Source organism: Microtus oregoni, unplaced genomic scaffold (genome assembly GCF_018167655.1).
Source record: "Microtus oregoni isolate MIOR12 unplaced genomic scaffold, Mior012 000143F_ref0000043, whole genome shotgun sequence".
NCBI lineage: Eukaryota > Metazoa > Chordata > Mammalia > Rodentia > Cricetidae > Microtus > Microtus oregoni.
Genome location: NW_024544793.1, coordinates 661254 through 733342, shown reverse-complemented (window position 1 = coordinate 733342; position 72089 = coordinate 661254).

Sequence of the window (72089 nt, the reverse complement as noted above, 5' to 3'; positions counted from 1 at the left end):
ACTATGTATATGTCTCTCATCCTGTCACTCAGCAAGATTTTTATGATCTATTTATGGAATGTGTGAAGGTTTATGACCTCACATGCCAGTAGTTTCTTGAAATAACTTGCTGATAAAATGCATGGATACAGATCTTGTCATATTATTTCATCAACCCTGTACTGTTAACTATATTTATTAATTACTTGGTTGAAATTATATATATATAAAATTTATATATATATATGGATATATATGGATATGTATAGTGTATATTATTTGTGTTTTATTAAATAAAGCTTGCCTGAAGATCAGAGAGCAAAGCAGCCATACTAGTCAGCCATATAGCCCAGGGAATGGTGCACACACCTTTAATACAGCCCTTGGGAGACAGAGGCAGAGGGATCTTTGTGAGTTCAAGGCTACCCTGAGATACACAAGATTGATTATATCTAAAAGACAAACAGATCTCACACGAAGCTTTAATCCCAGCATTAGGGAGGTGGAGACAGGAGCGATATGACTGGACAGAGAGAAGAAAATAAAGGGAGAGAGACAGGAACTCAGTGGAATGTGGAGACTGAAGTTGGTAGAGGGCATTGCCAGATCTCTTCTTTGTCTGAGACTTGGTAGAGGTAAGATCTCTCTAGTGGCTTAACTACTTTGCTTTTCTGATCTTTAACTTGAACCCCAATATCTGTCTCTGAGTTTTTCTTATTCTTGATATATATATGTGTATATATATATATATATATATATATATATATATATATTATTTGTATAGTGATAGTAAACAAGATGGAGGCCAGGATTAGGAGTGCATAGATTTTTACAAGCTTGGTACATATGCTGAATGTTTATAATGAAATTTAGTAGGCATAAGTATAAAATAACATTGATTTCTGAAATACAAAGTATGGCTTACCATGGTTCAAGAGAAAAAGGTTTAGATGTGTGAGTGTATAATGAACTCAAATAAGTAGGTTATGAGATGTGGCTTTGTAATTTAAGCATATTAATATAGTAGTTTATTCAACTGACTATCCAGGCTTTCAACACTGATCAAATACATAAACTCTGCAGGTGAGGCCTAGGACTCAATATTTTTTGAACCCTCCAGTTGGGTTTGGTAAAAGACCAAGACTGAAAATTCCCGTGATAATGGAGTGTTATGGAATTGGTGACTCCATTGTAATGCATATTTATCAGACTGTCATCCAAATATTTCCCTTAATCTTGAAGAATACCTTGTACAAACAACACCTCATGCAAACTACAGCAGTGAACTGAATGATAAAGAGACTCAAACTAATGTAAATAAACTATGTCATGTGAGGAATGTTAAGGACTTGGGTATGCTGAGTCTCAGGAAGGATAGAAAGTTGCCCGAAAATGAACTACAAGTATTTTCTTTGTCATTTGTTTTTAGAAGTAAGTATGAGAATCCTGACGTTGAAGTAACATGCATGCAAATTTTGACTCAGTTTAAAGAACAAGATTGTATTGGGGCTAACGATGCAATGAGCTGCTTCAGAAATAACCAAGTGCCACAAATTTGAGGACTATGCGACATTTTGCTGATTAACCAGTTTGCTTCAGTTTTCAACAGAACTGGAGGTTGAGTCTAGAGCCTGTACACACTAGGCACACACTCTACCACTGAATTATAGCCCAACATATGATTAACCTTTCTTTTGAGGAAAATGTGGAAAAGTTACATTACCCAGGATTCTTAATGACACATAAAAGGAAGTTAAAGTCAACCAGCCTATAGACAGAGTTTATTATTTAAAGGGAAGTGACTTTAAAAAGACCATCAAAGGGATCTACTGATGTCATTAGGTTTTTTTTTTTTTTTTGTTTTTTTTTTTTTTTGCTTTAGTCTGTACAAAAACTTTTGCCATGTGGTGTCATAGCAACCTCAGCAGAGATTTTTTTCTGATATGTTTCAAAAAAGTCTTGATTAAATCAGCAAAATTCCAAATAGAATTCTGAATGGGACAATATGGTCAAAAAGAAGGTAAGCTGTGTGTGTGTATGTGTGTATTTCAGAAAACTGTGGTGAGATATTGGAGAATGTTGGATACATGAAAATCCACCCCAGAACTGAACTTCCAATTCTGTTTGAGACTATGACAAGACTGTGACAATAAGTATAGGGCAGGGTGCCATCTACAGTTCCCCCAAAATAGATATTTATTTTCTGTCATCAGAAATAAATTCTTATTTATATCCTTCTCTGTCATTGCACTTTTTCTTAGGCTACTTAATTTTACTAGAAACGCATACATTTATTCTACTCTATTTAATGCTTTAAGACCTACCGTGAGTTCTGACTCACCCTCTGTTATGACTATGTTAGGCTACAATGATTTGTATCATCTTTAAACTGCTACAGTAATATGCACAATTAAATATGCCCTTATGACAGGCCTTGAATTTTTTTATTGCTCAGTATGAGCTAGTATTTTAAATTGCTAGTTATTGCAACTATGAGTTCCTTGAAAGCAAGGGCAATGCCTTTTTTCTCTTTTGCCCTCGGTGCCTGTCACATTATATATATTATATATATATAATGTGTGTGTGTGTGTGTGTGGTGTGTTCATGTCCCTTTATTACTGTTTCTAGAATCTCTGCCATGCTATCAAAAGGCCTCTGGTAAAAATGATACTACTGAAAAGGGTATTTGAGCCCTTAGCCATTAGTATAGGCTGCCAAACCTTTTTGTTTGATTTTGGACTCTAGGGATGGGTGAGTTTCATAGTTAAGGTCTTAGTATATTTTGGAATAATTATGCCAAACTCTATACTAGGACACCAGTCCTCTGTTATCAGGAAGCCTTTGGGGGAAAACAGAACAGCAAAATTAGATGATTGTTTTCCATCATCAAGCATGGGGCTCAAGTTCAGTATTAGATGGATAAAGCACATTCTACCTTCTCTTTCCCACTGCATAAAGCTATAAAATGAGATTTGAATGAATTGAGCACTCAGGACAATAGTGGCCAATTGAGGAAGTGGCAGCCTTCAAAAGTGTCACAGCATCAAGGATGTCCTGTGTTCCTGCATACCATTTGTTTTTCTTTTGTCATGTCCTGACCTGAACTCTGTTCTGGAAACCTTTTAGTGCACTTCAGAGTGCTGATAGAGAGTGATCTAAAAGAAGTGATATAATTCTGAATCAAAGAATAGAAAAACTCATTGAGAGTACAGAAGCCCCTATTGTTTCCTCTTTTCATTTTCTGATTTCTGTTACTGTTGTATAATGGTGATAGCAGCTGATGACTGGAGTCTGCAGGAACTAAAACTCCAAGGCTATAGAATGTTCTCTTTTCATTGGAGTTGTGGTTAAAAAAAAATAGGAGGGTTTGGTCAACTTCTAAGCTTTTTATTTTCTTCTTGAACTCCACCTTGGTCTTAAATAAGAATGCAGCTGAAAATTGCATAGGAGAGCAATTACTTAAATTCTACCTTTGAAGCAGAGTATTAGGTAATTTGGAGATAGTTTCTTAGTATCCATGAGGGACTGGCTCCAGGATGTCATAAGGATTCCTGGTTTTTTTAGATCAAGTCTCTTATGTACAGGTTTGCACATAACCAATGCATATGTGTTGCCATGTACTTTAAACCTTGCCCAGAATACTAATAGTGATGAATAGTCAGCACACTATATTGTTTCGAGAATAATAACAAGAACAAAAGTTGGTAAATTACACAGATGAACCTTCCCTACGCCTGACTACACAGTACACAGAAGAGACATAGGTGGGCAGTACTTAACAGTAGGTGCTGGAGAGGGGCTGAGGACTTGAGGAGTGCAGCAGGTCACAGCAGGAATGCTCGGCTATCACTTCATCCTGGTCCACTGTGTAGTGCTTAGCTCCATTTCTGAAATCTCCTTACTTGTGTAACAAATTCAAGTTTTGAATTTTGGAACTTTCTGGATCTTCCCCAATTGTATTCAGTCCCTCCTGTTTGGCTGTGCAAGTGTTGAACCTGTAGATAGGAAAGAGTGATTACATTTTTAAAACCACTTCTAATGGAAATGAGATGGGGTTACTCTAGGTGGAAGGAATCAGATATGGAAAGGCACTAATGCAAGGGAAGTAATTAAAATGGATATTCAGAGCTGTTTTTCTGTTCATTTCTGTGTGCTCAGTCATTAGGTAATGGTGGCTGAGAAGGTTTTCTCAGTGTCAGTTAGCTCTCTGAAGCCTCCTTTGTCCTTTATGGTTTGGGAAGTCAGCTGGTTCAGGGCACTTATACTGGAAGATGAGCAGACCATGCAGCTTCTTCTATTTTACTTTTAGGCTTTTGGAACAAAAAGCAAAATATATAAAGATGATTTCTTTTAGGTGTAGGTGTAAGCCTTAATAGTCACAGAGGGAGGAGGCCCAGGGATTTTATTAGAAGCTGAATGTCCTTGATAATACTCTATACTGCCTGCCACTGTCTTCTACATTCTTACTAGCTAAACAGCTGTAAGTTACTTGTATTATAACATCCATTTTGAAAATGTGAATTTGTTCCACTACAATTGATATATTAGGGGACAGGTTGAGCATAACATGAATTTTGCGTTTGCCTGAGCATGATTCCATCAGCAAGAGACATGAGATGAATATAGAAAATTGCACTGAACTCAATTGAGCTGCAGGTAATATATAAAATACACCTTAAGGTCTATCAGACATACCTATCCACATTTAATGATAACACTTTCCATCTGGCTTCAGATAACCCTTTTTTACCACTTCAGATAAACACACTTGTATTTCCTCAAAGTACCATGTGTATTGTATTGTTTATTTTTAACCATCAGCACAAATAAAACTGTGTTGTCACTGCTATCTGTTTGTGTATGTATATTGTATATTATATGTGTCCAGGGAGTGGGTAAGCTAACTTGTGCGGGAGCACATGGATGCTGATGTTGAGATAAATTCCTGAATTCCTTCTCTATCTTATTGTTTGAGGCAAGGTGTCTCACTGAACCGAAAACTGTTCGTCTAGACTGGCTGTCCAGTTATTCCCTTAGGACTTGCCAATTTCAGTGCCACACCACAAAACTGAGTTTACAGATAGGTGCTGTCAGTCCTGACCTTGACAAATCCTTTTATAATATTTTTTTAATTTTGACAGTGCCATCCTTGTACGCATTGCACTATGATCACAGTCTTCCTCTCCCATCAAACTCTCATTTGTGTCCCAGCCCTCCTGACCACCTTCCCACATCCATTTATCCCCATGTCCTTTCCATTCTTTTCCCTCTCTTCCCTCCTTCATCTTTGTCCTCCCTTTCTCTCTCTCCCTCCCCACAGCTGCCTTTCTCTGTGTGTCTATCTTGTCCCCATCTCCCTCCTCCCTTGTCTAGGCATTCATGGCCAATGTGTATTCATGATTGTAGTAGTCATGCCATATCTAGAACATATTATCTCACCACACTCACCTTCATCTTTTAGCTACACAGTCTAATACTGTGTCCCTTGAGATTTTTTTGAGAGGGGTGTCGTAAATGTTCCAGTTCAGATCAAGGACTCAGCATTTTTAAAAATAACTTCGACTAGTTATATCTCCTTTCTTTGATAGATGCCCACTGGCAAAAGAGGTTTCTCTGAACAAGGCTGAGAGATGCACTAAGGCATGAGTAGAAACAGAAGTGTTTAGAAGGCAGTTTACATATCCATTAGGCAAAATATCAGTAGAGATTCCCTGAAAGGGCTTGTGAGTTCCTTATGCATAGGCTTCTGACTAGTGCTGTAGTAACAAGTAACATGTACTCTCCCATCCAAGGGTCCTCAAATCCAATCAGGGAGCAGCTGATTAGTCCAAGAACATTTATGATGCTATTGCACTGGTGAGGATACCTTGCCAGGCTGTAAACAGAGACTGCTCATTTGTTTCCTGACTGCCCAGACCTGAATAATCACACAGAAACTATATCAATCGCAACACTGACCAATTGCTCAAACATATGTCTAGCTAGCTCATATATCTTAAAGTAACCCATTTCTATTAATCTGAGTATCATCACAAGGCTGTGGCTTACCAGGTAAAGTTCTAGGCATCTTTCTTCTTCAGCAACTACATGGCATCTCTTTGACTTTGACTACTCTCTCTATATATCTCCCTTTGGATTTCCCACCTGGTTTTACTTTGTTAAGCCACTGGCCAAAACAGCTTTTAAAACCAACCAATAAAAGTAATACATATACAGAAGGACATTGCATGTCACCAGTCAGGTCAGCATTGAAACAAACAGTCTACAGTTGGCTGGGATCACTGATTATATTAATCCCTGAAAAGCCTGCCTAGCACCTTCAGAAACAGTAAATGATAGCCAGCCAAAAGGAAGCTTCCAGCTCAGTTCCAGTTTGCTTTCTCCACGTTTTGTGTTCTTGTATCCAGTGTGTGTGGTGTAGCATGACTACATAGAGGGTTTTACTGTGTAATTCTGATAGCATCCACTTCTTAGGTAGGGACTGTGGATCTTCAGGCTTGTATAGCAAGTCCTTGACCCAGCAAGTCATCTCCATTGACCTGGTATCTGCTTTTTTATGACACCAATGTGTTTATTGCTGTTTCTCTAAATCTCTTTCCCTCATGAGGTGTATATTTTTCATTGTGTAATTTTGCATTGTTCAGTTTTTATACTACCTCTGAGAATAATGATTTTTAATGAGTCATGATACACTTTAGGTCTGTGACTTCTGATGCCAAGATGGTTTCCATCTAGTCACAAAGTGACTTACAACATTTACAATAGAGCATAATAATCTTTCCCCCACGGAACCACATTGGACTTCATGAAAGGAGAAAAAAGATAAATTTAATTATTTCTCTTCCTTATCATTCTTCCCTTTCATCATTGTTTACGTGGAGCTACATGTAGTTGTAGAGTTTGGTCTCTGAGTCCATCACTAGATTGTTTGTTGGCTCATTTGTCTTCATCTCAGTTCTCTTATTTTTAAAAATTAGACTCTAACAGTACCTTCATCACAGGCTTTCTTGGGATTATTAAATAGGCTTTGATAATTCATGAAAAATAGAAGAGGTGATAAGTAAGTTGTGATGTAGAGGGTAGTGGGGGTGGAATTGGAGCAAAGCATGATCTCTCTCTCTCTCCTTTCTCTCTCTCTACCCGCCCCCCCCTCTCTCTCACACACACACACACACACACATACACACACACACATACACGAAATGTTTTAATGAAAACTTTTACTTTGTATACTAACCTAAAAACTATATTAAAATAAAAAAATGAATGCTTCGTTGGTTGCTTTACATATATGATAAATATTAAGGTCTGAGGAACCTGTACATATTTACAATCCAATAAGGGTAAAATTATTTTGAGTTTCTAAATTCTGTCAGAGGAAACACGTACTTGTATTTATTCACAGATTTTTTTTTAATTTTTATTTTAGGACTTGAAAAAGGTGCAATTGTGCTTCAATTTCTATTCATGAAACTTATAAGCATTGATCTATTTTTTTATTACCTAACTATCTTTTAGGGCCAAGGTTCTCAAGATAAATATGTTTCTATATAACTTTGGGTGAAAATTTAATATTTACGTTATACAGCTTTAATAACAGAAATGTATTTTAGACTTCTCAACTAGTATATGAAATATAATATTAAATGAGACTGATATCATCAGTAGAACATACGTTGCTTATTTGGAGTTGCATGTCCTTAACATCTAACACAGTGTTCTCAAGCAGGGATGATAGCCGTCAGGGGATTCTGGCAATGTCTGAAGTCATTTTTAAAATTATCTCTACCTGGAGAGACATTGCTAATAGTGTCTAGTGGAAAAGTGGACTGAGATGTTTCTAAACATCGGATAATGCCCAGTTTAATCTACTATCACAATGAATTATCTTTCTGCAAATGCAAACAGTGTGAGCTTGAGAAACTGTTCCAACACAATACCTACATGTAAGGAAATTTTGGGCCTATCAGTAAGTACTTATTGAATGGAAAAATGACTATAACGTTTGGGGGGACAAAACTGTTGTTTGATGTTAGAGACAGGGCTTGGCAGACAACATCATGGAACTGGGCTGGTACCTCAGCGGTGATAGGCTGGAGTAGTGGGAGGACCTCCCGCAACACCTCCCCCTTTTGTTTAAATAAGAGAGTTCTAAACCTACTATGAAATTATATACAATAAGTACAAATATCCTATTCTAACTAGCTTAGGTCTTGTATAATAAATAACTTGGCCAAGTCATGAGAGAAAGTAACTACATTTATATAGTCTTCAACCCCATCGAAGATCTGAGAAGGGAAATAATGTTACCTGGGTAATTAGGAAGTTCAGTAAAACAACTTCCAAAACATGCAACAAATTACAGAGACAACTAGCTACCTGGGCAATCACCCAAAGTCACATTAGCAGCGTTGAAGCAACCAACTTTGGCTAAGGCCTAACATAACTGACATACCATTTTCTAAGGCAAGCAACTTTTCAAAACTATCTTACCCTGTCTTGGCAGGATATGACAGTCCTGTTTTATCCATTGATGCATGCTCTGTATCTTTGTCAGTTGTTGAGGTATGGGCATTTCTTTGCCCAAACGCCAGTTCTGCCAAAAAGAAAGGCTCCAGGTGGAGTGTCTTTGGTGCTCAACATTCTCTCGGGAATAGCCCACCGCTGCCACCAAGAAACCAGGCACAATGCTTTCATTTTGTTCTAGAATTACTTCCCAAGCTGTCTCAGGCTTTATGTGGAAGCAGTTGTCCATGTGGGCGCCATATGAAGTAATAAGGGCGGCGGCGGGGCGCCATATGAAGTAGTAATATGGGTGGCGGGGCCGCATCCCCAGCACCGCGGCCGCCTGCCCGGCTAGCTTATGCCCTGAAATAATTACACGGAAACTGTATTCATTTAATCACTGCTTGGCCCTTTAGCCCTAGCCCTTACTGGCTAATTCTCACATCCCGATCAACCCATCTCTAATAATCTGTGAGAACTGGTCTTACCGGGAAGATTCTAGCCTAGTCCATCCTGGGTCGGAGCTTCATGCCCGGAGCGGGGCATGGCGTCTCTCTCAGGCTTCTGCTCCTGAGAGCAGAGCTGTGGAGTCTCTGACCTCACTTCCTCTTCCTCCCAGTGTTCTGTCCTGTTTTCTCCTCCCACCTATCCTCTAACCAATAAAATGGGCCAGGGCAGTTCCTTTATTAGCCAATGACCTTCCTCCATCATGGAACTGTAATTGCAAAGATAGGCGTCCAACCAGTTGATTTTAGCAAGATATAAAGAACAGTGTTTGCATGCATTCATTTCAGTCTGTGTCGGGGCCATGTGGTTATTAAATATTTTGGACAAAATCCATGAGATATATTTTTCTAAAGACTTACAGCAATTGCTTCTGCAAATAATTCTAAACCACAGGAAAAGAAAATATGCTGTCTTTGTCTGTTGGAAATAAACAGAAAATGATACAGGGAGAGTTTATAGATGAATCAAATTTTTGGAGGCCATAGAAAATTAGAGTTAAACAATCCAGGGAAAGTAGGAAAAGCAAATCAGTCTATTTTAAAGTTCTTCTCTCTTAATCAAGGCAACTGACTCCATAAAGGAAGAAAATTAAGAAGTAGAATAAAGCAAGTCAATAACCCACAGAAAATCTTAAATCCATTTAAGAGCCCATTATTGTAATCCTATAGCAAATGTGTGCTGACCATCAAGAATAAGGGGTGTTCTACGAAAATAAATTGCAAAGTTGGTTACATGACAAAAGAAAAAATGTTCTTGAATGTAAAAGGAGACTGTGCTTTTGTTTCCCAGCTACCCAGAACTGAAACAAAGACTATATTAATTACAAACTATATATTATTAAAAAACTATATATATAATTAATTAAAACTATATTAATTACAACACTGTTTGGCCAATGGCTCAGTATATTCCCAGATCTTACATCTTAGATAAACCAATTTCTATTATTTTATATTTTACCATTACTAGTTGGAGTGCAAACTTGTACAGCCACTTTGGAGATCAGTATGGCAGTTTCTCAGAAAATTGGGAATTAACCTACCTCAAGACTCAGCAATAACACTCTTGAGCATATACCCAAAGATGCACACTCATACCACAAGAACATTTGCTCAACTATGTTCATAGTAGCATTATTCATAATAGCTAGAACCTGGAAACAACTTAGATGTCCCTCAATTGAAGGATGGATAAAGAATGTGTGGTTCATTTACACAATGGAAAACTACTTAGTGGTAAAGAACAATGACATCTTGAAATTTAAATGCAAATAGATGGAACTAGAAAACACTATATTGAGTGAGGTAACCCAGATGCAGAAAGACAAACATGGTATGTTCTCACTCATAAGTGGATATTAGATGTAAAGCAAAGGGTAAAGAGCCTGTGGTTCACTAGAGAAACTAGGTAATTAGGAGAATCCTAAGAGAAGCATACATTGATCCCCCTGGGAAGGGGAAATAGACAAGATTTCCTGAGAAAATTGGGAACCTTGGGGTGAGGGGAGAAGGGGACTAAGAGGGGAAAAGGGGAGAGGGAGGAGAATATGAGGGAACAGGATGATCCAGATTGGGGAGGGACAGAAAGGGAGAGCAAGGAAAGAGATGTCTTGACTGAGGGAGCCGTTATGGGGCTAACAAGAAACCTGGCACTAGAGAAATTCCCTGGAAGCAATTGTAGAGAAGGTGCCTGAACTGGCCTTCCCTGTAGTCAGATTAATGAATATTTTAAATGTCATCATAGATCTTTAATCCAGCAACTGATGGAGGCAGATACAGAGATCCACAGCAGAATACTGGACTGAGCTCCCAAAGTCCAGTCAAATAGAGGGAGGAGCAACAATATTAGCAAAAGGGTCAGGACCATGATGGGGATACTCACTGAAACAGCTTACTTGAGCTAATAGGAGCTCACTGACTCTGGCCTGACACTAGGGAAACCAGCATAGAACCAAACTAGGCCCTCTAAATATGACTGCTATATGCCTGGGGAAGACTGTGGGCCACTGGCAGTGAAACCAGGATTTATCCCTACTGTTTGTACTGGCTTTTTGGAACCCATTCTCTTTGGAAGGATATCTTGCTCAGCCTAGATATAGTGGGGAGGGCCTTGGTCCTGCCTCAAAGCAATGTGATATACTTTGCTGATTTTCCATGAGAATCTTTACCCCATCTGGAAAGTGGATGGGGGAGGGGAGTAGAGGAAGGTGGAGGGAGCGGGAGTGGAAATTGGCATTGGTATGTAAAATGAGAAAAGATAGTTTTGTCAAAAAATTATTTAATTTAAAAAAGAAGGGGGCAGTTCAAAGCTCAATAAGCTTTTGAAACTCTATTAGACTTGAGCAGTCTCGGGAAATTTTAAATTGAAAAATGACATAAAAATGACATATCTTACCCATCAGGTTGGCAAAAATGAGAAAGCTGATTAATAGCTAATGTTAGTTAAAAGTTCATAGAGCTGAATATTTTAGTGTTGTGTAGTGTTGTGAGTATAAGTGACACAGTCTTTGAGACTGTATTTTCACAGTGTCTAGTTAAACCTAAAACACTCTTCCTTCATTATATCAAATTATCTGTGTGTACATATATATTTCACACAGAATTGTTTGAAAATATGCATAATAAGGTATATACAAGAATTCTTTTTGTAGCATCAAATTGACCTAATCCCTTTCTCCAAAGGTAAATGATTTAAATGAAAAAAATATAACTCTGTTACGGACTAGCCATGTCAGTTAAAAAAGTTACAGTTCTCTATCTACTGACATGGAAAATACCCAAGGTATATTGTTAAGGTGTTTCAACAGAAACACTTAGGTACTAGGACAGTGCCCCAGTACCTCTATGTCCTAAGTGCAGGATAGATGATGCTTCTCTCAAAAAGAGGGTAGGGGAGGTGATAGAAATGGACAAGAAAGGCACTTTCTCATGCTGAAAAGTTACCACAGTGAGACATTAAACACAGTTGGGGGAACTGGCTTGCTCAGGCATGAGCTCAATCACTGTAGGTGAGATATCATTGGATTGACAGAAATGCATTAGACAGGAGCACAAGAACTTGTAGTCGGTTGATGCAAGATTATAAATTTAGGTGGAGAGTGAAAGCACACAGCAGGTGTAGTTTTAGTGTTATCTAGTTTGGTCCAAAAACACATGCTTGGGTACAGACCTGTAAATGACCAAATTATATCAGCCAGATTTTAGACAATGACACACATCCAGTAAATATTATATAGGTATACATACCAACAGTGGAAGCAGAAGAGAATGTTATCAACAGTTTCTATACAGATCTAAAGAACAAGGACAGCAAGGCACATAAAAATGACATACTAATCATTATGAGTGGGATCCAGAGAAAGAATGGACTATAGTGTCATGGGAACATATGGATTTGGACAAAGGAAGAGTAGGGGGAATGACTGCTTGACCTCTGCTATGCAAATGATTTGTACATACCTAACACAAAATTAAAGCAGGCCAAGCCGTCAAGATGATAGACTTGGGAATTCCCTGACATACATACAAACTGACTACCTTCTGGTCAGCTGGAAACTCTTATCTAGAATCCAAAACAGCCGATCATTTCCTAGTGCTAACTTAAGGTCGGATCACCAACTTGTCATGGCCAGCATTCATTCAAAACTTAGGAGAGGAATGTCAGGCAAAATGAAGCAGAAGATTGATGGTAAACAACTGATGAACCCAGCTGTACAGAGAGTATAAAAGAACCACTGGAAAAAAAGTTGAGGGAAATAATTAACCCTTTACAAATATAGAAAGTGACTATAGGAGTGAGATAGAGGAAGCTTTCAAGAAAATGAATTGCAGAAAGGCTCCAGGAATTGATGACATCTTGGTGGAGAAGGCACAGGCAGCTACAATAGGCTCGGGGGCTAAGGTGCTTCTCAAAAGTGCTATATGGGAGGCTTCAAAGGAGACGCTTAGTTGTGCAAAAAGGGCCAACACCAGTAGAATGGCTTTCTGCAGAGATGATCAACCTGGAAGAAGAAAGAAGGAAGCTAAAGAAAAAATGAAGAGGCAATCCACAGGTAGCAAAACACCACAACTATCTGTTCAGGGAGGTCAAAAGAAGATCAAAGAAGGATAGAGTACTGTATATACAAGGTATATGCAAAGAGGTCAAAGAGGCTAGAAAGCATAATAAAACACATCTTGCCTACAAAGCTATCAGACAGATAACTGCCAGATGTGCTCCACAAATTCAGGTGATTAAAGATGGGCAAGGTCGTTTATTAACAGAACTAGAGTGGTGTGGGAGAATTGTCTGTATTTTGTCAATCATGTTTTAAATAAATGCTCATTGGCCAGGCAGGATGTATAGGTGGGTCAACCAGACAGGAAGTAGAAGTGGGGCGATGAGAATAGGAGAATGCTAGGGAGGAGGAAGCCCATTCCTTCCACTCCTGCTCAGACCGCCTGGAAGCAAGATGTAACCTACCCGGCTGAAAAAGGTACCAAGCCATATGGCTAAAATAGATCAGAATAATGGGTTACTATAAGCTACAAGAGATAATACGTAGCCTGAGATAATGGGCCAATCAGCTTTATAATCTTATGGAGTCATCTGTGTGATTTTCTTTGGGGCTTGCTGGTTGTGGGGTACTGGGCAGGACAGAAACCCCAACAAGCAGGCCTCATTTATGTTACAGTAAGGGAAGTAAAGCAAATATAAAGACAATACTTTGACACCCTATACAATGACCCTAATGTTGTCAATATAGACTACAATGAGAAACTCTTTGGTAGTCACTTGAATGACAGAGACAATGAGGAAATATTAAATATTGATAGGAGTGAGATAGAGAAAGCTTTCAAGAGAACAAAGTGCAGGAAGGTTCCAGGAATTGATGACATTTTGGTGAAGAAGGTAGAGGCAGCTACAATAGGCTCAGGGGCTAAGGTGCTTCTCAGACTCTTCAGAGAAATATGGGAACATGAAGTGATTCCAATGGAATGGAAGCACTATTCATAATTCCTATACACAAGAAGAAGGACAAACTAGACCACTCAAATTACAGGGGTATTAGTTTCTTGTGCCATGTTGACAGAGGTTTCTGTCCCACCTGGTTATGTAGCCCAGCAGTCCCAAAGAAACAAAAGAATCCTATATTAATTATAAACTGGTTGGCCTGTTAGTTCAGACTTCTTATTAACTAACTCTTAGATCTTAATTACAATTCTTGTCTGTGTTGCCGTGTGCCTTGGTACCTTTTATTAGTGAGGCATTCTCATCTTGCTTCCACTGTTTCTGGGTGACAATTGCAGACTGAGCCTCTCCTCTTTCCAGAATTCTCCTATTCTGGTCACCCCACCTATACTTCCTACCTGGCTACTGGCCAATCAGCATTTTATTAAACTGATACAAGTGACAAATCTTTACAGGGTACAAGACCATTGTCCCATAGTAGTGCCATAGCAGCAAGATCTTCTCCTCCATTGTAGAGAGAGGTGCTTATTTATTTCCCGGCTGCCCAGACTCAAAATAATTAATCAGAAACTATATTAGTTACAACACTGTTTGATCTATTTGATTACTCATGTTTCTAGCTAACTATTACACATTAAATCAACACATCTCTATTAATCTGTGATTTGCTATGAGTTCATGGCCTACCCATAAAGTTCCAGCATCTGTCTCCTCTAGATGCGGCTACATGGCATCTCCCTGACTCCACCTACTTTCTCTCTATATTTCTTCTAGCCTTGCTATATTCTGCACTTATATAAGCCCAAGCAGCTTCTTTATTCATTAACCAATGAAAGCAACTGCTGTAGGAAGTCCTATAGCCAGTAGCCTTTAAGTTACATGCCCACTTGGGCATGGCCTCTTATACTGTATATGCTGATATAAAGCATGCGTCCAGCCTCTGTTCCAGTGGCGTGATTTGGTTTCTGTTTCCCATTTGTGCAGAGGACTGTAATCTGTGAGCCTACCCCTAAATAAATAACCCTCTATTATACTCAATTCTGAGGTAGTGTGGGATTTCTTTTTAAGCTATCTGAACTCCATACCTACTGGGAAGACCAGCCTAAAAGCCTAACCTATCCACAGCCCAGAAATTCTCTCACCTTGTCCTGTCTGGCTTGCTTTTACCTAAGAAGTTTTCTGTAAAACTCCTGCCACAGTAAAGCTAACTGTGTGCAGTGACTTGGAAATTTCCCAAGCTCAAGCACACTCCGCCACTGCTGTTCCTTGCCATGTTCCTTGCTGTGGAGCTTCCAGTTTGTATTCCTAGTTCCTGAGTTCTGGGCTTCTTGCTCCGTGTACAAAATTGATTTAATTGTTTTTAATTTGTCACGCAAAACATAATTCTCAGTATTTAGCCAGACCAAGGTGAAAAAAACCAAAGCGGCCTGACCTGCAGTAACAATGAAATACTCCGATCAACATTCCCATCATCTTCCACAAAATGTAACTCCATATGGATCAAAGACCTAAACCTGAAACATTAAAATTGTCAGAAAAAAACCCATAGGTAGCACCCTACATGATATATGTGTAGGAAAGGACTTTCTGAATAGGATAACATCTGTCTAAGAATTAAGGCCAACAATCAAAAAGTCATAAAATTAAAAAAAAAATTTCTTCACAGCTAAAGAAACAATCAACTTGGTGAAGAGAAAGCCCAAAGAATGGGGGAGAATCTTACCAGCTATACTGCTAACAGAGTATTAATATCTCAAATATACAAAGACCTCAAAAAAAACCTGAGACCTACACATAGAGGTCTCAAAACAAGAAATCGCTAATAATTAGGGAAATGTAAGTCAAAAGAATTTTGTCCCTGGCAGAATGCTAAAAATTAACTGAGCTTCTGGGGGAGGTGTGAGGAAAAAGGAAACTTCATTCAATGTTGGTGGAACTGCAAAGTGGTGTAGCCACAATAGAATCAGTGTAGGGAACCCTTGAAAAACTAAAATAAAATTAACTTATGATTCAGTTCTAAAAGTGCTTGGTAGATGCCTAAGGGATTTGACATCCTACTCCACAGATACTAGCTCAGCTGTGTTTAGTGCTGTTCTATTCATGATAGTTAGGAAGTGAAAACAAATAGATTGTACACCAAGTGTTGAGTGGTTATTGAGAATGTGGTGCAAAACACACTATGGAATACTATTCAGCTGTGAAGAAAAATTTCCTTCTAGATTTCTGTCAACAGAAAACTTGTTACAAAACTTGCTACCTAGCCTTGGGGATGGGGCCTAACATCCAATTATGTACAGTGCTAAATAATGGAGACAGAATTGAGGCAGGCATAGCTATTGGTTGTGCTTGCCTGTCAAACCTCTTGTTTTAGCTCCTAAACCACCAACTTGCGGCTTCAGGCTATATGCTGCATCATTTGCAAGCCCTGGAATTGTGTAGGGTGTGGAGAAGGCTTCACTTTGTGTTATCAGTCCCTTCCTGGTTAAGAACTGCCATAGTGGAAACCTGAGTGTGGCCTATCACACAGCCAAAAGGAGTCAAGGTCTGAAACAGAAGTGTCATGGGTCTCTGCTGTATTAATTTAGTAATCTCAGTTCTTGCTTACCTTTAAGTAAGTCTTGAAATTCAGCATTTCTTCTAGTAACAAGCTAAAAACATGTACATTTCCCCCTTCAATATACATTAATAAAAACATTCATTATTTCCCAATAACTCAGTCAAATGCCTCAGAGTTATCAAAATGGCTTATTCAATTCAGTGGTGACTTACTGGCTCATTTAATTTTTGTTGTATTATTAAAGTATCATTTTTCTATAACAGAGAGTGGGAACATTTCAATATTTGGGTTGGAATAGATATGTAGTTCATGGGATGGGACTAGTAAATTTAGAAGATGGATACCTCTCTGAACCTCAGAGATATCAAACTAGGTGACTGGATTTGAGATCTTAGTATTCTTTGATAAGCCACCCAACCAATGGAAACCTAATGTTTAAATCTTGGAAACTGGCGCCTCCACTTATCTTTCCTCCCTTCTTCTTTCTCTCTTAAATGTTATCCTTCTCATGAACTCTAGAAAATCATGATATTATCGTAGTACAACTGAGTCTCTTGGTATGCTTGGTTCTTATGCTTGGTTATATGCTACATATCTCCAGGTCAAATTTGAAAAAAATCATTGTTTCGTTTGAGAAAACAATTCTGGGACCAAATACAAGAGGGCACAGATTTGTTCATAAAGGCTTTTATCTGCATCTTACTATTGTATTACAAATATGCTAGGTGTGTTGTAGGTGCTGCGGGCTGCATTCCTGCCACCCAGCTCCCAGCCGCCTAGCTAGCTTACGCACCGAAATAACAACACACAAACTGTATTCATTTAAACACTGCCTGGTCCATTTCTATTAATGTGTGTAGCACCGAGGTGCACTTACCGGGAGATTCTAGCCTATGTCCATCTTGGGTTGGAGCTTCATCGCATCTGCCCTAGAGAAGAGCAGCATGGCATCTGTCTGAGGTGTTTTACCTCACTTCCTCTTCCAGCTGCACAAGATGATCCCAACTTGGTTAGCTGAAATGGTGCACATCTTGTACAACATTCTGGCCAGACCTCCACAAAATACTCAGAGACTATTTGCAATTTTAAAAGACATTGATCTTGAAATTTAACCATCGTTTTACTTTCACAGGATCCCCCAGAAAGAACGTCGCCCCCATGACAGCTGCAAGTAATTCTAGAGGACGTCGTCCCCTCTCCCAGTAAAGTTTGCCCTTAGGTTTAGGGACATCATTAGGGGTTGATTATAATTAGTATACGGTTGAGGGTTGGGGGAGGAATTTTATAAGCTCAGGGATCATTTAAAAAAAAGAGGGATAATGGGATAATGGATTGGTACTTGTGAGTTATTGTTAGGAGACAAATATATTTGATACGATTCATATATAAATACAAAGTTAAATTATATTGACTATTGTATACATGCATGTTTCTACCTCTGTTTGAAACATTTTTTATGTATTGACATATATTTTATTGATAAATACATTGTATATATTTACCATATTGCAGTGTACATTTCTACCTCTGATTAACATACTTATATATTGTTTGTGTATTGATATATATTTACCATATTGCAATGTATATTTGTACATTGTTTATATTTGGAGGTCATTATCCTCATTTGTTACGCAGTTGTTTATTGTCTTAGTCTTTAAGTTAGATAGGTATTCAGAATTATATAGATAGATCGATAGTATTCTAAGTTTGTCATTTATAATTAGACTAATCAGGTTCTTTAGATACATAGAGATTATACTCAGTATAGATAGATAATCTTCAACCTCTTCAAAGAGCTGTAGAAAATGGCCTTTAATCTAACTCAGAGTTTCATGATAGTGAGACACAATTGCTCCTGGCAGCACTGAACTATTCCTGAGGGAATGTTGAGCACCAAAGACACTCCACCTGGAGCCTTTCTTTTTAGCAGAACTGGCTTTAGGGCAAAGAAAAGCCCATACCTCAACCACTGACAGAGATACAGAGTGTGCATCAATGGATAAAACAGACTGTCATATCCTGCCAAGACAGGGTAAGATAGTTATGAAAAGTTGCTTGCCTTTGAAAACGGTATGTCAGTTATGTTAGGCCTTAGCCAAAGTTGGTTGCTTCAACGCTGCAAACGTGACTTTGGGTGATTGCCCAGGTAGCTAGTTGTCTCTGTGATTTGTTGCATGTTTTGGAAGTTGTTTTACTGAATTTCCTAATTACCCAGGTAACATTATTTCCCTTCTCAGATCTTCAATGGGGTTGAAGACTATGTAAATGTAGTTACTTTTCTCTCATGACTTGGCCAAGTTATTTATTATACAAGACCTAAGCTAGTTAGAATAGCATATTTGTACTTATTGTATTTCGTAGTAGGTTTGAACTCTCTTACTTAAACAAAAGGGGGAGGTGTTGCGGGAGGAGGTCCTTCCGCTCCTCCAGCCAATAGCCGCTGAGATACCAGCCCATTGGGGCATGGTCTCTCTCCCTTTAAAATGCAGCCACTTCCCTATCCTCGCTCTTTTACTTCCTGCTCCACTTCCAACGACTAGACTCTCTTCCTGATTGCGCAGAGGGCTGTTGTCTGGGACAGTGATCTGTAAGTTTTTTCCCCTTTAAATAAATAACCATTCTATTAATCATAATTCTAAACTGGTGTGGGATTGTTTGTGACTTACGCCTTCGCCTTCACTAGGTGCTCAACAAATATTTGTTATAATTAGTATATTTATATACCAGGTGTTCAAAAATCAGTTGTGGAGTGAGAAAATGAGATCACCAAACATATAATATATCATGGACGTAATATGTGTCTCTGTGTATATGGAGAGAGTGTTTTGCCTGAATGTATGTCTGTGTCCAAACTCTGGTGCTTACAGAGGCCATAAGAAGGTATCAGATCTGTTGGAACTGGAATTGCAGACAGCTGTGAGCTGCCATGTGGGCGCTGGCTGAGAAATAAACCTAGTACTCTGGAAAATTTTTAAGTGTTCTTAACTTCTGAGACACCTCACCAGCCCATAAGCATATTTATAATGTCTAATGCATTCTAGTAACAGCAAGGAGGCCATTCTCAATAGAATAAATTATTCAAGGAAAGAATAAAAAAGCAGAAACAGGTGAAAGGCCAACTTATATAAGGTTTTTTCTGGGCCATATCCAAAATCTGCCTATTTTGGATTTCATTCTAACCATGACAAATTCTTTATAGTGTGCTGAACAAGTGAGTGGCATAACTATAGCCAATATTTAAGGTTCTAAGCACTCATCAAGATTCTTTTGGTGTATCTAATCACATATACTTCAATTGTTTATAATAAAGCTACTAATATGATCTTCATTATAAAAATGAAGTCAAACCATGGAGATATTAACTATACTGACCAAGATTTGGAAGGTAGTACATGATATTACAGAAGTTTGAATCTGAGCATTGGCATTTTGACTTCAGAGCTGGAATCCTAATTGCATTATGCTTCCCTTTTTGTACATCATACAAATGATCTGATTTACATCTTAAGTGGGTCTCTCTGATTTTTTATCAAGAACAGATCACTGGGTAGGCAGACCAGTTGGAAAGTGACTTTTTCTGTCTTGGCAAGAAATAATGGTGGCTTGGAAGATTTTGAAGGTAACAGAGATGGAGAAAAGAGAGATCCTGAATTTTGTAGAGTCTAAAAATTTTCTTGGGGACTGGATAGCAGAATATGAGTGACAAAGAAAGGTCGCAGATGACTCTGTAACTGAATATTTATTCTCACCAATAAACAGGTCATCCAGATAAAAGTGAAATGGAGTTATTGGAGCTAACAGATAGTATAAACCAACTTGACCTAACAGATATTTGCAGAACATTTAATCTAAACACAAAAGATTATACCTTCTCTGTTGTCAGGGTTTCTGTCCTGCCCAGTTTTCACAATCTTTTGGCCTGGAAGAAATCACACAGAGGTCTGTGTTAGTTATAAACTGATTGGCCCATTAGCTCAGGCTTCCTATTAACTCTTATGACTTATATTATCCCATTATTCTTGTCTGTGTTAGCCACAAAGCTCGGTATCTTATTCAGCGAGGCAGTCACCTCTGCTTCTTCTGTGGCCAGGTCATGACTGCAGAAGAATGGGCTTCCTCCTTTCAAGAATTCTCCTGTTCTCTTTGATCCGCATCTACTTCTTCTCTGGTTGTCCTGCCTATACTTCTTGCCTGGCTACTGGCCAATCAGTGTTTATTCAAAATATAATTGACAGAATACATATGCAGGCTTGGGAGAAAAGAGAGAGAGAGAGTAGTTGGGTGTGGTGGCACACACCTTTAATCCCAATTCTTGGGAGGCAGAGGTAGACAGACCTCTGTGAGTTTGGTGGCACATACCTTTAACCCCAGCACTTGGGAGGCAGAGGCAGACAGATCTCTATGAGTTCAAGGACAGCCTGGTCTACAGAGTAAATTCCAGGACAAATATACACAGAGAAATTATGTCTCAAAAAGCCAAAAAATTAAAAATAAAAGAAACAGAGGTTAAAATAAAGCCATGTAAAGATGAAAAATACACAGAGAGTCTGGATACTGTATGTTAATATGTTCTCTTTGAATTTCTTGAATGCTGAGGAAAGAGCAGCAGCTGCTAAAAATATTTATTTATAAATGCTGCTAAATTAATACAAAATATATATTTTGAAAATACTTTGACTTCAAAATTGAAGTCAAAAGGTATGTTACTTTGGAGAAGAGGATTTGCTTTTGTTTCCACAGGAAATGAGAGGCTGTGGATTCATTCTGAGTTTAAAAAAATCAGGTTTGACCAAGGAAGACCACCTGAGAAATCTCTGATAGGAACAGATGGCCCCAATATCTGAGCTCTACATCCAGAACAGATTCAAGACTGCTGCCTGAGATGATCAAGCCTCACAGGATACTCCAGTAAGGACTTGATTATAATTCTAAATTTTCTTTAGGTTCCTATAAGATTATCAGTGCCCTCAACCAGCAGGAAGTAGCCTGGAAAACTATACCCACATTCCCCAAAAATGGACTATGGATTTTTTCTTTGTTTAAAAAGGAGGGGGAAGTGGTGTGGGAGAATAGTCTGTATTCTGTCAGTCACATTTTAAATAAACACTGATTGACCAGTAGCCAGACAGGACGTATAGGCGGGATAACCAGAGCGGAAGTAGAGACAGGTCAAGGAGAACAGGAGAATTCTGGGAAGGAGGAAATCCATTCCTCTGCAGTCCTGACCTGACCACAGAAGAAGCAATAAGGTACCGAGCCCTATGGCTAACATAGAGAAGAATAATGGGCTAATATAAGTTATAAGAATTAATAGGAAGCCTGAGCTAATGGGATAATGGGCCAATCAGTTTATAGTTAATGTAGACTTCTGTGTGATTTCTTTGGGACTTAATGACTGTGGAAACTGGGCAGGACAGAAAACTCAGTCAACACTTCTCTGTACCGCTCCTTATGGGACCTTCTTCAAAACTGACTACATAATCAGACACAAAGCAAGACTCAGCAGATATGAGAAAATTGAAATACCTCCTTGATCTTATCGACCACTATGGATTAATGCTGTCTGTAAACAACTACAGACAAATCAGAAAGCTTACAAACTCATGGAAACTGAACAACTCCCCACGGGATGAAAAATGGATCAAGACAGAAATTAAAGAGTCTATAGAATTCAGTGAAAATGAATACACATTATACTCAAACTTATGGAACACAATGAAAGCAGTTCTAAGAGGAAAGCTCATAGCATTAAATGTTTGCATTTAAAAAAATGAAGCGATCTCATACTAGCAACTCAATTTCACACCTGAAAGCTCTAGAACAAAAAGAAGTATTGACACTCAAGAGAAGTAGAAGGCAGGAAATAAACTAGGGGATGAAATAAAATAGAAACAAAGAAAATAATATAAAAAATCAATAAAACAGGGTTGGTTCTTTGAGAAAATCAACACATAAATCATTATCCAAAATCACTAAAAGAGAAAATACCCAAATTAACAAAATCAGAAACAAACAAGGGGGCATAATAACAGACACTAAGAAAATTTAAAGAATTATATGGATATACTTTAAAAATCTGTATTCCACCATATTAGAAAATCTAAAAAAAATTCTCAATAGGTATCACTTATCAAAGTTAAATCAAGATCAGATAAACAAAAAAATAAACCGATAATCTCTAGTAAATAGAAGCCATCATTAAAAATCTTCAACAAAGCAAAACAAAAGCCTAGAACCTGAATTTTTTAGTGTAGAATTCTATCAGGCTTGCAAAGAAGAGTTAAAGCCAATAAATATTCCTTAAATTTTTCCACAAAATAGAAACAGAAGGAACATTGCCCAGTTCATTTTATGAGTTCAGTTACCTTGATACCCAAACCAGATAGGCACTCAACAAAGAAAGAAAATTAGATACCAATTTCCCATATGAACACTAATACAAAAATACTCAATAAATACTTACAAACCTAATCTAAGATCACATAAAGATCATCCACCATTATCAAGTAGGCTTAATACCAGAGATGCAGGGGTGACTCAACATGTAAAAATGAGCAAATGTAATCTACCACATAAACAAACTAAAAGACAACAATATGATTATCTTATTAGATGCAGAAAATGACTTTGTCAAAACCCAAAACCTCTTCTTGATAAAAATCTTAGAGAGATTAGGGATAAAAGGGACATACTTAACTATAATAAAGGCAATTAAAGCTAGCCTACAGCCAACTTCAAATTAAAAGGAGAGAAACTCAAAGCAATTGTACTAAAATCAGAAACAAAACAAGTTGTCATCTGTCAGAAGTCATGTGACTTTTTTGTGGGACAAGGCCTGAGAATAGCACAAACAAATTCTCCTTGTGGCAATGTCCTAGAGACTCTGACCCATTTTTGGCAAACCCAATGGTAGTTCATTGCATAATTCTGAATATGACCCCAGGAGCATATGTGCTATCTGATCTTCTTGCTTTTCTTATACAATTATTGCTGGCTGCTTCTTTCTAATTTTACCTTCTCAGAGCTGTGGATGAAATAGCTATTACAAAAGCAAAACATCCCCCTGATGACTCTCCTCTGAGTGAGCCAGGGAGGATGTTGTTTTTAACAACATCCTGATTCAGCTCCTAAAGCCTTTGATGTTTCAGGTGTTACCATGAATTCAGGTTTCGAAAGAACAGGATGTTGCCTTTCCAATGCACCTTGTGACTAGTCTGAAAGAGTCACAGTAGTTCATGACATTACAAATTTACATAACTGTTCTGGAGAGAATAATTTTAACCATAAGAGTCTAGGAGAAATGCTAATAGTAGATGATATCAGGAGTTAATGGGACAAATCCAGGAACAGGGAATGAAGAAAACATCATAGAAATACACAATGCCCTCATTTCTAATGGTTGTGCCAGTATTGTAGGAAGCTGAGAGGAAGCGGGCATGAAAACAAGAGATAAGCAGTGCCAAATATTAAGAGTAAGCTTTTAAGGTATGTAGTCAGACTACAGAAAGATAGGGAAAAAATGGTATAGTCCCCATAGGAGATAGAGTAGTCTTGAATAAAGACTGAATTGATTTAGCCTTGGCTGATGAGTTAATTGTGAGAGCCTAGATTAGAAGAGAGGTAAACATTAACCACTAGAGGCAAAATTATCTTTCACTTTGCATCGTGCTGTAACTACAAATGTTGCCAACTGGGCACACCATTCTACCTGTAAGTGTGCCTAGTTAGAAAAGCTTCCTTTGTCTCTTGCAACACTGCTTATGCTTTTAACATTAGGCTATGAATCAAATAGGTAATGCTTGGGGGGGGGGCAGGGAGTTGGGAGACGGAAAGGGAATAAGGTAAAGGAACAAGCTGGCAATTATTGTAACCATTATTAGATACAAAAGGAAACAAACTTGATTATAAGACTGTTCATGCAAACCACTGAAATTGTATAAATAAAAATGGCCCAAGATATTCATGGTCACTTGTTTGAAACAGGTGGTCATAGTTTCTTCACTATGCCGACTTCACACATCCGTCCCAGGTCCTCAGATCAATTTGGAGTCAGACTCACAGCAGTCACCTCTCGAATTGAAGACCCAGACATAAATTCACACACATATGGACCACTGATTTTTTTTTATAAGGAAGCCAGAAATACACACTAGAAAAAAAAGACAGCATCTTCAACAAATGGTGTGGGCCAAACTGGATTTCTGCATGTAGAAGAATGCAAATAGGTCTATATTTATCACCTTGCACAAACTCAAGTCCAAGTGTATCAAACCTCAACATAAAACCAGATACACTGAACTCAATAAACTAGGTATTAAAAAGTGGAGTAATCCAATTAAAAATGAGGTACATATCTAAACAGAATTCTCAACAGAAGTATCTCAGATGGCTGAGGAACACTTTAAGAAATGTTCAGCATCCTTAGCTGTCATTGAAGTGCAAATCAAAATGGCTCAGAGATTCCACCTTACACTTGTCAGAATGGCTAGGATCAAAACCACAAGTACCAGCTCAGCCTGGAGAGGATGTGGAGCAAGGGGATCATCCATTGCTGGTGGGAGTGCAAACTTGTATAGTCACTTTGGAAATCAATATGGAAGATCCTCAGAAAGCTGAAAATCAATCTACCTCAAAACACAGCTATTCCACTCTTGGGTGTATATACTCAAAGGAGGCCCCATGCCCACAGGAAATAGCCAGACTCGAGCTGGTGCCCTTTATCCAAAAAGAGTTTGGAATGTTTGGTTGGAAGCATCACCTTAACTCCCTAACACCCCTTTATACAAAGAGTATAGAATGTTTAGTTGGGGGATTCACCCCAGCCTCCTGACATCCATTTTGGAATGTTGGGCAGAAAATTCCTTTTCAAGACCCCTCCCCTGGGAGGGGCCGCAGTCCAAACTCCACCTCCAAGAAAGCTCGCCAAATGGTGACCCCTCCCCAAGGAGGGTCAAAAGACCTGCCAAACATTGACCCTTCCCCCAGGGAGTGTCAAGACCACTCCCACAGGCTATTTAAATTGCCCCCCCCAAATGAACACGTGGTCTCCTGGTTGTCCGTAATCATTCTGGTTCTCCTTTTCCCCTCTCCATGTTTTCCTGGGGGGCCACCTGTGAGTGCTAACATCTGTTAAACCTGGGTTTTTTTCTAATTGGGTTTGATTTGATCTGATTGGCTTATTGCATTGGTGGAGAGACTTACCGGGCCAAAGAGAAAACTTAATAGTTACCATCTTAAGTTATTTCTTTCAGCCAAGCATGACTTCCAATGGAGGAACTGGTTTGCATTCAATTGAGTTGTTGGCCAATAGGTGTCCAATGAAAATCCCCAAGCAACCCAGTCTGATACTAAAGACAAAGGGCTGTTCTCTTCAAACTGACAGTGGGACCCCAACTTCATAGGACTGCATCCATACAGCTTATTGGATACAGAGAAATAGAGCTGTTGCCTACATGGAGCCTTTAACCCTACATTCTAGGCCTTTTTGGTGCTGAAAGGTACTTTGCAGGCTACAGAAAGAGAGACATGGACATCTCCCAGCCACAAAACCTTTGACCTATCCTTCCTGAAAAATAGTCTAGGGTAAAGCTAGGTAACAGGGGAGTGATGGGCAACTGTAGGAATAGTCAACCAATGCCTGACTTAAGCCCCACTCCACAAGAATGAGCCCATATCTGACACTGCTTTGGTAGCCAAGAACTAGAGCCTAGATTTCCCAGAGACCTAGCATAAAACCAATCACTGCTGGTCTAAAAAGCAAAAACCACAATAAAATAATCCCTCATGGTATTCTTTTATACTCATAGTTCATTATCAGAGAGGTTCCTCCAGTATCAGATAGGAACAGATACAGAGATCCACAGACAGACATCACTAAAGAAGGCACAAATGCGTTCACAGATATTGAAGGAGAAACCACAGGGCCTACATGAATCTGTATCAAGTCCCTGTGTATATATTACAGCTTTTTAGCTTAGTATTTTTATGGGACGCCAGGCCGTGAGAACAAGTGGGGCTCTGACTCTTGTGCTTTCTTTTTGTATTGCTTTTCTCCTGTTGGATTTCTGTGTTAAACTTTGATATGAGAGATTTTGATTTACATATTTTATAATTAATAATATAATTTAAATATTTATAAAGAGAGACAGAAAGAGAGGGAATCTGGAGGGGAGGGAAGTGGGGAGGAACTGGGAGCAGTAGAGGGAGTTCAAACTATAATCAAGACATAGTGTATGAGAAAAGAATCTATTTATAATAATAAAAAAATTTCCAAAACATGTTCAGCTGTTATTAACCAGAAAATTTCTGGGGTTCTTGGAAGCACTCACATTATTCAAAGGATTTCCAGCAGGGTAATGATGGCGACATCCCATGAAGGCCCAATTTTAAACTTCACTTTTGATTATCCTCATGTAGATTTTGTGGTGCTTTTGTTTGGCAGATGCCCTCCCTTCTCCAGTGGTCTCCTGGGATGTTAACGTTTCTCTCTAGTGTTATATGTGGGAATTCACAAAGGAACGTACAATAACTTCTGCTCTTGTTTTGCTTCATCTGATTCAGAATTTCAGAGACATGTTGGCTAAAGATCAAAAGTGGCGTTATGTTAGGGGTGACACCTATGCCCTGATGGCCAGTGATTATTCAATACTGCTGTCACTCCACCTCACTTTGTCACACTGTTCTGTGTATGTTCTGACTTACACCTATGTGTTCTTCAGTCTCTGAACCTTTTCAGTTCAGGCTCCAACTTTGGCATCTGATTTAAAGCATTTCTAGTTGAATCTACTTTATTCTCAAGTTTTCAACTTTTTTCCCAGTTTGGTTTCAGAACCTTATCTATCCATGTATACGTGCAGTAAGCCATTACAAAAGCTGCTGCCTATTTAGGCCAACAATTTGACCCCAATTAATGGGGGGCAGGTACAGGCCAGCTCTCTGCTCTCAAATCTCTGTGCCTTTCTTTATATTGATACACACACAAACACACATACACAAAAGACAATACACACATGCACAAATGCACACACACACAAATGCATGCACACAGATACACATATTTTATGTCCTTTTTACTGAACTTCCCATTAGGGGAATTTGATTCTTGCATCTTTTTGCTGAGTAACCATTTTGTTTGGTTTCTATGAGGAGAGATGTTTACACTCAAAAAATATCCTAAGGTACATATTGAGACAGTCTGGTAGAGAGTAGCTTGCCTCATATTTAAAAAGACATTTTTTATTATCGATAAAACTATAACTTCTCATATAACATGACTTTTCAAATATTTAAAGATTGTAATAAAAGTCAGTATTTGGAGTGTTTTAAAGAATACTGTTCAGTGTCATGAAGCTGGTTTACCATGTTGTGCAATAATTACCACTGCCCAGACTTCAAGCCATCCTAAAATGAGATTCTGTATACACTATACAAAAACTCTCCATTAAGTATTCATCTGTGACCATTGGAAGCTTCCATTTTATTTTTTATATTCTAACTTTAGGAATTTGACTACCTCCTATCAGTGACATCATATACTCTTGGTCATTTTTTCTAATGGGCTTATTTCACTTATTGTGATATCTTTGAGGTAGATTCATATTGTGGAACATGTCAATTTTTTCTTTCTTTTTAATACTGAATTACTTTATACTATACAATACATCACATTTTCCTTATCTACATTGTGAATGATGCTAATATGAACATAGGTGTATGAACCAAACCAACTGTTCTTGATGGACTCATGCTGGGACTCTGAGGAAGAGTACCAGGGATGAAAAAGGAAGGAGTCAGACAAAAGCTGGGATCAGGAGGGATGCAAGGACTGATGGCCCAAGCCAACCAGTTTATTAGTATCATGGCTCTTATATACCCTTCAAATGAGGAAACAGAATACAAGCCAGTAAATTTCATCAGAAACAGAATTACAGGGAACTCAAGGTACCAAGGTTTTCTTTTGCAAGGTACATTCTGGTACAGTAAGCAAAGCATTTCACATCTCTGTGAACAGAACATTTGACCACAGCTTTACAGGGGGAAATGTTAAGCTTCAAGCACTGGTCTTAGGCTGATGTGGGAAGGTCATTTGTCAATCTGTTGTTTCATTGGTTAATCAATAAAGAAAACTGCTTGGCCTGATAGGTCAGAAAATTAGGTAGGTGGAGTAGACAGAACAGAATGCTGGGAAGAAGGGAAGTGAGCCAGATGCTATGCCTCTCCTCTCCAGTGGAGACATGATGAAGCTCCAGGCCAAGATGGACATATGCTAGAATCTTCCTGGTAAGCCACCACCTCGTGGTACTACACAGATCATTAGATATGGGTTAGTCAAGATGTGAGAGTTAGCCAAAAAGAGGCTAGATATAATGGGCCAAGCAGTGTTTAAAAGAATACAGTTTGTGTATTGTTATTTCGGGTGTAAAGCTAACCATGTGGGAGTCAGGCAGGACGAAAAGCAGGCCCTCTCACTCCTTCTTCAGAATGGCGCCCAATGTGGGGCTCGAACCCATGATCCTGAGATTAAGAGTTTCTTCAAGCCCCACGTTGGACGCCATTTTGTAGAAGGAGCGAGCAGGCCTGCTTTTCGTCCTGCCTGGCTCCCACATGGTTAGCTTTACACCCGAAATAACAGTACACAAACTGTATTCATATAAACACTGCCTGGCCCATTATATCTAGCCTCTTCTTGGCTAACTCTCATATATTGTTTAATCCATATCTAGTAATCTGTGTAGCACCATGAAGTGGTGTCTTACTGGGAAAGATTCAGCATGTCTGACCTGCATCTATCTTGGGCCAGAGCTTCATCGCATCTGACCCAGAGAGGAGAGGCATGGCGTCTGGCTCTCTTCCCTTCTTCCAGCATTCTGTTCTGTCTACTCCACCTACCTAATTTCTGACCTATCAGGCCAAGCATTTTTCTTTATTGATTAACCAATGAAACAACAGATCGACAAATGACCTTCCCACATTATTAGGCTCCCTGGAACCATGGTACCAGTTCTTTACTGACTTTACCAAACATGACACTGGCAGAAAACAAAGTATCGGTGCTTCTTGTTCCATCCACAGGACCCCAAAGTGTCTTTGGTCATACCTAGCCCTGGCAGGTGTATAAATATCTGTTGAAGTCATTGATTTTTATTTTCTTTATCTGTGATGGATCTTTGATATAAAACTCAGGCCAAAAGTGGCTACAAATACTGCCATCCAACATTTCATCCTCTTGCCTAGGCCTCTCAAGTGTTAGTATTACATGCATGTGCTACCACAATTGGATTTTAAGTCCCTAATTTTAAATATTTTTGTGTATTTGGAAGTTGAAATGCTAGGCTATATGGTAACTATATTTTACTTTTTAAATAAGTTATCAGTTTCCTTAGCAGCTTTACTATTCTATATTCTCATCAGTAATGTAAGTGTTCCAGTTTCCAAAACTTCATGTTTTCTCTGTTTTTGTATGTCTCCCTTTCAAACACTAGCCATCTTCATGGGTATAATATGGTATCTCATTTTCCTATTGGTTAATGATGGTGGATCTTTTCTGATTTGCCTGTCAGGTATTTGTATATCTTCTTGGGAAAAGAAAGTATCTCCAAACCATTTTCTGATTTTCAATTTTTTTGCTTTTTAATTTACAAATATTTTAAAATTGTGGAACTTTTTTTTATCATGGAAGTCCCTGAGGGGATCTCCATGTTATAAAACACAATATTGGCATGATAGAAGAGGAGACAGAGTTCAGCTCATGACTCTTCATTGCAGCCTCTGGGAGGACATTTTGAAGCCCTTAACACTGTTCTCTCACTTCTTGTAAAACTACTGCCTTTTTGGCATTTAGAAAGGGATCTATGCCTCAGAATATCTGAAGAGACACAGGTAAGCACAAACAAAAGCTCACCTCAATGGTTCGCTAGCTTCAAATATTGACCATGACAAGAGGAATGTGGAACTTTTCACTGGAGCATATAAATGTTTTGTCACTTAGCTTCCAAAGACACACTTGGCTATTGATCCTTCTACATATCAAGGGAAACTCATAAATTATTGGGGGAAATGTCAACAAAAATGAAGAAAATGACAGAAACTCTTCCAGGTCCAGAGAAATCCATTATTTGCAAATTCATGTCCCCCAGTAGCACGACAATATCCACAGGCAGTAGAACTTGGTGAAAGCAAATAAGCCCCAGATCGTGTCGCTGTTTATCACAGTTGTTCAATTCTGCTTCCGCTTTCAGACCATGTTGAATCAATAGAATTCAGAAAAGTGAATGTAAGATTTAAAGATTTTTGTTTTAGTCTAAAATGAAAGTTCTAAGAATAGATCTATTTTTTTTTTGGGTGTCAACAGTTGGCCCTCAGAAAAGTTATCTTCCTTTTGTACTTCTTCCTATTTTGGGGTGACACTGTTGATGTTTACATGTTTTTCTTGGCTCAAGCAGGACAGCACCATTTATTTATTAGAATTCTCTCTCCTTTGTTATCTTGATAATCAATTTTCTCCTTATGTCCATATCAATTTATAATTTGGGAGGAGAATAGTAACACATTTGTCTGACTTCTAAGTAACTGAGAAATTTAAATGAACTGAAGATAATGTTCATTTATTTACTTGTTTGTGTTTGTTTGTTCATTCATTCAGTTATTCATTCATTTACCTGAGACAGTCTCACACTATATCCCAAGTCTTGTCTCAACGTCAGTATAACCCAAGCTGGCCTACAACTTACAGTTGATACTGTTGTAATAGCCTCCTCCCCCAATTGCTGGAAGGGTAAATGTGAGCTACCACATTAGCTTTGAAGATGAAGTTTAAATTAGCACATTTATTTTGGAGAATGATAAAACTAACACAGTTTATATCTATGAGCAAGTAGGCTATCTCATATAGAGAACCTGAATTGGAGAGAATCTTATGTCTTTGGTCATAGGCTGAGTTGAACAACCACCTACACTTCTTATAAAGACAGGCCACTTTCATTGTGGACAGAAATTGGATCAGGACAGAGCCTTTCTTAGGCCAGCTGAATCCCCCAATGAGGGCAGTTTTCTAGAGTCATGTATTTGCTAGTTCTTGGTCCTGAGATTTCCTCAATAAGTTAATTTATCCAACCCTCTCTTTTCTATAAGATTGCACACCTTCCACATGGGAAGAAACAAGACAAGTGTCTTCTCAATTTTCTCCAGTTTGTTCTTCCATCAATCCACTGAGTTTAATCTGAAGCATTTCCATGGAAGACAGAGGTCAGTCTATGAAGGCAATCTAGCTCCCAGCTTCATGGGGCTGCCCACCCACAACAATCCCTGCCTCTGCTGAAGGATGATGTATATGGTGGTACATTGTGAAGGCTCTGAAAAAATGCTTGAAAAATATATTAAGTAAGTTAACAAGAGTATTCCTTTCCAAAGCCCAGGGATGAAAATCATATTCTGTTTCTCTTCTGGAACAGTGTCCTGCTACATTGCTATAAATAGCCTATCAAAAGGAATACAATGAGCTCAAAGGACAACATTAGGAGACTACAAAAATATACAGCAATAAGATGTACTCATTTGAACATAATCTTCCCTTATCACATTTCCAGGGGGACATTAGAATACAGATATTAAATTCCATTATACTTTACAGTTGAAATCCAGAGAAATGAAAGTCCAAATTTCTTAAGTCCAAAGGAATTAAATTTTAAAATGAAGTTTTCCCTTCTTTGGGAATGAAAGTTCAAAGGCATTAAAGACCAAAATATATTCTCCCTGGATTCTTATTCTGTTAATGAGAAAAGTTCTCCAGGCCTGTGGAGAATTGAGGTTCTTCACTGGTTTTAGCCTATGCTGTCCCTCAGGGGAATTGATGTGGTTCCTTCAGGGCTTCAGGGTTTGTAGTCTGTGATGTTTTACATAATTCAATGAACTCAGAACCTACAAGATAAATACATCACTGCCATAGGCATGCCTAATATAAAAACAAACAGGTGTTGGTAGTCATCTGGGGGGGGGGCGCCCACATGGATCTCGGTTTCCTGGAACTTACTCCTTGCAGAATCCTTCCAGCGTGCGTGGGGGTGAACTTAGCATTCTTCCAACAAGTTGAATGTGGCTGAAATGATGGTGTGTCACTTTTCTAATTAGTTTACAAAAGACTAACTTCCATCTGTGTGGTATCTTCCCCTACTCTGGCTCTTTTTTGGTTGCTTGTGCTAATGAAGCCAGTTGCTTCATGCTGTGCTGTGAGATGCCTACTGAGAGGACTATATGACAAGAAATTTGCCATTAAGGGATGGATCCTTCAGATCAATTGCATTAGCTGCTTTTCTTTGATACTGGTAACAAATATCCATCGGAACAATTTAAGGCAAGAAGGTTTTATTTTGGCTCACTTTGAGGATCCAGTCCATCATGGTGGGGAGGGTATGATCCCACGAGTGTAAAGCTGCTTCTTACTCACATCTCAGTATACCAAGAAGAAGAGGACCAGATGCAGGCTAGAAGGAAGCTTGATCACATTGTATCTTGCAGTCAGAAAAGTGTGTGTGTCAGGAGGGGGGGGGGAGACAGAGAGAGACACAGACAGTGACACAGACAAAGACAGAGAGGGACAGAGAGACAGAGAGAGATACAGAGAAAGAGAACAAAAATGTAGGGCCTTGATGTAATAAAACATCAATCTTCTCCCACAGTGACCCATTTCCTCTAGGTAGGCCTCACATCCTTCAAATGTATCGGCCTCCCCAAACAACCCTACCTGCTTAAAACTACATGTTCAAACACACAAGCCCATGGGGGCGGGGCAGGGATTTCATGTCAGACCTTAGCAAGAACAGTCATCAGGGAATACTATTCTGTCTGTAGCCTTGTGTGATCTCGGAAGTAGAAACTCTCCAGTTTGAATTTATTTATGATTATAATCCTGGTCAACACCTTGATTATAGACTATTAAGGTTCCTAAGACAGAAAGAACCCAAATAAGCTACATCAGACTCTTAATCCACAAAAATTGTGAGATAATAGTTTCATGTTCAATAACTAACTTTAGGGGTAATTGACCTTGTGGAAATATACAGGTAATCAATAGTCCCAAGTCAATCAATAAACCCTAGGGAGGTCAAATAATATTGACTAAAACTAGTACTCAGTGTTGCTATAGGTGTGGCAGAAATTCAGTGTTATTTGAAGAAAAGAAAAGAATGATTTACAAAGTTGGTTTTGAACTTGCCAAGGGTGCCTGTCTATACAAATACTGGGAGTCGGTGATCTGTAGATTTAAGTTCAATTTTGAGTCATTTCTCCTCAAGACGCTGATTTTGACCTCATGCATTTAAAACACAATTGTTTAATTATATAGAGCAGAGTCTTGATCTAATAGTGACTTCTAAAAGCTGAAAGATTTAAAATATCTCATTTACTTACTGAAGTGCAAGGTCAATGTCCTTGTGACCTGTCTCCACTCAGAGACTCCACTCTTGTTATTATAGTCTGGTAGTTAGAGTTGTTGTCTCTCTCTCTTCATATTCTTGATCTAATGAATCATATGTTTGGACTGGATGAAGTCCAATGAATAACAACTTAAAATCCAAACTGGTAGATATTTTTTAAAAAGAGGAAAAGACAGATGGCAAATGAAAATAGCTTCTTTTTTTTTGGGTTAAGCTGAAAGGAATGTAGCTTATATCTGTGAGTAAGCTTCCTAATATTACACAATGGGTTTATGTACCTACTCAGAGGCCATACTAGGCTGTCATGTTGCTTGCCCTTCACCCCCAAGAATTGTTTAGGTCTTGCTGAATTATTTTAGAGAGGTGCAGAGTTATGTTCACAGTCTCTGTAGAGATCTTTACTCTCAAGAATAAGAGGAGATAAAAAAAATAGAGTAAAGCAGGGCCAGTGAGATTGCTCAGTGGGTGAAAGTACCTGATCCTAAATCTGAGGACTTGATAATGAGAGATTTTTGGGGAACAGCCCCAAGGCCCACTCAGGGTTTAGAGAGGAAGTGGCAGTCAGCAAAAACCTCAGGTTCTGAGGGCGAAATGAATCTCTCACTCTGTGCTTTTCCACGACTGTTTTTTTTTATTGTTCTGCTTCTATTCTAATTCTCCTGTTCTACTTCTAACTTCTTTTCTCAGTGAACTTTTTTTTAGTAAACTTGGTTGGACATCTGTGGCTCTGACCTTGCACATAGCTGCAAGGTTTTAAACTTATGATCTCTTTACAAAAATCTTTTAGTCTAGTTTGAACTTGCTCTGAGTTGAAAATGAGCTAATTGTGTACAGTTAGTCTGAGCAAAGGAACAAGGCAGGTTTTTAAGTGTCCAGTGTTTGTGGGACAAATAGATCTAGTTAAGAAGCATGTCCTAATATATATGCTATATAACAAATTATACAGGCAAATGAAAAGTCATCTTCCTGACCATCCATAGATAAATGTGTCCATAAGATTGAGATGTAATCATGACATTACATATACACACTACATGAAAAAGCATGGTAATGGGGAGATAATATATCTGTTATTGTTCAAGTGAAGTTATAGATGAAAGCAACAATTTTCAGAGTCAGTGGTCCATAAGCCTTGCTGATGGAGTACTTTATCAGGGAATATTTGGTGGACTGACATCTGAATTATCAATTGCTATAAGCTGTTATTGTGTCATGGCCTGCAATAGATCATGATAATTCCTCCTAACACCTTAAGTTTGCTCCTTTCGTCCTTTATGTTGGAGGGAACTGACTCCCACGGATTTCCTTTAACTTCTACCCACACTATAGACACACAGAATAATTTTATTAATTCTTTAACAATTGTATACATTGTGGTTCTATTATATTCACCCCACACCTCCAGCACCTCCAAGATCCACTACCTTTTTCTACCTGCCCAACTTTGTGTCCTCTTAAAAAAAACTTATCATATTCAATTTATGTTGTCTATATTGCCTTAGATATGGAGGCCTTCCTCTAGACCATGATTAATTTCTGAAGGCCTATACCATTAAGGAGAACTAACTGAGTTTCCTCTAAGTGGATATCAATTTCTAATAGCCCTCCAGTGAGGGATGACACCTTATGACCACTTCTCATCTCCATGATGGCATTTTTTCCAGCTTGAGCTTGTGCTGAATTTGTGTATGCTGTCACAGACTCTGTGAGTTAGTCTGTGCAGCTGCCCGGCTATCTCCAGGAAACAGTTTCCTTGTAGTCAGTCTCTGCCTCTGTACTTCTATTGGTCAAGGAGCAGAGAGTGAGAGCCTTCAGAATGCTCAGCCCTAAGTGGGATACCTTTATCATACCCCGTCAGAACACAGTTCCAGAATGGAGTCCTTTGAGAATTCTGAGTGCTTGTGAGAAAACTCCAAGAAAACACAACACGAGTCTTATGCCCTCAGTTTCTTCAAAACACAAAATCATCCTTGGAATGTGTTTTTGTGTTTCGCCAGGTGTAGAGGATAGGAGTGAGCTTACTTCAGCTGTTGTTATTCATGTACCTCTATAGAAAAACATGTTTGTGCCACATGCTGCTTGGCTTTGTGACAGTAACATTCAGAGTATAAATTGTCTGATGTCCTGAATGAAGTTGGATATTGCATGAAACTTTAGTCTGCCTAATTTTTAGGTCCTGTTCTCCTGGGTTCATGACATAATCCAACCCAAGCAGTAAACAATACCCCTCTTCAAAGGCTTGGGGATCACCATTGAAGAGGGGAGTGGAAAGATTTTAAAAGCTAGAAACACTGGATGATCATAAAATAAAATTTTAAAGTTTTTAAAGCTAGCTAGGACAAATGTGGCTAATTTTCTGGCAGACTCAATACTCAGCTAATGCATCTTCTCTAAGAAGAAGTAAAGAGGTGAAGTCATACAAAACATCAGGATTGAGGAAAGAAGTGTTCTCTCTAATCTTCATATCTTTTAAACATCTCTGTCTTCTGCTTCTAGGTCTTCAATTTCATTTTTTACAGGTAGCAGATAAGGTTGGTTAAAGTACGACCAGAACAATAATACTAATTGAAGATCTTAGGGAAGGGAACAGTTAATGTGCTATAAGTCCATATGTTGTGATGCTTAGAGATCCAGAAGAGATGCCAGAGAACAGTTTATGATTATTCTTTCAGCATATTCTCCACCATCAACTCCAAATCCTCAAGACCCCCTTAAGATCTTCTTTTCATTGATGATATCCACATTCTCTGAATATACCAAGGTATCAAGAGCTTCTTTCATGATAAACAGAAATGTATGCACTTTTACCTTTTAAGAATATATTGCCTTAGAGACCTCAAAAGGAAGTGTGGGAGTCTCCCGTCCTAACATAGGTGCAAAGAACTGCAGACTCCAAGACAACAGGGTGGAAGGCAGGAGGGCTGGCAGGGGGATAGGATACAGGACAGAGGATATGGTACAACTACAAGCTCCAAAGATCCAACACAGCTGTAGGAGGACCCCTAGGTCCACACTCCATGTCCTTCTGGCTGCTGTGAGGGGAATTGTCTTTCCAAAGACTGAACGGTTCACTTGTTTTTTGTTTTGTTTTTTGAGACAATGTTTTACGTATCTTGGGGCTAGCCTTGATCTGTATATATAATTGATGAGTTTAATTAAATAAAATAAAAAAAGAATATATTGCCTTCTGCGTGATGTGTTGCCCAATAAACTTTGTTATGACATAGGCACATTATCTGTCTGATGTGAAAAAAGAAAAGAATATATGTGCCTTTGGTTTTATTTTTTAAAGGCCATATACTTATCAAACATAATAAGTTTCATTATGGTATTTTCATACACATACACATGGTGTTTGGACCATATTTACTCCAATGAACCTCTCTTGTAGCAGTCCTACTCTTTTTTATGTTTTTTTAATCTAATAAATTAAATAAAATAAATTTAATTTATTAGATTAAAATCTAATAAATTAAATCTAATAAAAATCTAATAAATTAAAAAAAAACAATCCAAGTTCCCACTCCCTGCCCTCATCCCATTCCCTTCACACAGCCTTCCACCCCACCCCCCATCACTCCTCAGAGCTGGTAACACATACTGCCTTGTGGAAGGTCCAAGGCCCTCCCTACTCCATCTAGGCTGAGCAAGGCATCCATCCAAAGAGAATAGGGCCTCAGTCCTGCTCCTGACATTTCTCTTTCCCAACCAGTTTCCTTTCTAATTTCATGCCCAACACCTTCTGTCTTACTCTAAAAGATTTAATTTTGGTGAGATGTGGCAAAATGATGAGTTATCAACATTGGAAGCTACCTTCTGGTGAAGCTAGCCCTGATCTGTACTTAAAATGTCTGAAGTGGCTTGGTATCTGACTTACTACTGACCATTGAAGCAGACCAGGTCTATGAGGGAAGTCCATTTTCTTGTATAAAAATCATTTCATGTTTGGAAGACTTTTACTATTTTAAAACCAAGAGAATTCAGATTCAAGTTCTTTGGGAGTTACTAAGGATGACAAATCCAATAATTGTAAACTGAGAGCTAGAAAGGCATTCTACATTATCAATTTCATCTGGATGAATAAATCATACATTTTTTGTAAAAAAAAATGGTGTTTGAAATGTAAAACTCTATTGCAGTCAAATACTTTAGTCATGATCTTCTGTTTTTTTCCAGAAAAGATCAACTCACTGCTAAGAGATTTTTATCACTTCTTATGGGCCATCAGTGGGCTTAGAAATAGCCATAGCAAATCCAATATTCTCAGGAAGAGAGAATTCTGCCTGGTTTTGTTCTGTGCTCATGCTTTTAATGGTTATCAATTCTGAGAAGCGCAGAGGCATTCTAACACATTCCTGACAACACCTGTGCTCCCCTTTTCATGCATTATTTCTTATCAAATGTGTTTGACTACAACACAACACAACATTTACCCTTGGCTCCACTGTGACAGAACATTATGATCTTTTACGCAGCTTACCTGTTCCCAGAGATACTTGCTTTGCCGTGTATGTTTGTGTTGGAGGGAGGCTAGGGTTCAGGAAGGCAGGGAACTGGGGAGATTGGAATGACAAAAGCTTGTTTGCTTCTGTTATTTTATTTTTTTTCAAAATCATATGTTCAAATTGCTTGAGTGAAAAAGTCGATTTCTAGAATACCTGGTGAAATGCATCTTTCAACTCATTCTTTTACACTTGGAGCCCAATGGAAGCAGGCAGGTCTGGCTCTATAACATACATAATAAAATTGTGACAACAAAGCATGGGTGTCCACCAAATAACTAGGCCCTCAATCTCTTTTCATTTTCTTCTTTTGTTGTAAGTATTTTCAGTAATTTGTCAGACTGTGATGGGGGTGTGCAGATAGAGCCTTTGAGGAGCATGGAATAAATGTATTGATGGGAAGTGGCAAGGGAATATTCCAGAAACTAATTATAATGAAACCATTTTAAGCACAACTATCTCCATTATACCGTCACTATTATTGGGCAATTGATATGTGCTTGATGTTCTGTAAACATTACTTCATTTCCCATGATAGGCCTATGTAGTAAATAGCACCATTATCTTGGTTTGTGAAAACTGAGGGTGAGAATAGCTGAAGTGTTTTGCCCATTGTTTCTAAGAAACTGTGAATGCATGGTTATAATTTAAATCAAGGATGGAAGTAAGTTCTATCGTGGAAGGTCAGTCTGGCAAGTAGATTTAGAATCTATGTTACATTTTGAAATATTTTGCTCATATACGACAACTTTATTTTGGATGGAAAAATAAAAAAATGAATGTTAGTAATTTTCCTTATTGATATTACCAAATAATTCATAAAAATATCTCAAAAGGGTATTTTGGTTCATGATATGGTGGTTTGAATGAGAATGATTCCTATAGATGCATATAGTGGGCTTTATTAATATAATAGAAAAATAGCATTTAGCATTTGGTGGAACTGTTTTCTAAAGATTAGGAGATATCATTTTATTGGAGGAAGTATGTCACTGGGAGTGAACTTGGAGATTTCAAAAATCTACACAATTCCTAGTTAGTTCTTTCTCTGTGTTTCATGGTTGTATCTCAAGATGTGAGATCTCAGCTACTGCTCCAGGATCATTCCTGCCTGCCTACTGCTATGCTCTCTGCCATTTTGGTCACAGACTCTAATCCTCTGAAACTGTAAGCCCCAAGTTAACTGTTTCTTCTGTAATTTACCTGTTCATGGTATCTCTTCACAGCAATAGAAAAGTAACTAGGACACATGGTTTGAGGAGCTACAGTTCATCATGGTCAGGAAGGCATGGCCGCAGATGGCTCTATGACAATGAGAACAAGAGGCTGCTTTCTAGCATCTCAGCAGGTCAGAAATCAGAGAAAGAGAAATGATTGTATTCAGTTTGATTTTTCATTTTTTCTTCTTTTTAGGATCGAAGACAGTGGTCTGATGTTACCCACTTTAGGGCATGTCTTACTCCCTCAGTTAACTCTTTCTGGAAAAACTCGGACAGATACACGGGTATAGCAATTTCCTCTGAGTCTAAATATTCCATCTGGAGGGAGGCACCTCAAGGCTCTGGAAGTTCTAAGTTGATATTCTCCCTCCAAGAAGTAGGTGAAATGGCTGTGAGATTTAGGAAGTAAACCAACTTAAAAGATTCGAGAGAGTTATAAAAAAAAATACACAAGGAACCCCTCGAAGGTTATTGTCATTACCCAGGCTAGGTAGGCTATTCAGTGATGAGGCTGTCTTTGAGGCTGCTTCTGTTTTGTTTGTTAAGATTTATGTATTTATTATGTATACAACATTCTGCCTCCATGTATGCCTGCACGCCAGAGGAGGGCGTCAGATCTTAGTACAGATGGTTGTGATCCACCATGTGGTTGCTGGGAATTGAACTCAGGACCTCTGGAAGAGCAGCCAGAGCTCTTAACCTCTGAGCCATCTCTCCAGCCCCTGTAAGTTAATCATTGTTTCATCAATTTATCGTTGGTCCCATCATTACTTTGATCTGTCAGTGACTCTTTGTTTGCAGTGACTAGATGTTTGTTTTGTATCTTCCCAGGACGTGTCTCACATGACACCTGAAGTTGTGTCTCATTAATGACCTGGTTATATCTTAATTCAATCAAGTTGACAATAAAGATTAACCATCAGGCTTAAGGATTGCAATGCTGAAAGCTTGTTTATTTAGGTTAACAGAAGCAGGATACAGAGAGCCCACCTTGGGTTGGCTATCTAGGCAAGGTTCTATTAATATAATGCCAAAATAGCCTTTAACTGTAAAGATCTTAAATCTAGTGAAAATGGTCTCTTCCATAATAGATAAGATTGATTGTTGGGGACTATTATTTTAAGGTCTGTTGCTTTTGTTTATGCTGCATTTGTTTAACTCTGTGAAGCTGTGATTCTTTGCCTGCCTAAAACACCTCTTGCCTAATAAGGAGCTGAATGGCCAATAAATAGCAAGGTAGGCAAAGATAGGTGACCACACTGCCAGCCACGAAGTAAGAGTGAAAATAAGATATACAGAAGTAAGAAAAGGTTTTCCAGAGGCAAAAGGTAAATGGGATAATTTAAGGAAAGCTGGCTATAAGGAAGCCAAGGTAAGGCCAGGCGTTTCTAAATAAGAATAAGCCACTTTGTGAATGATTTATTTAGGAGCTGGGTGGTGGGCCCCTGAAAGAGTAAAAGAGTGAAGAGTAAGAAGTAAAAGTAAAAACAAACAACCACAACTGATTCATTTTATTTGTACTCTTTTTCCTTTTTTATTGATTTTTATTGAGCTCTACATTTTTCTCTGCTCCCCTCCCTGCCTCTCTGTAGTTGGAGCTGTGGGCAGTGTTCCCGCCACCCGGCTCCTGGCTGCCTGGCTAGCTTATGCCCCAAAATAATTACATGAAAACTGTATTCTTTTAAACATTGTTTGGCCCATTAGTTCTAGCCTCCTAATGGCTAATTCTCACATCTTGCCTAACCCATATTTAGTAATCTGTGTAGCATCAGTCTTACCAGGAAAGATTCAGCATGTCTGACCTGGTGCTCAACGCATCTACCCTGGAGAGGAGTGGCATGGCGTCTCCTAACTTCCTCCTCCTCCCAGCATTCTGTTCTGTTTACTCAACCCACCTATGTTCTAACCCATCAGACCAAGCTGTTTCTTTATTAATTAACCAATGACCTTCTTCCATCACCTCTCCCCTTCCCTTCAACCCTCCCCCAAAGTCCCCATGTTCCCAATTTACTCAGAAGATCTTGTCTTTTTCTACTTCCCATGTAGATTCATCTATGTATGTCTCTCTTATTTGTACTTTTTTAAAAATAGGGCCAGTCTATAGTTCTTGTTAATGTGGTGCATGCTTTATAGCTCTGGCTGGCCTCAACTCATTGTAATCTTCCTGCACCATCCTTTCAAATGCTATAGTTTTAGGCATGTGTCACCACGATTGACTTATAATTGATAAAATTAGATTTACCAAATATTTCTATATAGGGGCAAACCTTTTTACCATAATAGAAATTGCTAGTTTTTTAACATGTGAAATGAAATTCCTAGCATTTCTTATAATTGCTGAAACTATCAATGTGCATGAAGGTGTATATGACATAAATAGGCAGATTATAACATATGGCTCATTATACAAAAGCTATTTCACAATCAGAGATCTAGTCTGTTGCTTAAATTCAATGAATGGCATTGAACTATGAAGGAAAAAAAGATAAGTCGCTCCCACTGCTTTTCCTACCCTGATTCCTTTGTGGAAGTATATCTTGTCAAGCTCAGATAATCACTTCTATATACTTGCTAACGTTTAATTTTTGATGGATAATTTGTCTAGACCATTCTGCTTTGTTCATGAGCAGTGAATGAAACTACAGTAACACTGTGGTTGGAATAAAGATCCTTTATATTCCTCTCTGACACTAGTTGATGAAAGATGTCATTGCCATATTTGGTTTATCAGAGACAGGAAGAAAATATGCCTGATACTTATAAGGTAAGTGTTTAAGATTATTTCTAACAACCCAGCTACCCTGCAGTAAATACTCATTTAGTTCCTATGCTGTGATGAGAGAACATAGTATTATTGCCTCTGAACTAATGTGAGAAGTCACTAAATTTAACTTTGGTAACTGTAGCCTTCCATTTTATAATATATGCAATTTCAGAATGCTTTTCACATGCCAGGGAATTTGTAATCTGCTTTACAAAGGCTTATATAACTATATGAAATCATTTTCACAAGTCTCTTAGGTTACTTTTGGAGTGCTTCTTGTTTGTCCTGCACTACACTATGTATCTTTTGGTATTTTTATTATTATTCATTGCTAAAACTTTTGATGTTGGGGTTATTGGTTTTTCAACTTTATAGACAAGGAAACTAACATTTCATAAGACAAAATGTTTTGCTTAAGTTCATACACAGAGAAAACACTAGAAATGAGATTTGAAATCTGGCTTTCATAGAAGAATCTGATTTTTATTCAAATGAAGAAAGTGTTGGATTTAGGAACACGGCGAAAGAGATAAATAAATGTCTGGCTCAGGGGGAATATTTTTCATCCAAGAATTCATTCATTTTGTTTTTACTCATTCAGGTTAAAACTCTCAAGTTTCCTATTCTTTTTGCAAATTCTTCAAATTATCATACGTACAAAGCAAACCACTTCTTCCCATGTTCACTACTACCATTTTGGTTTATGATATTACTATCTTGTTCGGGTGATTAGATCAGATGTCCTTTGCTTCACCCCTCTATGCATAGCTTGCCAGCTGTCCATTAAAACACATTTGCTTTTCTTCTATGATCACATAAAAACATGACTGTTTGGCTAAAATATACACCCAATTTTGTCTATTCTTAGGTGCAGTCATGCGAGTAAGCAAATTGTCATCAGTAGAATGTGAGCACATGTCATGTCTAAGTCAAGAGCACGTAATATTTGGGCTTGTTTCCCCAGTACTCTTGTTTTTTTCCTCCTGAAACCAGGATATTTTGCCTATCTGGACTAATCCTTATATACTATGACAGGGCTTTACTTAATATCTGCACAACAACTTGAAGAAAAGTCTGCTTCCCTGCATCATAGTGATCAATAGATGTTTTTTTGTGGATCTGTACCAGCCACATTGTTGTTCTTTTTTAAAAAATGCTGCAAGATCCCCGCAGCAGTAGGCAGCAGAAATGCTGTAAGTCCCAAATGGTGGCGGCGGGCCATGTGGTGGCAGGCAGCGGGCCCTGGGAGCAGCCAGTCCCAGGCAGAAATGGCTGCTGATCCCAGAGCTGCGGCCCAAGCGGTGGCGGCGGGCCATGTGGCGGCAGATAGTGGGCCCTGGGAGCAGCCAGTCCCAGGCAGAGTAGGCTGCTGGTCCCCAAGCAATGGCTGGTTCCAGGCAGAGAGACACATGGCGGGCGGGCAGAAGACAGAAACATGGATAGACACGACATGCAGGGTGAGGTTGAATGTTTATTCTGTTCCATCTGCCTGGACGCAGCTCCTCCAAACAACAAATCAACTAATCGTGAGTGTCCCCATCTCGGCTAGCTTAACCATTTCTTTTAACCCAAGGGATTGACCGTTGAGCTCCCAGCAACCCTTCACGGTTTTTAGGGTTGGGGGAACCTCCAACCGCGGGCTTTCAGGGCCTTGGATGTTCCCTTCGCTGGCATTCATTTCGGCTTGTCTCCTGTGCTAAGCCTGTGCCTGAGACGGCTGGCCTTAGCCAGCCCCTCAGCTCACCCGCACCTGGAGGCCCGGGGTCTCCAGTTCTCCCTCTTTTTCTTTTTTCATTCCTTTTCTTCCTTCTTTTCGTCATAACTGCTGCTACGGTGCAGCACACCGCTACGGTGCGGCCTGACCTTGGCTGAATCCCTCCTGCCCGGGAATCCCTCTCCTGTCGGAGGCTCGAGTCGATTCAGCCAGGTTATAGCACCCCCCTGTGAGCTCGGATGCCTGTTCACAGGGCCTGGGTGTTCGTGCCATCTGCATCTTGCCTTAACGGGGAGCCGTTCTCGTTGTAGGCTTGAGGTGCCACGGTTTTTGCGGGTGTTTTCATGGCCTTGACCATGGGAGCCAAGCCATCCAGACCTATCACTCTGGCCTCATGCTTTAAATGCCTCACACTTATCAGTCTCTATCCAAAATGGCCCCAACTACCTTAAAAAAAATTAAATGGCCGTTTTTTTCGGTTCCAGCATTTTGCCCCTCCCCTCTGAGGCTTTTGTTATGGCATAGCAGGCTCTCCAACAGAGCAGACTACACGTGGTGGTCGCCATCTTGGCTGAGGGCCAGATGGATCAGGTGACTTTTTCCGCCATCTTGGCTGAGGGCCAGATAACGTGACCACACTCTCCTGGTTTTACCCTGCCTCTTCACTTGGTTTTCACTAAACTCCTCATGCTAACTCTGTTAAATGTGTTTTGAGCAATGGCATGTCTCTGATAGGGCCCATCAGAGTTGTCCACAATGCCCAATTCCTGTTCACTCTTTCTATACATAATAATACATACATTTTAAACTGGTGAGAGGTTTTGCAAGGTGACCTCACCAAACAAATTTCAAACCAAATTTATCTCTTTTGCTACAGTCATTATATGTCTAAAACTTCTGTTTTCACAAAGCCAAGGAGTTCTCGTGAGTTCCAGGGAGCCGAATTAAAGAATCCACCTTAAACAGGTCAGATACATCCCCCTCAATTCCCTGGTCCTAAATTTTTTTTTCCCTTAATTTAACTTTGTTCTTTGTTCTGCCAATACCTTACGGACACCAGACATTCCCATGCCACAGACATTGGTCAGAAGCAAAGAGACCAGCTATGCCAGGATGTGACCAGCACCCAGCCTTCTCTCGTGCCCCCCCAAAGACGACGCCCATAATCAGCCGGAAGCAGTCTTGAGAGTTCACCGCCCCAGTTCTTTTGGGCTGTGGTGCCTGCTCTCCTGCTATTTATTATAAGGAAGGCCTGGGAATGTTGTGCTTTCCTGTCGCTTTAAGGAACGAGCCACGCCCACTTTCATTACCTCTGACCTGCCTGCCGCCATCTTGGGTCCTTCCTTTTCTGCTTCCTTGACATATGTGCTTTTTATTATAAGGAAGACCTGGGAATGTTATGGTTTTGGTCCCTTTAAGAGACAAGCCACACCCATTCCCCTCCCCATCTACTGAGGCAGGCTGATCTTCAGCTTCCGGCCTGAGCTCGTTCTCTTTTCCATCTTCCTCTCAGAGAAGCAGCTTGGTTTCTGCCTCTCTCCCCACTTCTCTCTTCCCTCTCCCTCTCCATCTCTCTCTGTCCCCCTTTCACCCTTCCTCCTCCATAACCCCCTGAATAAACATTCAACCTCAACTTGCAAGTCGTGTCTATCCATGTTTCTGTCTTCTGCCCGCCCGCCATGTGTCTCTCTGCCTGGAACCAGCCATTGCTTGGGGACCAGCAGCCTACTCTGCCTGGGGCCCACTGTCTGCTGCCACATGGCCTGCCACCACTGCTCTGGGACCAGCAGCTGTCTCTGCCTGGGACTGGCTGCTCCCAGGGCCCGCTATCTGCTACCACATGGCCCGCCGCCACCGCTCGGGCCGCCGCTCTGGGACCAGCAGCCATTTCTGCCTGGGACTGGCTGCTCCCAGGGCCCGCTGCCTGCCACCACATGGCCCGCCGCCACCATTTGGGACTTACAGCATTTCTGCTGCCTACTGCTGCGGGGATCTTGCAGCATTTTTTAAAAAAGAACAACACACATTTTAAGAATTTAAGCAGGGGATAAAACCAGACTCTCTGAATATGGCGGACAATGAGGGCTGCTGAGAAGCCAAGGACAAGAGCACTGGGTTTTGATCCTACTACATGTTCTGGTTTTGTGGGAGCCTAGCCAGTTTGGATGTTCACCTTCCTAGACCAGGACAGAGGGGGGAGGACTTTGGACTTTCCACAGGGCAGGGAACCCTGACTGCTCTTCAGACTTGAGAGGGAGGGGGAGAGGAGTGGGGGGATGGGGAGAGGAGTGGGGGGATGGGGGGAGGAGTGGGAGACTGGGAGGAGGCGGAAATTTTTTTCTCAATAAAAAAAAGAATTTCATGTGTGAATGTGTGAGTTTACTGTTTTTACAGCATGTTAACCAATCCTTCTCTCTCTTCTGCTTTGTTGTAATAGGAGCGGCAGGGCTGCATCCCCAGTACCCCGGCCGCCCACATGGCTAGCTTATGCCCCGAAATAATTACACGGACACTGTATTCTTTTAAACACTGCTTGGCCCATTTCTATCTAGCCTCTTCTAGGCTAATTCTCACACCTGGACTAGCGCATTTCTAATAATCTTTGTAGCACCCCAAGGTGTGATTACCAGAAAGATTCTAGCTTACATCCATCCTGGGTCGGAGCTTCATCGTGTGTGTGTCAGAGAGCAGAGCTCTAATGTCTGCCCAGGAGAGTGGAGCATGGCGTCTCTGCTCCCGAGAGCAGAGCAGAGCTGTCGAGTCTGAGCTCACTTCCTCTTCCTCCCAGCATTCTGTTCTGTTTACTCCTCCCACCTATGTTTTAACCTATGAGGGCCAAGCAGTTTCTTTATTGCTTAACCAATGAAATCAACAGATTGATATATGACACTCTCACATCACTTCCACTTTTTCTGTTTAAACAAAAAAAGGAAGGCTTTAACTTTAACATAGCAAAATTACATATAACAAAACAGTTATCAAGCAAGAATTACAGTTACAATATTTATATCTATTTTATCTTTTATCATAACAATGGAAAACTATAACTGTCTATCTATTCTTCAACTCCATCAAAGACTGCAGAAGAATACAATGCTACCTAAGTAAACAAGAAATAAGAAAACTCTAGAAATGACAGAGACGTCTTGCTGCCTGGACAGTCACCCAAAGTTCCTCTGTACCGTTGGGGCATCTATCTTCAGCCTACAGGCCCATAGTTTCCAGCAGACATTTCCACAAAGCAGTAAATTTCAAAGGCAGTCACTATCTGCTTGTCCTGAAGAATGTCTTGCAGTCTCTTTCATGATTCAGGAACCCCGAAAGACCATCTCACTTTTAGGCAAGTTCAGTAGTCCTCTCTCTCCGGGTTCTCTGTTTCCAGTTTATGCAATAGTCCAGGCAAGAGCAGTTTCTTGCCCAAATGGCTATCAAACTCCGTAAGGATCCTCTTCGATGCCCATCTTCTTCTTGAAGTAGATTGGTGCTGCCAGGAGCAGAGTGTCTCATTGTCATGAAAAGTCCTAAGTTATTAAAACATTAAATGCCATATTCTCTTAAGAGCTGCAGGGTTTTGCAGCTGAAGCCGAGTCAGGAAGCCTCTCTTAGATGAGGTGTTTGCTTGCCTCTAGCAAGCAGAGCAGACCCAAGCAATTGCTGCTACCACATCGGCCGCCATTTTCCCTTCTTCCTGTCAAATTCATGACCTCCTTTTTCTATAATTATTATTTTACACACACACACACACACACACACACACACACACACACACACACAGTTGGTGTTGCCCCTATTTACATGTACTTAGGGCTGAGCACTTAGAATTGTGAAACCTATCAGGGGGCTTGTCCCTTAAGAACATTTCTTTTCCTTCTCTCAGCAGCATGTACTGCTGGTAGCTGTTTATTTATGTTGAGTCCCCATCCATTAATATTTCCCCACCCAGGCTGGCATGTCGATTGGTATAGTGAGGGCAACCATATTGGTGAGGGTTCATTGGTGCACTATCCCTCTCCTGTCCAGAAGACACTGTATGATGATGTTTGTCCTGGCCCACTGGCTATTAAAATAATTCTGTCCCCTTTTTCCTGAGTCTTAGGTATAGGTGAGGTTGACTTGTAGATGTCTCATTTGTGCCTGGGCACCCCACAGTCACTTATTATATATCTTTCGATCAATTGTAGATTTATGTCATAGCCTTCATTTGCTGCATAAAAAACTTATTTGATGAGGAGTGAGAGTTGCACCTACCTATGGGTATAAAGTTAAGTACTTAAAATACAGCTGGGAGTGATATTCATTTCGAAAAATCACTGTGGTAAGTTCTCTTTTGTGGTCTATGGCCTCTCCAACCATGAGTCCTTGATCAGCTTTACAGGGTCAGGCATGAATTCCTATGTATTTTGAAGATTTTAAATCCAATTGATTACTCCTAAGACATAAATGCCAATATTGCACCACTGGGGATATCTTGCTAGGTTGGTGGTTAATAGTATTTGCTGGTGGATAATGTTAGAGAATACTTGAGCAGAAATACAGGACACCAAGGCTTTCTGCTAGGAGGCAGCATTTATACGTGCCAGCACTGGCTTAGCAGATTCACATTCAAGGGCTGAGCCCCAAGTGCTGCAGTGTGCTGCCATACATACCCTCTTTTATATTTTTGTACCTTGTATCCACCAATATGGTAATATATATTATGGTTATGTGCTTTATATTACAGGATTGTCCCATATGCCATATTGCCTTCCTTTTATTCTGGGAGTACCTTTACAGTAGGAATGTTGATAACCTTTCTCCTTTGGCACCTTGCACAGGACTTTCCCCATACTATGAGAGCTAGCCCTTAGAGTGGAGTTTTCTAGGGCAGTACCAGTTTCATTCTTCCAAGTCCTGTGATTTAAATGTATAGTGTTTTCATTAACAGGGTCTTATCTTCAAGTTCTGGGAGGAAATCAAGAGGTGTGACAATAGTCTATGATGTTTGGGTGGGGGAGAGTGGACTCTAGGATGTCCTTATCTGTTGGTGGAGGTTTCTGTCCTGCCTGGTCCCGCAATAAACACATGGAAACTATATTATTTGCAATAGTTTGGCCAATAGCTTAAGTGTATTTCAGGCTAGCTCTTACATCTTAAACTAACCCATCTCCATTAATCTGTGCATCACCACAAGGTCGTGGCCTACTGGCAAAGTTTCGGCAAGCTCCAACAGAGGCCTCTGTCCCCAGTGGCAGCTACATAGCTTCTACTTAACTCTGCCTACTCTCTCTCTCTCTCTCTCTCTATATATATATATATATATATATATATATATATATATATATATATATTCCAGCCTGGCTATATTTTGTTAAGCCATTGTCCGAAAGCAGCTTCTTTATTAACCAATAAAAGCAACACATATACAGAAGGACTTCCCACACCACATATCCAACAGTTTCTTTACTTCCGGGCACTCTGCTAAATGCTAAGACTAACCCAATCAAATTACCTTGATTTTAAAATCTACTTATTGAACGATCCAAGTCCCTTGGGCTTGGGAATCTGTTCAATGGTGCTAAGGTTCCATGAGGGCTAAGCTGTCTTTAAAGATAGTGCCTCTCAAACTTTAATACATGTACAGTTCACGTGAGTATCACTTAACATGCAATTCTGATTTAGTGGGATGAAGCTAAGAGCCTATATGTCCTAGCCATTCCCAGGTGATGGTGATGCTGATATTTTTAGTCAGTCAGCCACAGGTTAAGTATCCAGGCTTTAATCTTCACAAGGACAGTGAGTTTATCTGGGTGGATGATTACTGTTTCTCTCGGGCAACCTGATTCTCTGTTGCAGAAAAATTCCTTGCCTGCGGCCTATTGGTAGTTGCTTAATTTTCAAGCTCTACCAAGAACTATACATGTTTTAATTAAAAAAGACTTTGAAACAATTAAGATACACTATCTAGTGTGACTGTAAAATTTACAGACATAAATGTGTTGTTTTTCTGAGGGGGATGGAATAATGTTTCTGTCTCTGTTTAATTAAGAAAAAATGAAATAAGGGAGTTTGAATGGATGGCAGACAGATGCCTGAAAGAACTGCAGAGAACTTGGATGAAAAGTTTGATGAACAAGATTTATGTTTGGTTGATCTCTTAATTTAGGCCACTTTGTGGGAAAATTTGCCTATTTCACCTTGTATTGCTTCCTTTAAAGAATTTTAAAGATTCTACTGCCACTCAATTCTTTTGCCTCAATGTATTTAGATTCTAGAAGTTTCTCACAAAAATATAAATATTTTCTACTTGAAAGCATTAATTATTCTACAGTCATCAATACCTTAGGGTAGGTGTTTCAAATTATAGAGCTTCTTGTTTAGGCTTAGGGTATCTCTGAACTGAAAACAGTTTTTTAAAAAAATTTATCTATGTGCTTACATATAGATACATTTTCTTTGGCATTTTTCCTAGGGAGAGTCTATAACAGGAATCTCTGATTCCCTGAAGGCTAAGAGTGTCCTTAGATGAGAGGATAGCAGAGAACTGGGGAATTTTTTTTTGATGATGGGAGAAAAATGTACACTGTCTAGTTACTTTGTTTTGCTTCTCCCTGTATGCAGTTTTCCCTGCATTAGATTGCATATTCATTGAGAGGAAGTGCTGCTCCTCTGTTTGTGGTGTTCAGCATAAGTTCTACATGGGAAATATACTCACAAAACCTAAAACTAGGTTGGGAAGTACGTAGGAAACAGAGCATGGGAGATGCTCAAGGAAAATGGTATACTGAACATGTCCTGGTAGCTAGATGCTATTCAAATAACCAGGAATAGAGAAGAGAGGAGTGGGACAGGACCAGAAAAAAAAACTAGGTTGATACTTTTCATAGGGCTTAACTTTATCTATGTACACTATACTCTTTTCTAGGATCATTCCCAATGGGATGGAAAATGTATCCTTCTTGTTTCCTAGTTAAGACGTGGTATTCAATCAATAAAGACGAATAATTTAAATTCAATATCCCTCTGTCACTATCAGTAATACTTTTGTGAGTGATGTAGTACTATGGTAATTCAATTTGTTAGTCCCTGCCACACTTTCACGTGACAGTCTGCTGATGTTGTAAACTTAATTTATTCTAGGCACTTGACACAAGTAACATTGATGGGTTTTATCTTTGAAAGTATTGATTTTCCACCGGAAAATCTTTCCTCTGTATTTGTGTTTATTGAATAAACAGACACCTGTCTGGTTAAGGAAGACTTTTAAAGTGAAGAAACCTTCCTCGTTGGTTTAAAGCAGTTCTTGGTTGTACAACTTACAACCTAGGATTGGGAGAGGCCTTATCTGTTTGGTTGCTTCCAGGGTTAGCTTTTTGTCATCCAGCACAGTAGAATACACTGCTGGGTAACCCTCATGGTTTGAAAGCGCTCTATAGTGGGGACAGAACCCATTTTTCTGCACCTTTGACCCATTATTCACTTTTTTGAGTTATGTAAATGTATTATCTATCAATTGCTTGGCTGGTGTTTTATATATTAGAAGACTGTTGCATGTACCTCTAAAATTTTTCTTGTTCAGCTAAACATGCCTAATAATTTTAACTCACTTCATTTGAAAGGGCTTCTGTATCACTTCATGATTGTGGATGGTCTCTTCTGGCTACACCAAAGTTGTTAATATAGATTTTCAAAGTATACCATCCAAGCAGAGTACTCCTAACAAGATCTAAAGGAACTGAACTGAACTTTACAAACTTCACAAAGAACTCTTCTTCTTCTTCTTCTTCTTCTTCTTCTTCTTCTTCTTCTTCTTCTTCTTCTTTCTTCTTCTCCCTCTCCTCCTCCTCTTTCTCCTCCTCCTCCTTCTTCATAAAGGTTGGGAGATATTTCTTTTCCTTTTTTAAAATTACAACACTGTCTAATAGTTTAGGCATATTTTTGGCTAACTCTTACATCTTAAATTAACCCATTTTCTATTAATCTGTGTATTACCATGAGACTGTGGCCTCCCCTTAAGGTTCTGACTGGCGTCTGGCGTCTTTCTCTTTCAACACGGAGTCTCCCTGACTCCACCTACTTTCTCTCTATATCTCTGGATTTCCCGCCTGGCTTTACTCTAATAAGCCATTGGCTGAAATAACTTCTTTAATAACCAATGGTAATAAAACATGTTCATAGCATACAAAGGGGAATCCCACATCTCCCCTTTTCTGTCTAAATAAAAAGGGTTTAACTTTAACATAGTAAAATTACATATAGCAAAACAGGTATCAAGTAAGAATTACAGTTAAAGTATTTATATTGATATTTGTTTTCTTTAGACAAGATCATAAATAACAAAGAAACAAAGTCAGTCCCAGGCTCTGGACCGTACAGCAGGACATGGGTAGCTACATGTCATCTAAGACAGTCACAGAAAGATGGGCCAGAACTCTTCTGAAAATGATGCCCTAAAACAAATACTTGTTCAATTTATAAAACAAATGAAATGAATGAATTATATACATTGTGCATATAACTTTTGTCACCTTTTGATAGATAAGTTCAACATATCCATTTGATTTACTATTATTATCCATCTTGCAAAAAATAAAATAACAACTTAAAGAAAAGTTTGGATTCACTAGCAATCATATTTTGGCTGTTCAAGTTTTGAGCTCCTTTGAAATAGGCTCTCATTCTAACCTATTCCCCTCTCTAAAGGAAAAACTTCTTATGACTGTACCTGGAACACTGAGGATTATAGAGTAATTGGTAAAAACTAAAAATTTCAATGTTTTTCTAGGACAGGCTCTAAAGCTACAGTGAAACCCGATCTCAAAAAACAAAACAACAAAAAAAGAAAGAAAAAAGGCTCCAAAGCTACAGTAAAACCCTATCTCAAAAAACAAAACAACAACAAAAAAAAATACAGAAAAGAAAGAAATTTCAATGTTTTAATTTTTGTAACATTTTAAAAATATTCTGTATAATGGAAAACAATATTGTTTATCAAAGTAATAAATTGTAGCTTCCAGGGAATTATTTATTTAGATCTTACAAGTGTCACATCATCGATATTCCTAGGTGCATTTATGTAACATGCTTCCGATGCTAAGGAATATTTTGAAGAATATCTAAGGTAACACTTCATCTTAAATATCTCAGTACATATTTCTAAAAAGAATTCTATGAAATTACTATTTTAATGCCTAAAATTTTCTTGTAAAATTCTCTTGACACAAAAAGCATATGTGTGCAGATAGCTCTAGTGTATGCTGAGTTGGATTTATTTTGGCATATGTTCAGGAGTACTATAGTTGAGTTACATGATAATTAGCCTTTTTTTTAAAGGATCTCTATGTTGATTTCCATAGTGGATATATTGATGTATATTTCCACCAATGGTGTGTAAAAGTTTCATTTCTTCTGTATCATTACCAGCATTTGTTGTTTGACTTGCTGTTCTGACTGGAATGTGATGGCATCTCAGTGCCATCTTGATATATATTATGTAATAGCTGATGATGTTGACTTTTTCACATACTTCTTGCATGTTTTATAGTCTATGTTGAAAATTAGTTAATCACTGCACATGGCCATTTTTAGATTATATTATTTGGCTTATTTTTAGTTCTTTTTATGTTCAGGATACTTTAATATCTTTTCAAATGGGAGGATGTGCCTACATAATATGTAAATTATTGCCTTTTTATTTAAGTGGCTTGAATAGCTATGATTTTGATATTTTGTCCTGGAATCAATTCTACCAAGGATACTCAGGAATGATTTTACAGTTAAAATATCTTCATAAATATTTTAATATGTTTATGACTATTCTCTTGATTATGAAAAATTAATCTAAAGATAGCCAGCAATACTACATTGAAATATATCCATAAGACTTTAAATGTAATATCATATTACTATGAATGCATTCTCATTTAACCCTCAATTTATTTTTGTGAAGCAGAATAAATTGAATATTTCTCAAAATGGTTTTATGACAACAAAAATAAAGCTAAGAAAGTTTTAAAGTAAAGCAAAAATATTAAGTCAACTATCTAGTTAACAAGAGGATCGAGGGAAGGTAGATTTGACAAATTGTGGTTATTCAGTATAAATTTGTTAATGCCATATACTGCCTGATAGTCATAGAATGTCCTGGAACTGGTACTGAAAAATTGATTTCTTCCTTTGACTCTGTCTTACATGTATAAATTTCTTGCTGTTGTCATTAGAAAGTCCCAAGCAGCATTTAATTCTTTTTCAGATTTAGGATCAGCCAATCATTAAGTCAAGGTTAGTAAAATTATGTTAAGTCTCTCACTTTGTGTCCAGTTTCTAGTTGCATGCTATTGGAGGAGAAAAGTAATCATCGATATCATCCAGCTACCAACTCAGTAACCTACAACAGTGACCCACCTGCAAGATATACTGGTGTGAAGTGGCACAAATATTATGGGAGTAACCAACCACTTTTTGATTTGATTTGACGCCCACTCCCTGAGAGGAAATCTATACCCGATACTGCTAAAGTGGCCAAGAGCCTGAGTCTAGATAGGTCATTGACCTAGGGAAAAACCTAGTACTATTATTCCGCTAAAAAAAACAGCAATAAAATGACTCCTAATGATGTCTGTTATAGATTAGTATGACATGGAGGTAGGCATGGAGTCCCATCACTAAGCAATAAGCTATCTATAAGTGGTATCAAATGGCAAAGGGAAAATTAGTTTTATTTAGTGACATTTTGCTAGGTATGTCAGAAACAATTCAAGGCAGGATCCATGCTCTGGAGTAATTGGCCAACACAAAGCAAACACAATGGTTTTTATGCATTTTTTGTTGAATTTTCTTTTAGAATATTTTGATTGTTTTAACTTTCATTTTTGTGATTTTTGGTGCATTTTTGTTCTCTCTCTCTCTTTCTTTCTACTCCTCATTCCCTCCCTCGTTCCCTCCTTTCTTTCTTTCTTGGGAGAGAGTGAAAAAAACCATGAAGTTAGATAGGTAGAAATGTTGGGAGGAGTATCTGAGAGGAATTGGTGGAGGGGAAAACATCATCAAAATATATTGATTGCAAAAATGTTTTCAAGAAAAACGAAAAATCTAAATATGTGAATATACCTGCATATTTGTCTCCTCTCCCTTCATTGTAGTCCTTGTGTTTGCTTATAAAAACATCTAGTATATGTCATTTTATTTACATTAATAGAAAGGTTCTTCTATACAAAAATGTCTAAAATAAAAGTCGTATCTGAATATATCTTACAATATTATCCTCTAAGTAAATTAGGTCAGATTTGAGCATAGACTTCATGACATCAAGTTTTGTCTTATGGGAACAAAACTTGGTTTTGTGTTTATTATTTTATTTAGCTTTGTTTCTGTTTATTTTCCTTGTATTGCTAATTTGTATTAGAAGAAGTTTATAAAAAACAATTTCTGGTTGGGTGAACCAGGGAACATTACTGTATTTTTGTAAACTCTATTTATGGAACAACTTATTGGGCAGTTTTTTCAAAGTTTAATTATTTCCAAAAATTAAGTTTTTATACTACTACTAGAATTATTTGGAATATTTGATCCCTATGTATACATCTATCTCCAAACTATATTAACTTTCTCTTGAAATTGAATTTATTATCATAGGCAAATACTAAACTAAATCAAAGGTGATAAGTAGTACTCATTCTAGTGGGGACAGCAGGGATCAGGGAGGTAGTACTAGCTTGCCTCTGTGGTCAGTCACCAACCCTATAACTGTATTAATATTCATTGAGGAATAATAAATATCATCATGGAATAATGAGGAATAATAAATATTATCTCTTTACTTGATTGTGTTTAATGTGTCAATTTATATAGTACTTAGTATATGTAAATCCTCATTTATTTTCCTGGGATTATAAATCAAAAAATATTTGGATTATGCCTATGTTGGTCATTCCAGATATGTGTTATTTCTTTTACTTATGGACATTAGTTTGGGGAAATAGGTTAGAGGAAGGCTAAGAGGAATGTATTTCACGAAATGTAATATCCTGCTTTTCATGGAAGAGCTGTACATAATCAGAGGCAATGAAAAAAATCTGCATTCCTCCAAGAGAGTTTCCATAGTACCCTACAAAGCATTGGGTGCTCTTTAAAATGGACTTATTGATGTCGAGGGAAAGAGCATAATGAACACAACACAGACATGATCAACAAATGTAGCCTATGTAAAAAAAGCTAATTGGTCCTTTCTGAACCCATCAAATAAGACGTGTTGTCCCAGTAGGAAGGTTTATGGAAAGAGCATTGCAATAAGCCTCCTAGTGCTACTCATAACAAGCTGAAATGAGACTCTCAGCATCTATACAAGACATTCAGATATGTATCCATCCAATTCTTGAATACCTTCATCATCACTATCTATTTCTAGATACTGAGAATTAGTATTCACTTATGGGTATTCAAGATTCTCAAAAACCATAAATCCATGAACTGATATGCTCTTGGAAAAGTGCCATAGTCTGAATGCAATTAATATTTTTTAAGCACTCAATGTGTTCATAGGATAATGCTATGGACCTTAGGAGGATCTGAGGAGCAGAATAAACCTAGCTTAAAGAAACAGAAACAGGGTCACATGGTGTGGCAGTAGTAAATTTCTAAATGAAAATAAATACCTTAAGTGGTGCCTATATCTTTTCTCAGAGTCATGCTTTTAAAAATTTGACTTATTTACGTTAACAGTCTTTCTTCCTTTTCCATTTTTTTCAAAAGCTCACTTTGTTTAACAAATATTATTCAGCATAAGGTTTTAAGAGTGTAGTCTGTGCAATGTCACCTCAAATATATACAATTTTGGTGGTTCATGGGCGAATTTAGTTTTGTAATTTTATATTTAATTAAATACAAATTGGAAAACACTACAAACCTTATATCAACCTTTTAATTTAATAGCTATGGTGGTTTAGCAGTATAAATTGTAAACAAGTGACATGTTTTGGAGAAAATACTCCAATAGAAATGCAGGGTTAGGAAATGCCTTTTCATAATTGTAAGTACATAATTATTTGAAAATACCAAACTATATATTATTAAATTAAAACAAAACTAAGCTCCAAATCAAAGCTGCCATTACTGTCTGCTAAAATAATTGTAAAATGCTGTTTTTTTACCATTGGTCAAAGATAATTTTATTTTATTTTTTTGATTTATTTATTTATTTATTAAAGATTTCTGTCTCTTCCCTCCCCCTCCCTCAATTAAGTCCCCCTCCCTCGTCAGCCCAAAGAGCAATCAGGGTTCCCTGCCCTGTGGGAAGTCCAAGGACCACCCACCTCCATCCAGGTCTAGTAAGGTGAGCATCCAAACTGCCTAGGCTCCCACAAAACCAGTACGTGTAGTTGGATCAAAAACCCATTGCCATTGTTCTTGAGTTCTCAGTAGTCCTCATTGTCAACAATTTTCAGCGAGTCCGGTTTTATCCCAGGCTTTGAAGAAGTAAGTGGCATGAAGAAAGCTATGATTAAGAAAGGGACAGTTTTTAGACACCTTTGCCCCTAAAATCCCCTATTGTCAGACTCATTATTGAAAAGGAACAGTGCTACCTGAAATGACTATTTTCTCTTCAGGGCAGCAAGTCAAATATTCACTTCTCATTAATAATTTAATGTTACAAATGTATTACTTTGAAGGTGCAGAAAATCAATTAGACAATGGGATGTTGTATCTTCCTTTCAGCTTTCTTAGTTGGCTTCCAAGTGTGTCATTCCTCAAAACCTTGACTTCTAATGTAAACTGAATTCCAGGAATTGGGTTTGGGATTGAAACTAGGTATACTCTAGCAACCCCCAGTGGGATGGTAGCTACATTCATTTATTGGTATAAAGATACGATTTAGAATGTACTAAGGAATTATCTAGTCTAGCAAAATGATAGTAGTAGATTTTTTCCTAAGTCCATGATCTTGATAGCCTCGGCGGCTTGGCTACGTTTCCAGTATCAGATATTGTTTATCTCCTATTGAGTGGCTCTCACGTTCAATTAGATAGCTTTTGGTTGCCACTTGTATGTGAATACCACTTATTGCAATTTTAGAGTCATGCTGGTCATTGCCATGGCTCATAGGTGATATAGGTGGGTCTACTATTAATTTCTTCCCTTCTTTGGTAACTTTCATATTATTTTCTGGAACCATGGAAGCTAGGCCACATTAATAATAAAAATCCATGTTATTAGAATAGTTGAAGTACAAATGAGAGTCCATAGAAGCGAATATTTATATTTATGATCTTAAAATTATAAGCTATTAAGTTGGCATCACCCAGGCAGGCTGCTTAGGTTTTGTCAACTCTGTGCAGATGAGATCCACTTGTAAAGAGTGAGCCAAAGGAAGTGATTCCTTAATTCACAATCTTTCATGGACTCTGCTTCAATTCCTGCCTCCAGGATCCTGCCTTAAGTTCCTGCTTTGGCTTCCCTTGATGATGAACCTATAAGCCAAATAAATCAGTCCTTCCTTCCTCAAGTAGGTTTTGGTCAGGGTTTATCATAGCAACAAAAGACCAAACCAGAACATCGTGTTTTATTATTCTTCAGTTTCCATCTGAAGTTAAAAAAATGAATGAAAGAATTGTTAGTCTAAATGGTTTAAGGTTTTTAATCGCTTTTCCTTTATGTAATTAAATTTTCATCATTTAAGAATTTGAAAGGTCCATTTAGAAAATGTAATGTATGTGTAGGTGAGAAGGGAATTTATAAATTATGTATGTAAGTTTCTAGTGAGTTAAATTAGCATATAAAATTGTAAAGAGAATATTAGAACATGAAGAGGCATTTTAACAAATGATGAGTTCAAACCATTTATTTTCAGATGAGGAAATTGAGATCTAGGCAGAATAAAGACTTGGTCAAGGTCACATCACCCATGGATAAAATGAATGTTCTCAGTTTTCCAGACACACATGGACTGCTCCAACGCCCCAGTTTTATTTGTTAAGAATGGAGGCAATGTGACAAGTTGAATAAATGCATGCCTATTACTTGGGAAATAATGTGTGAAATGGCAAAGCTCCCATTCTCATTGACGAGGTAAATTATAAGTGGCTTAAGGAAATTTTTAATAAATTTTCTGGTTAAATGATGCAAAAATGATGAAAGCTACTAAATAATTCTGAAATGGTTGGTTTGGTGACAGTTTCCTGAAAAGGACAAAGGGAGTGCAGCCCCTGCTTTCCGATCACACTTAATCATGGATTGTTTCCTAAACTTTTCACAGGATTTTAAAATGTGTGAAGAGGAAATTATCAAAACATACAACATTCATATGGTTTTCTACAGAGGGATATTCTACTTCGCTTTTTAAATATTTGTATTGTATTTATTTATTTATTTTATGATTATGTGTGCCTTTGTATGTGTGTAATTATGTATATTCTGTAATACTTCATGCATGTAGATGTCAGAAGATGTCTCACAGCGTCAGCTCTCTCCTTCCACCATGCGTGTTCTGTGCATTGGGCTCAGGCTGTTGACCTTGGTAGCAGGTTCTTTTACCTGGTGAGGAATATCATTGACCATTGCCTGAGAAATTTGGTATGACCCACAGTATATGAGCATATGCAATAGGTTCACAGAATAAAACATTTATGTAACAAATTATAAAGACATTTATTGTAAATCACTTCATATATATATGTATATATAAACACTTTTTAACTTAATAAAGATAATTATAAAGTAGTAGCATACTAGCAAAATGAATGTTTATATATTTTTACATAAGCAATTAAATCATGATCTTAAGAGTGGTGGTACATGCCTTTAATCCCAGCACTTGGGAGGCAGAGAAGGCAGATCTCTGTGAGTTCGAGGCCAGCCTGTTCTATAAAGTGAGTTCCAGGACAGCCAGTGTGACACACAGAGAAACTCTATCTCACAAAACAAAACAATAACAACAAATGAATTAAATCATGATTGAATAGTTAATACTGAAGAAATGGTTCCTGTCTTTATTATCTTGGTGTTGATTTACCTTTATTATAGTTTATATTCCATATATAAACTGTATTCTTTGCTTTATTTCTGGAAGAGTAACTTTCAGTTTGAATTAGATTAGGATTTTCCGTTTTCTGTTTTTTTTTAACATTTAAATTAAAATTACCTTTTTGAAGAATTTCATGTGTAACTACACTGCATTTATTCCCAACCCTCTTCTGATCTCTTGAACTCATAACCACCACCACGTTGCCCCGTTATGTGTGTACATGTGTGTGTGTGTGCATGTGTGTTTTTAAATTAGAGCATTCATTTAATGTTTCCCATATGGACATGTATTTAGCTATTTTATTCTCCCTGTGCATTCAATAGAATGGCCAACACACCAGAAGTACTCAAAAATATGTAGAGAATAGATAAATGAATGAATAAAACAAGAAACAAAATCTCCCTCCGTGATGGTTTACAGAAGTTAAATGTGCCTTTCTCTCCCTTCCTGAGTCTTTGGGTTTTATAAAAAGTGGATTAGTTAGAGAATCCTCTTGGTCGTTTATAGGATATCTAACCGATCAGCATAATATAATTTGCCTGCATATTCTACTCTTGGACTTAATCCTTTGTAAGACAGCATTTTTTTCATCCCCTTCATTGCCAAAAAGATATGATTATGTATTTTCTGAGAAGAACATTTTACACTTAAGAATTTAGTGGGTAGACGACAGAGACATTTGCCAAAAACTTAACAAATAAAGACTGGTTTTCACAACGTAATCGACAGACATAGATTGAATTACTGTTCAAGAGGACATTTTTTCTCTTCCCATATCCTTGAGTATATGGAACCACCCACTGACTTTGAATTCAACCATGTAGTCAGCCTCAGCTTGATTGGATGTTAACGAATCTGCTATAGAGGTGTGAATTCCACTTAGGTGGTAGAGCTTGTCTGTGCTCTCTACGCTGTCACCAAAAAGAAGAGTTGCATATTCACCTCAGTTTCCACATTACTTTGGGCAGGTAGACTTCAGTCTTTCCTTTATGAAGGAATTAGTTGAAGTTGAAGCAACATGAAGTGGAACTTGTCTAGTCAAACCTAAAATATGTTAGCCAACTTACTCTCATTCTGCATACTCGTAAATGATTGTTTATTAAAGTAACAAGGTTGAGATGCTTGATATTTTTCTTTAAGCAGTAATAGCTAATTAGTATAATTGTCTTCTGGGAACTCTGATAATTCTGTCTGGCTGCTCCAGGGATCTGAGTACTCCCTTATGTTCTCTTAAGGGCAATTATTGCTGCTATCTTTTCCATTTTAGGAAGAGATCCACTTTTGTTGACAGTGTTGATAAGACAGCTGGAAGCTGATCAATTCAGCTACTTCTCTTTACTGAGAGGTAAGATGAAGCTAAATTGGTCTCATCAGAAAGGCAAACTGTTGATGGAGGACAGGAACAAGAAAGGGGAAGAAACTGGCAAACTGACAGCTGACTGTTGAGGAATTTCAGAGGAGAAATGCCTACTGAGGATTTGGATTAAGTGTTTGATCTTTGAAATACCCTTTTCATAGCCACCATCACAAAGTCTCCGCTGTTCATTGCTGCTTTACAGGTCATCTTTGTTTTTTATGTGATGAGGTATTGAGTCCAGCTTTGAGTTTGACGCGCTCACTAGCAGTCTGAAGGCCCATGCTTTAATTCCTCAGCTATAACTGCTGAATTAGTAAACGTTAAGTAATCTTGATAGAATGTCGGAAAGGGAACTGCACCAATGGAAAAAAATCTTTTCCTTTTTTAAAAAAACTAGTGACATCAAGGTCAATACAAAGTTTTCGGATAGTTATCAGTCTCTTTCCTGTCCATCTTGCAATTTCTCTTCCTTTTACTTTTTCTTTTCTTTATCCTGCCAAGATTCTAGTTTGTATCTGAGATATGCAAGGAAGAATTATCCTTCCTAAATATGAACTATTGACCTGCTATAGGTGTTTGAAGCTCAGATATCAGAGAACTATTCATTCCTATTGAACCATTGGTTTCAAAATACAGTACATTGTTCTTCAGGAAGAATGTTTAGGAAATTTTGTGTAAATAGGACAAAATATAATTATTTTATTTTGTTTTAGATTTGAAATATTTCAAACAGAAATATGTAAAGAACAATTGAATAAACAGCAGAGACTTAATAAATGCTAATGTCATCATACTTTGTAGGAAATAAAAGGAGATATAGAGTTGTATCCTCTTCTCCATTTCTTTCATGCTTACATTATTCTTTACTCTCTTCTTAGAGGTAGTCTATACCCTTCAACTAGTGAATATTTTCTCCATATATGTCATTTTAACATAAAATATACAATATAGTATTGAAATATAGTCACAGATATACACAGTATTATTGTTTTAAAATTTTTATATAATCATGTTGATACATGCAAGTCCATATGAGTTTACTTATTGCTTTATATTATACTACATGACTATAGCATAATCTATACACTTTTCTGTTGAAGAATACCTAGATTATTTCATATTACACACTATAAATGTGGAACTTAACTCATGTTTGCAAAAATGTTCTAAATTAGCAGACTAAAGAGGGAGCTTCTGAGTGTTAAGTGATCTAAATAAAACTTCAAACTCATTAAATATTCCCAAACTGTCCTCTCACATAGCTTCTCAACATATATTCTTTCACCAGTGAGTGAACTTTCTCTCTACCTTCTTGACAGCATTTGGTATTGATAGTCTTTGTATTTCTTTCTAGTACTGGAAATGGTGACTTTTTGATTTAAGTTATATTTGACAGCTATATTTGACACTGAACATACTTTCATGTGTATATTGAGCACTTGCATTTCTTCCTCTGTGAAATGTATACTCAAATCTCTTTCCTATTTTCCTATTGTATTTTTATAGATTGGTATGTGTTCATTATGTATTCAAAATCACCAACTTTCGTTAGTTATATACATTGTAAATGTAATCAGTAGTTAGTATATATTGATAATATATTTTATAATTCAAAAGTTTTAAATTATTGTGCAGCAAAAACTGTCATTGTTTAAATCTGGATTGTTTCACAAAACAGCTCATGCAATGAAGGTCCACTTGCCAACAAATTTTAAGAGGTTTGGCTTTGGGGAAGTTATTTAGGTCTTGAGGACACTGCTTTCATCAGTGAATTAATACATTGGTGGATTCAAATTTTGAGTTTGCTATTGGGAAATAGTAGAACTGTGAAAGGTAGAGTATTGTTCTTGGAAGTAGATGGTGCCTTTGGAAGTTCTGTCTTTTCCCAGGACCCTACTCATCTATGTTTTTTTGACTGTTGTGACTTGAGTAGCCCACTCTACCACATGCTGCATAGTGTTCTATATCACTATAAATCACTAGCAGGGGAGCATATAAACTATGACCTGAAGCCTTTGAAACTCTGAGCCAAAATAAATATTTCCTGTCATTTTCCTACATTTCCCTCTTCTATTAAAAATACATTTTCTCATATATTATATACTGATTATAGTTTCCTCTCCTTCTACTCTTCCTAGTTCCTCCCCATTTTTTCCCTCCAGATCTACTGTTTCCGTCTCTCATCAAAAAAAAAAAACAAAACAAAACAAAAAAAAAAAACCAAATGGCTTCTAAGAGATAACAACCAAACATTAAAAGGAAATACAATAAGATGAAACCAAAAACTATGAATTGAAGTTGGACACAGAAACCTGACAGGAGGAAAAGAGTCCCAAGAGCAGGCACAAGTCAGAGACTTACTTGTTCTCAGTCAGGAGTCTCCCAAAATACTAAGATAGCATCTGTAATATATACACAGGGGACCTGTTATAGACCCATGTAGGCCCTGTGCTTGGTGTTTCAATCTCTATGAGATCATATACATCTCTCTATGTTGGTTCAGAAGGCATTGTTTTCCTAGTGTTCTACATCCCCTCTATCTCTTACAATCTATGCAGGGTTCCCTGAGCTCAGGGGGGAGGGATTTGATGAAAACATCCCATTTAGACTCTCCTTATAATGTCTGGCTCTGAGTCTCTGTATCTGTCCCTAGCTGATACCAGAAGAAACCTCTTTGATGACAACTGATTAAGGCAATAATCCATGTGTGTACTAGAACATTTTTCTTGAATTTTTTTAGACAAGAAATGCTTGGTTTTACCCTAGGACTCTGGAATATCTAGACTCTTGTTCTTGGTAACCCACTCAGTGTTGGGTATGAGTTTGTTATTGTGGAGTAGGCCTTAGACAAATTCAGACCTTGATTGGTTACTCCCATACGTTTGTGCCATAAATTCCCTAGCATGTTTTTTTCAGACAAGACAGATTGTAGGTCAAAGGGTTTGGTTGGTGTCCACATTTCTCTTTAGGTAGCTGCAAAGTGCCTGTCTGAACTGAAGAGACTAGAATGTAGGATGAAGGCTCCATGTAGGTCCAAGCTCAACTTCTTCTTGTTCATTGAGTTATGTGGTTTTTGTCCTCTGCAATGTGGTCCCACTGTCAGTTTGTACAGATCAACACTTTGCCTTAGCAACAGCCTGCTTTGTTTGTGGCTTTCCCTTGCCAACAACTCAATTGCATGCATACTATTCTCACCACTAAAAGCCTTGCCTGGCAACAGGAAATGGCCAGTTGAGATGACATATCCCCCATACTAGGATACATCATTAGGATTTTTTCATATATTCCAATCCAGTCAATTTCGCTTTCACTAAGTTTCCATAGCACCCCCAAATGCACTTTCTCTGTCCACTTCATCTATCTCTACTTGATTCTCCCCTTCCACCTCCCATTCACAGTCTGTCCATACAATCTACTTTGTATTTCCATCCCAGGGAGAGCCATGTGCCCCCCCCCCCGACCACTCCTCTTTATCTAGCCTCCCTGAGTCTATGGATTTGTTTGGTTATTATTTTCTTAATGGCTAATGTCTACTTAGAAGTGATTATATACAATATTTATCTCTCTGGATCTAGTTTACCTTACTCAGGATGATTATTTTTTAGTTTCACCCACATGCCTGCAAATTTTATGATGTCATTTTTTTAAGTAGCTAAGTACAACTCTATTGTATAAATATATCACATATTCTTTTCCATTCTTTGATGAGGAACATCTAGGTTTTTCTCCAATTTCTGATATTAAGAATAAAGTTGAAATGAGCATGGTTGAGCAAATATACTTGTAGTAGAATGGAGCATCCTTTAGGTATATGCCCAAGAGTGATATAGCTGGATCTTGAGGTAGAACGATTTCCAATGTTCTGAAGAACTGCCATATTGGTATTTATAGTGACTGTATAACTATGCACTCCCACCAGCAATGGAGAAGTATTACCCTTGTTCTACATCCTCACCAGCATGAGCAGTCATTTGTGTTATTTATCTTAGCCATTCTGAAAGGTGTAAGATGGAATCTCAAAGTAGTTTTGATTTTCAGTTTCCTGATGGCTAAGGATGTTGAATATTTCTTTAATTGTGCTTCTTAGACATTTGAGTATCCTCTTTTGAGAATTTTCTGTTTAGATCTGTAGCCCATTTTTAAATAGGATTATTTAGCTCTTTATATATTTTGGATATTAGTCTTCTATTAGATGTGAAGTTGATAAAAATATTTTCCCATTCTGTAGGCAATGTTTTGTCTGATAGGTGGTGGCCTTTTTCTCGCAGAAGTTTTTTAGTTTCATGAAAATGCTTTTGTTAATTGTTGATCTTAGTGCCTGTGGTATTGGTTATCTCTTCAGGAAATCATCTCCTGTGCCAATTCATTCAAAGATATTCTTCATTTACTTTATCTTCTACTGGGTTCAGAGACTCATTTTAAAAATTGTTAAGATTTATTTTACTCATATTCATGCTTTGCCTGCATGTGTGTTTGTATACCACATGCTTGACTGGTGCCTAACAAAGTGATAAGCCTCCATGTGAGTACTGGAAATCAAATCCTGGTCCTTCACAAGAACAAGTTCTCTTAACCACTGGGCCAACTCTTCCAACCAATGTATCTGGTTTTATCTTGAGGTCTTTGATGCACTTAGACTTGAATTTTGTGCGTGATGATAGGTGCATTCTACATGCAGAAATCAAGTTTGATTAGCACCATTTATTTGAAGATGTTGTTTTCCACTGTGTGTTTCTGACTTTTTGATCAATAATAAGGTGTTCATATGTATGTGGATTTATGTCTGGGCCATACATTCCTTTTCATTGGTCAACAAATCTGTTTTTCCCCAATATCATGTGGTTTTGATTACTATAGCTCTGTAGTACAACATGAAATTGGGAATGGTGGGACCTCTAGAAATTCTTTTATTGTTCAGGATTGTTTTAGCTATCCTGTTTTTTTTTATGAATTTGAGAAGTGTCCTTTCAAGGTCTATAAAGAATTTTGTAGGAATTTTGATGTGGATTTCATTGAATATGTATATTGCTTCTGGTAGGATGGCCATTTTTACTATGTTAATCCTATGAGTCCTATCTTATGATATCTTCTAGTTGGCATATAAAAGAGTTCCACAATAGCCTGGGATTGAGTATAACAAAGGTTTATTTATTTGGGCATACACTTACAGTAATGGTAGTGATTCACATTCCTCTGTGTACAGTGGGAACTAGAACCAAATCCAGCAGTTAAGAGGGCCATGCACAGTTTTTGTCTGCATTTATAGTACATGAGACCATGCCCAAAGTGGGTCAGTATCTTAAGGGCTATTGGCTGAAGGAGTTCCCACAACACCTCCCCCTTTTTTTCTAAATAAGAGAGTTCTAAACCTAATACAAAACTGTATGTAATAATAACAAATACCAAGTGTTTTCCAGGGAAAAGAAGAGCCAAAAACATAAAAATTAGAATTATAGCCAGCATGAACAACATCAAACAAGAAACATATGCTAAATGTCTCAATAGTTAACTTATTCTAACGAGTCTAAGTCTTATATTAAAAATGGCTTAGCTGGACAGTGGTGGCACATGCCTTTAATCTGAGCACTCAGGAGGAAGAGGCATGTGAAGCTCTGTGAGTTTGGGGCCAGCTTGGTCTACAAGAACTAGTTCCAGAATGGGCTCTAAAACTACAGCAAAATCCTGTCTCGAAAAACCTCCCCCAAAAATGGCTTGGAAAGTAACTATGGCTATCTAGTCTTCAACTTCCTCAAATATCTGAGAAGGGAAATAATTTTACTCGATTCAACAGGAAGTGCAATTAAACAACTTTCAAGAGGTGCAAGACATGACAGAGACAACTGGCTACCTGGGCAATCTCCCAAAGTCTCATTTGCAACACTGGAGCAAACAACTTTGGCTAAGACCTAGATTAACTGACAGATCATTTTCATAGGCATAAAATTTTGAAAAACTATCTTACCCTGTCTTGCAAAAGTTTGGTGGTCTTTTTGCTTGTATCCTTCTTGTTCAGTCTGGACACCATGTATTTTGTCAGTGGTTGAGGCAGGGGCAGTTCTTTGCCCAAAAGCAAGTTTTGCCAGGAAGAAAACAAGCTCCAATTGGAGTGTCTTCAGTGCCCAACATTCTCTTGGGAATATATGGGTGCTGCCAGAAGCAATTGTGTCTCACATCAATAGAATCATAAGTTATTTAAATACCATATTCTACAGTTCTTTGAAGTGTTTGAAGATTACCTAGCTATATGGAATACAATCTCGATGCATCTAAAGAGCCTGACTAGTCTGACTATAACTATGACAAACATGGATGACCTGTAATTCTTAATACCTATATTATTTAAAGACTAAGACTTCACATTAAAAAATGATACTCTTTTACCAAATGTGCAGCAAATGAGGACAATGATCTAAAAATGTAAACAATATATAAGTATCTTGATCAGATGTAGAAATGTATAGTGTAATATGATAAACATATCCTAAAATTGCATCAATTTGCAAAATATCTTAGAGGTTGAAACACGCATGCAATACAATGTGACAAAATAACTTTGCATAGGTGAACAAATATTGTAAACAGACATAGAAGCATATTCAATATAACAAATATAATTTGAATTTGTATTAATATACAAGAGTCTATATCAATTGTAAATTGTCCGTAAATAATAGATCACAAGTAATAATCTAATCTGCATATTATTCCCATCCCATCCAATTCCCTCTCTTCTTTACCAAAAGAGTTCTCTGAGCTTACTTTATTTCTACTTCAAAGTCTATTAACCCCTAATAGATGTCCCTAACCCTGAGGACAATTATTTTCAGCTGCCATGGGAGCAATGTTATTTCTATGGGATCTTGTAAAAATTAAAATGATGGTTAACTTTCAAGATTACTATCAGGTATAATTGCAAATACTCTGAGTATTCAGTGGGTTTTTTTCTGGAGTTCTTGCTTGAAATTCTGGCCAGAACATTGTAAGAAGGTGCACCATGTCAGCTAGCCAAGTTGGAATCATAGTGAGCAGTTTATAACCCAAAACAAATCTTAAATTGGTGCTATCAGCATAATGACATCATATCAACCAGGTGAAATCATTGTTGTGGGGCCCCATTTTCTTCCTGGAAACTTCAAAGACTACTGCAGGAAAATTTACTCTTCATTGTGGAAAATTTAAACATTATTCATATAGGCATATATTCAGTGAAAGGTACCATAGAGACAAAAAAAGGTATGGGAGAAACAAAATTTTTTGAAAGCAGAGTTTTGTTAATAGTAGTCTATAAATTGTATCTTCCTTCGGTCCCATACCAGGCAGCTCCTGATATGAGACAGAAACTCTTGACTTTTTCTTTTAACAACAAGCTTGGATTTAGAGAAGGATAGCTACTATTTAACTCCAAAGCCAGTTTTGATTTTAAGTTAGTGACTACTATCATTATTCTGAGAAGTAGAAAGATATGTATGTTTAGGCAATGAAATTTTACACTGCAGAATATATTGGTACCATAAGTCAGATTTCTCTTTGCTTTGTGGTTCTTTCTGAATAGCTATCTATTCTTCTTTAGGTATCTAGATGTCCAAAGTTTCTTGACTTTTTGAAGATGGGTATTTTCCTGAAAAGACAAGAACATAACCCTGCCCCAACCCATATGAGGTTTCCTTACCACCTATAGGGTTGTCACCTCTATGGATGAGCTGTTATTTCTCTTTATCAAGAGGTTTCTCTTTTTCAAACCAAATCTTTATTAATTTTGATGGTACACATAACTTTTCTTCTCCTGTTGAAACAAGAACAAAACCCCTTCCCTAATGTAACATATCTCCTGATTTCCATTCTGAGGTTAACACATCCTTGAACTACATTGGCTGATTTAATTCAGAAGACTTTTCTATTATCCAATGTCTCTCTGCTGCTGTTGGTTCTTTTCTCATTAGCATTAAAACAGTTCAAGGTTAACAAAGCAATATGCAATCTATTTTGGGGGATATTTTTCATCCTTTTCTGTTTGTTTAACATAACGTTTATAGTTGATTTGATATTTGTGTAACTGCCTGACGTGTAGGATTGTGAGATATACCTGTAATATGTTTTATATTATAATAAGCAAAAAAACTGTTTCCTTTTCTTAGAGACATACCCTGGACCAGTTGGGAACCAGTTTGTTGGGAGGAGGCTGCTTGTTTGTCCCAGCTGCCCTGAACCAAAATAATCACACAGAACCATATTAATTAAAACATTGCTTGGCCCACTAGCTCTAACTTCTTATTGGCTAACTCTTGCATATTAATTTAACCCATTTCTATTAATCTGTATATCGCCATGTGGCAGTGGCTTACTGCAAAGTTTCAGAATATCTATCTCTGGTGATGAATCCATGGTGTTTCTCTGACTCCATCCCTCTTCCTCCCAGCAGTCCTCCCTGCCTTCCTAAGTTCTGTCCTTTCAACAGGCCAAGGCAGTTTCTTTATTCATTAATGGTAATCACAGCATACAGAGGGGACTCCCACATTTCCTCCCCTTTTCTGTTTAAATAAAAAAGAAGGCTTTTACTTTAACATAGTAAAATTACATATAGCACAACAGGTATCATGCAAGAATTGCAGTTACAATATTTATATATACTTAATCTTGTATCATAACTAAGGGAAACTATAATAATAAATATCTAGTATTCAACTCTTTCAAAGACTCCAGAAGGATATTATATTACCTGTAACATGAGGGACTGCTTATTGGGGATTCTGTCCTGCCCAGTTCCCACAGCCTGTAAGCCCCAAAGAAAATCACACAGAGGTCTCCATAAGGTATAAACTGGCCCATTAGCTCAGGCTTCATATTAGCTCTTATAACTTATAGAGCCCATTATTCTTATCTATGTTAGCTACATGGCTTGGTACCTTTTTCAGCAGGGCAGGTCACATCTTGCTTCTTAGGTGTTTGAGACAGGATTCTGGAGGAATGGGCTTCCTCCTTCCCAGAATACTCCTGTTCTTCTTGCCCCATCTCTACTTCCTGTCTGGTTGTCCTGCCTATACTTTCTGCCTGGCTACTTACCAATCAGCATTTTTTAAAACATAATTCTGGGGCCTTCAGCACATTTCTAATCAATAATTGACCAGTTACTGTATTGCCTTGTGTTAGAGGGCCTGGCAGACCCATGTGGGATCAGATGTATGTTATGTATATGGAACAAAACCTATTCATGATTATATCTTGTACCGGGATGAATAATGGAGTCAATTCTGTATCATTGACTATAAATTCAGTGGTTTCAATATACAAAACAACTTTTTGGCATATTGAAAATCAGTAACTTATATTGAGAAGTTTTTTTTTAAATCCCTTAATATCATGAGAATATAATATAGTTCTGACTTTTGGACAGAATCATTAGGGCTTTGCTCCACTTTACTTAAATCTGATTTGTAACCTGCCTTTCCTGATTTTTTGCATCAGAATAGAATGTAGGGACTCTAGTATGGTGTGTCACATACAATGTGGGGAAGGATCCAAATAGCTCTCTTTATAAGTTGAATCTATGACTTTTGGGATAGTTGATATTAATCTTTCCCAAAAATTAGTACAAGCTCTTTGTCAGGGTTCATTGTCTTCCCATTTTTTTTAATTTCATAATTAGTAAAATGTACTATAATCTCTGCTGGGTCTATTCCTACTAATTGAAAAATCTCAATTTTCCTTTTATAATTAATTCAGAGACCTTTTCCATATAAGATTTTAATTTTTAAATATGTTTATGTGGTAAAATAATCCATTCTAAGATAATATCTTACTTCTGTATTAAAATTCCTGTATGGGAATATTTGGATGGTCATATGACTAGAATGCAGTTAAAATTCGGATCCACATTTTCCACATGTTTCTCCTGTAATTTCTTTTCAATCAAAGTCAATTCTTCTCAGCTCCAGCTGTTAATTCCCTGTGACTCTTTAAGTCTTTGTCACCATCAATGGTTTTGTTTAAACAAATTATTAGATCATATGTTATTCTAGAAGTGGAATGTAGATTGGAAATGTCTCCTAGTAATCTTTGAAAGTCATTAAGAGTGTATAATCAATATCTCCTAATTTGTGCTTTTTATGTTCTAATTTTCTGTAAACCTATTTTATAACCTAGATAATTGATAGAATCTCCTCTTTGTATTTTTTTTCAGGAGCAATTTGTAATTCCCAACTAGACAAAACTTTCTTTATTTCTTCAAACGTTCATTCTAAAGTATCTACATTTGAATCAGGAAGAAATATGTCATCCATGTAATGGTAATCTATAGATTTAGGGAATTGCTTACATATTATTTCCAATGGCTGACTTAAAAAATATTGGTACAGGGTGTGGTTATTTAACATTCCCTGTGGGAGGACCCTTTATTGATATCTCTTTATAAGTAGGCCCTGTGAAGGCAAAATTTTCTCTGTCTTTTTCTTGTAATGGTATAGTCAAACAATCTTTTAAATCAATAACTATAAGAAGCCACCCTATCAGCAATATGAAAGGCAAAGGAATTCCAGATGGTAGAGGGCTCATTGGTTGAATCACCTTATTAACAGCTCTTAGATCTATCACCATTCTCCATTTTCCAGATTT